This window comes from Sceloporus occidentalis, unplaced genomic scaffold, assembly GCF_023333645.1.
Source record: "Sceloporus occidentalis isolate IW3139 unplaced genomic scaffold, rSceOcc1.0.p SCAF_182, whole genome shotgun sequence".
NCBI lineage: Eukaryota > Metazoa > Chordata > Lepidosauria > Squamata > Phrynosomatidae > Sceloporus > Sceloporus occidentalis.
The window spans coordinates 934,503-1,006,591 of NW_028317162.1; the positions used below are offsets into that span (position 1 = coordinate 934,503).

Below are 72,089 nucleotides of genomic sequence, written 5' to 3' on the forward strand. Positions count from 1 at the left end.
TAGAGTCGAGGATACCCCTGTCAAAGGTAAGTGGCCGTTTCAAACATTGGCTGGAATGGAACTGAAACGCCAATGAAAAGTCTACTTTAACAAAACAATGGGTGATTGTAGCCCTTTATTTCAACCTGAACCCTGTTGGTAGGTCAGGATGTGTTGGGCGTATGAAGGGCACCTGGCTTTTCGGCAAAAATTAATTGGAATTTAAAAAAAATTGATTTAAAGGAGGAATAGAGCAAAAATGTTCACGGCTGGTAGTCCAACATGGAGGTAAGTCTCTGTTTCCATGTGAGTTTGGGATTACAATCTGTATTTCACAGGAGAAAAAGTAGAACATTCAAGTAAAAATGTTCCAACTTTCCAGATCCAGACACTTTCATCTAACCACCCCACGGGGTTCCTCTGCGTGTGCCGTCAAATATAGCTTACACTCATGCATTATTAAAGGATCCGGGGGGGGGGGAGCTGCATGTTACGGCGAGATGAAAGTTGGATGGTATTAATTTCTTGGGAAGATGTTATTAGACTTTGTTTCCCGATACGATCTCAGTGTGACGTCCCTGCATTTTAATAAAAGTCTTGGAGACAGGAGCTGCTAACTATTCAACTGATATCAGAACGCTGGAAAGGGTTTTGGACACAGGTTCTGAACTAATTGGCCGGCCGGGGAAAGGAAAGGCTTCCTGCCTTCCGCTTCATTTTCATATTTAGCTCAAGGAGACAGCGCTGATGAGACGGATACATTTCCTTGTTCTGGTTTATAAAACCCCAACCCCTTAACAGTGCTAATATTTGGAATTAGGTAGGTTTTAGGGCATTATGGCCGACTGACAGGACTTGCCAGCCCCCCATGTAATAACCAAATGCAGACAAGTTGTCACCTGCTGATCAGCTGTCTGGACAGCTTTGGTTCCTACAGTTAACATCTCCCTCACCCTTAATAACAGGAAAATTACCCACAAATAGCTGAGTGGGGGAGGGGTGGCAATATTGTTACTGTTACTATTGTTATTGTTTCGTGAGTCACCCATAGGTTATTCGGCAAGATACTAAACGGTTCCCAGCCAGATACAAAGTATCAGTCGTTTTTCCCAGCGCACAGTCTGGGGTTCTCTTCATGGATAAGAAGTCCTGCTTTGGTCACCGGCTTCTGCTCTTATACAAGCTTCCCAGGAGCTTGTATAATGTTGGTTTACTAATCTCTTTATTTTTGAGGCAGACACATGATGCAGATTTCAATAACTAATTAATCCCAGCAAAAGAGTGAGATTATGGGAATACACGCACAAGGGAAGCGCCTCCTCTGCCTGCTACTCTCACAGCCATTTGCATTTAGGGCTGTCAACAGGCACACAAGAACTAAGGGATCTCTTTTATAATCTAGCTTTTTTGCTCCAAAATGCCATATTTATGTCCTCCAGCAGCAGGGAAAGTGGTTGGGGGCATTTGTTAAGGTTGATGCTTTAATTGTGCTCAGTAGCTCACATAAGGCCATCAACGTTCATTTTTTTTTTTTGTTACATAAGAACATTTCAGACAATTACTTTCTGCAGAACCAGTAATTCAGGTCATGTGCCCATTGTGTATCCAGTCTTATATACCCTATCATGGATAGCGTTACGGCAGATTTTGTTCTATGCCTTGGTTTTTGGAGTTTAATGTACAGAATTCCCTAGATGTCCATTCCATTGTTGATGTGATCTCTCCGGATAATTCTCTTTGATAAACCTCGACAGCCTCCTACAGGGTTCCGAAAATCCCATTCTGTTTGCCCTGGCTGGGTGGGAAAAGAAAGGGGGACACGCGCAGTGTACCTGAGGAGATAGCAGGTGGCTAAATTCAAGTTTCCATGTATGAGAGCAACAGAGAGTTTTCACACCACACCGGACGCCACGCAACTGTCCAAGATTAGGATTCTAAGAATTAAGATGGTAAAGAAATGCACGGTTAAGCGAAAATAATCCTCTCTCATATAAAGTTTCCCCTCCTAACAATACAAATGGACCGCGGATCAGATTGCGAGATGTTTGGACGGCGACTAAATTAGGAAAACGGAAGCTGAATAATGAAATACAAAAGCAAACACTTTCGTTGACCGTGTGTTAACTACTGGATACATGGTCAATTTTGTGCAAATGTCTTTACAAAAATTTATATTTTTCTTATTTTCTCCTCAGTGTGACTTTTTTTTAAAAAAATCAGTAAAAAAGAATAATGTGGCAAAATTCTGCATAACAGCAGAGATTTGCAGTGGGTGTCAGAACAGAATTCTACTTTCTGGGACACGAGAGTCAAACATTCCAGAATTCTAGCCGAGTTACTGCTGAATCAGGGATATGGCGAGGCCTCTGTCAGCACCATCTGATTACTATGCAAATGTTCTCCGCCGTGTGAATTTCAATGATGGGCTGGGATGGCAGATTACCAACTTTACCAGCAACAAACGTGATATTAAAAAAATTAAATTAAATACGGTAAAAAAATAACCTTATCAAAGTTCAAAGCAAGATTTCATGATTTACCATCATCCACCTGTGTGCCCTGACTCAACACTAGTGTACAATCCACAATGCATTATTTCCACTTCGCTAAACTGGAAAAATCAGTTTAGTTTTACTAAGCGCCCGGGGATTCATGTAGCTTGTCAAGGATCAATAAAACAAGAACAGCAATTTTGGAAAATGGGCCCTTTACACCATCCAGGGGAGATCTTTTAGGTGTTTCAGTATATCGACGACATTCCACGTTAAAAGCTGCTGTTCCACCAGCTCTGTTTAATTTCGAAAGTTTTGTAACTAAACGCAGAAATAGACAGACAATTTGCAGTTCTAATGATTGTCGAAACCCTCTCCAAATACAGTGTTTTCTACCGGATTCAGCACAAATATCGTTAAACTTGAATATTAAGACCTACTTGGCCATAACCACACAAATTATACATAGAATAGATTTTAATATGTCATATATGTTTTGTAAAAAATAGTCCTGGAATCATTGCAAACATGCCAGTTGGTACATAGCTTTGGTTTATTTTGATACTAGAATTAACTTGAGCCCACATTTTATCTTAATATGCCAAACGCATGTCAAAATAAAAATAAAACTAATTCCTAAATTATACCCTTGGAATGGAACATTTAACTCCGACACAAAAAAGTTATGGTCTATAAGAGCTTTAGGCGCGACGCTGTCACAATTACCACGGATCGTCTCATCTTTATGTAAAAAGGCAAGGAATCAGACGAGGTTCTTGGGTTCCATTTTAGAATGTTAATCACACTTAACTAAACACTCTCGCTCATGGGACCAAGGTCTATGGCAGAACAACTACGTTGGATAGGGTGTTTGGAGAAAGGAATGCTATATTTTTCTTGGGAAGCTTTCCTATTCCTTGTCCTAAAAGTATGTGTGATGACAGGTGCACAAAAAGCAAATCCACAGGCTTCGCTGGTGATTACTACATAATCATTACAGGGGCTGAAAGGCATCGCGTTTTGAGTTGCCATTTTCCACTGACTGGGAGAAGAATGGACAGCCCCATGCTAATTACTGACCTTTGACCCACCATACTTACACGGATGTTGACCTTCACCTGCCCTTTGAACCCTACAGCTCGGGGAAAATTTGAATCATATATACAGAAGGGATCACAGAGGTAACAGAACGCTACGTATCGGGATTGGAGGCCATAATTACCAACCAGTAGTATTTATTTTGTTGGGTTTCCAAGACGCTTGATTAGATGTTTAAAGCCAATGTATAATTATTATTAACAAAGGTAATATGGCCTGGGTAGATTACCAGTTCCTTCTTGTTTAAAAGCAGTCGCAGGGATGAAAAATGGCCAATATCGAATGGTTTAGCTGTAAATAGTCTAGCTTGTAATCATAACGAATTTCTAATTCCTTAAGGTCGCTAACGTTCCCATAAGACAAATCCTTCCCATAAGACAAATCCTTCCTTCCAACCAAAAGAAAATTGCCAAACTTAATGATTTAAATGCCGTATTAGGAGAAAATCCTAAAAAAACTTGATTAACAAAATCACAATCCACGTTTTGAAGAACGCACAATGAATGGAAAAGAGGGTCCTCAGGAGGTTTTTTAGGACTCTGACAGCTTGGAACTTAGAACGGGATTATGTGCGGTTCTAGCCAAAGGAATTCTCAACCCAAACACATGCGGCTTGAGCTAATAATAAGGACGCGAGAGGGGTTAATGTTCCCTGGGATGGAATTCCATTCAAGACTGCCCAGTGACACTCTCACCGTGTGACGATGACCGTGCCAGCCCTGAGCCACATCTGCATCACAATGATGAGGTTCGTGTTACCATTAGCCGACCCTCTGCTATTATTACCTAATGAAAATGTAACCATATTTAACCCCCCAGGGACACAGATTAGTGAGAAAGGAGCCTAAGTGGATCCCGAGCCTTTGTGAGACGAGCAGGAGGGGACTCGACGACAATTATCCCGTGTGTCGTCCTCCTCCCCTCTCTTCCTCCTCTAGAGAGGGAGCCTCGGAACGGCAGAGCTCAATCCTCTCAGCTGTCCCCAAAGCCACACAATGGTCCGGCGTATCTTTTGTGGCTTCAACGGCTCTGAGCAGGCGAGAGGGAGGGGGGAAGCGGCTGAAGAGGAGGAGAACAATGTGTGAGAAGCAGAGGCTGTGCTTTTCCCACACAGCCCAAATGGCACCCCCTTCCAGCATCCCCTCTGAGAGAGGAGCAGCCCCCAAATACAGCTGATCCGCCGCTGTTTGGCTCGCTTTTTTTTTTTTTTTTTAGCCCATATATCCCCCTCATTCTCTCTCTCTTTTACTTATTGTGCTCTCAAGGGGTGAAAATCCTTTTTGGAGCGTGAAAAAGGAGGTGTATCTTTCCAAGTCGTGCCAGGCCTCCTCGACAAAAGCAATGGTCATCTCTCTACGATGGGCAAGTCTATCACCGCCAAGCCTTTTGGCCTATACTTTGTTATTTTTTTGTTTGTTTTGTTATTAAAGCATCTGAATGGGAGAACATCTTTTTATTGCGTGTATGTGTAAGTCAATTGAAATTACATTTTGCAATAAACATATTAGAGTTAGAATCTTAGAACTTCTCAAAAGGTTGACGTTTGACATTTTTACATGATTTAGTAAGTAAAAAGAACATAAATAAAAAATAAAAAAAATAAACTTCAGTAAAAAGTTTCACGCTGTAAACACAGAATAGGTAACATGGAATGGAAGGTAGCAGGGATCTGGACGCTGGCGAAGGTGCTGGCAAGATTAAGTGTCTTTATGTAGATCGCCTACCAAACATTCATGGGGTCTAGCTGGACCCTGTGGGAATAATCACTGGGTTTTGTCTTCTCTTTGCATACTCCAGCAGTGATTTACTAAAACCCTCAGTCGAGGGCTCTTAGCTCCTTGGCAGGAGTGCGATTCGGAGCCACTTGGGGACACTTTGTTCTTAAATGACAGTGATCGCCATCCTGATTTCCTTTTCAGACTTGGCTAAAACCAATATGGGGGAGGGGGGTGGTCGCCCACAGCAAGGATTTTTCCCAGAAAAAAAAAAAACCTTTATTGGTTTGCATACATAAGTTTGCCATAATGGATTTAAAATAAAAAATTTAAAACAAAAATCTATATAAATATAAAATTAAGTAAAAAAAAATAAATAAAAAAAAAAGAAAACAAAAATGTGAGTAATTTTTGGACAAGCGAGTAATTTTTGGACAAGCACAGAATTATACAATAACGCTCCGATTAGCAGACATATTTAAGAAATTCATTAACTCATGGTAATTTATTTTTAAATAATAAAAAATATATATTCTAGTTCATTGAGAATTTTCCTCCGACTCTTAAACAGAGACCGGACTAGGATCACTGTGTTTTTCTCCCACTAATTGGACAAAACATGGATAACGAGGTGTGGGTGCAACAAGAAGAAGATGTGGGGCTTCAAAAGCCCCCATCCCGTCTGCGAAATTCTGATCTCTTATTCTGCGCCTGACTGGTGTCACCGTGGCAACGCTGACACGAGATGTTCCGCAATCCATTTGTAACCAATTGTCACCGTTTTGTTCTGCCTTGTGTGTGTGCGCTCGGCTATGTCAGGGTAACGCAAGTTGAGCAATAGGGGTCGGTCTAATAAGCTGAGGATCCCCATTGTGGGGAAACCGGGAACTGTCTCAGGGGAAGAGTCTGTGTACTTGGCTAGTGGCTTAATCTGACCGACTCCACAGCTCTGCGGGGAGGAAGCCGCACAAATACAGCGAGCACGTTCACAATAACTATTTATACCTTTTATCTGACAAAATCAGCCAGTTTGGGCGTCCTCGTTCACGTCTATATAAGATACATTAATAAGAAACACATAGTTCTACATAATGCGTGAAAAAAACCTCTTAAACCATTTTTTTTTTAAAAAATATGTCACATAGCATTGTTGAAAATGTCTAGGTATGTCCCCTTCAGCATTCCAAGACATTTTGGACAATGCTCTGCTTCCAACTTTGTGGGAAGAGTTTGGGGAAAAGCCTTTTTCTATTCCGGCACGACTGTGGCCCCAGCGCACAAAGTGAGCTCTATAAAGACATGGCTGGATGAGTTTGGGGTGGAAGAACTTGACCGGCCACACAGAGTCCCGGCCTCAACCCCATCGAACACCTTTGGGATGAACTGGAACGAGTCGGGCATCTCGTCCAACATCAGTGTCTGACCTCACAGACGCTCTACTGGATGAATGGGTGACAAATCCCACAGAAACGTCCCATAATTTGTGGAAAGCCTTTCCAGAAGAGTGGAAGCCGTTATATCTGCAAAGGGGGATAAACTACATATGAATGTCAATGTATTTAGAATGTGATGTCATCAAAGTCCCTGCTGATGTAATGGTCAGGTGTCCCAATACTTTTGTCCATCTAGTCTGTGTATATGACATACACTGCGTATTTTTATGATCCTCAATGTCATATTAATAATTGGCACTAACGGAATGTTCCTGCGGATTGGGGCAGTCGGAAAGAAGAATGTATCATTTACAGGTTTTGTTTAATAACGTAGAACAGCAATAATATATATATTTTTTTCTTTCAATATTTGTTGTTTTTACACATTAAACTATTATAGAAATGTCGCCTCCTTGTATTTATTTCTATTTACTTTTACATGACCCTAAATCAATGCCGATTCTACGTTGTGCAAATTAATCTCCAGAGCGACTCTGCGGGGATCATACGGTCAAGTAGAAAACAATTAGGATCCTTCTGTATTTTCCTTAATCTGTCATTTAAATCACAAGGCAGCAGGTGTCACCTTCCACCCCTCCTGTGAAATCCTACAAGACTAATGTTTTCCTTGGGGCATCCGTGATAAATAGTGAGCCTCGGGATAGAAGACGTGAGATTTCATGTCCTCACACGTGCAAAACCATACCGCGGCTACCATGTGATGAAAACAACAAACCTGATCTATCGGTATTTCACTGAATTTCTCATCAATTCAAGAGTATCAGTCACCTCCGGGAGGAAATTCTGTGTGTTGTAGATTGTCCCTGTTCGGCCCCCCGTCTAGTCTACCTGTTTTACCTGCTGTAAAGACTCAGACCTTAATCAGTCGTTGATCTCGTCTTAGGGCATATGGCTCCTGAATCTATCTCATGCATAATTCCCTAGCTGTATTAACCTCTACCACTTCCACTGGAAGGCTGGGCCACTTACCTTCCTCCCAGCAGAATAAAAAAAACAAAAACTCGCCTACATCCCAGAAAATTTTAGGGAGTCAAACTTTAAACTAACAACTGTAACAATTTCACGCTGCTTGCCTGCACTAGCCTTGAAATAAATTCAAATAATAATAATAAAAAGTTTAAGCTTTTTTTTCTCTAAATTTTTGGCATATTTGGCTTTAATATTTTAGCTTGTGAATGGCCGTGATCAGTGCATGCACGTTAATGCGTATGGCTTTTGAGGGGTAAAGGAGATAACACGCGCGCACTATCACGGCCGCCTCTCACGCAGATGCCTGCACGCTCTCCCGAACATCCAACAATAAAACAACAAACACAATTATCTTTCACAGATTACGGCAGCTGTTCTCGTCTGGCACCGTATCCCCTGTCCCCGCTTCGCGGGTTGTGCTGCCACATGCCACGCTCGCAGGATGCACAGACCTAACGGGCAGATGGCACCAGGGTGTGTGGGAATCCCTCCTACCAACGGAAACTTGTCCCGGATCACCCCTAACGGGGACATCTGCTCCATCCTCTCCCCGTCCGTCGGACGCGCCGCCTGGCTTATCAGTCGCCTTATGGGCAAAAATTAAAAAGGAAGCCCAATCCTACTTCTGCTGGGGTATTGTCTACGCCGTGCCCGTGGCTTGCTAGCGGTTAGGTGCCCCCACTGGTGGAAGCCTGCCTAGTCCACTCCAATCACATCTTAAAGAGTATATTTTCATTCTAAAAAGAATGGCGCTTGGAGAAACATTCTCAAATGTATCTGGAATTTTCCAAAACGGTCCACAAAGTTAGGAGTTGGCAGTAAAACTTTTAGAAGTTCCCCCGACTCCTGGCGTTTGTCATGTACCGACGTGACTATGTATCTATATATCATTTGGTTGGTAGAAAAGTCATTTTACCTTCCACAGCACAACCCATTGTTACTACTGGTACTCCTATAGTGAATAGGACGGTCTCAGAATCCATCCTCTCAGTCTGGTTATCGAGGGTAAGAAACGCACCCCTGCCCCCCCCTTATAATATGGTAAAAAATGTTAAACTTGCCGGGCAGTCCTCGGAGAGCTATAACCCGTCCTGGGATTATATTAATCTTGCATTCTTTTGTAAATCCGTCAGGAAAAGGATTTCACGGAATGCTGCTATCCTGGTGGGGTACGAGCCTAACCCCTTCTTCACCGGATCAATACCCTGCAGACCCCACTGGCAAGGATAACATTGAAAGGTGGTCTTAGAAACAGCTAGGAAACCACCTAGACGTTTAACACTTTATAATACATGGATAATTTGTACACGAGAGTTAAGCTTTCCACACAATTTAACTGAAAGAGTTACGAGTCGAAAGCTCATAACCCGATGGTCATCCTCCTTTCTCCACGCGTGGTCTTCTCTCTGGTGGAGTCCACACCACATCTACACTCGCTAGGTTGAGTAGAGACACGTCAAGGCAGAAGATGTAAACATAAAGGTGCTCCAACCATAAGAAGTTTTGTAACTGAACTGAGAGACCCAGAAAGCAATTCAACAAAAAAAGTCAACATTTGAGGAACCAATCTGACTTTCTGTGGAGATGACCGTACATATTTGGGTTTCTACCCAAAAGCCAACTGGACGTTCAAAGAAGCTGCAAACCTCCTATGTAAAGAGATATACTCTAGGTATGCTCTAGATAGCCAACAGTAACTCCGCTTGGCAATGGTCTGGCTTATATTGCTAGGTTATGGACCAACTCAACAGCCAATGTCTTCCACAGAGATAGCGCCTCATCTGATACAGGTTGTTTCTGGCCGGTCCTTCAGAAAAAAATACCTGCGTGTTTAAAGGACCGGGGTTTCTGCCAACAGGTGACGATAAATGTATGAAGGGACGCAACGCCAACCAGATCCAGGTTAATGCCGAGAGAGGTCATTGACCAATAACCGGCCATGTCAGTACCAGAAGTCATACGGGCAAAGCGACGGGATGACAATGGTATTACGCAACGGAGAGGAACCCTGCTGGAGAAATAAAAATTCCAGAATTCCAACCTCGGAACTGTAAAGCCACAAGTGTTTTAATGAGATTTTTATTAAAATAATTGATTTTATGACTGCAGATAACCTTCCCAGATGCCAACGCTCTCATTTAAATATCCCTCAATGTGAACAAGTCTTCCACGTGTCTTCACTAGTCCATAATATTTATGGTAAAACCGCCATTTATAATTAGTATATCTTTACGTTTTGGAAACATTTCAAAGTACTTTTAACAAAAAATAAAGATATCTATGCGCTTAAGAGATACCTTTTCTGTTAAGATAGGGTTAGTGAAAATTGAAATAAAAATAAAATGGTGAGCAGAGCGGATCCAGAGTCATGCAAACATCCTTTGAATGAAGAAACGCAAGGATGTTTTACTTTACTTAGAGGGCAGAAGATAAGTGGAACAGCCTCCCAGCAGAAGTGGTAGAGGGTAATACAGTGAGGGTATAAAACATGCATGGGATAGACATACGGCTCCTGAATCTAAGACGAGACCAACGACTGATTAAGGTGTGAGTTTTTACAGCAGAAAAAAACAGGCAGACCAGATGGGGCCGAATGGGGCCGATCTGCTGGGAAATGCTATGTTTCCATATAAGTCACACGTTAACCGATTCATTATCAGGTTGGAGACATCCCGGGGATGTTTAATCAGACGGCTACCTTTCTAGACTCGCTCTTGTACGGTGCACGCTCAGCCATTAATCCGCCCTGATTGGAGATAATTTGCAGTTAGCCTGACTGGTCCCCGTCGGCAGCTGCGGTATTAGGTCTGTAGGGGGTTGAAGAGTTTAATTAGAACCCTGTGTCTGACTTCTAATGTCTTCAATCATCGGCAGCGTAAGCAGATCTGCAGAGCAAGCAGTAACGAGAAACGCCAGGACCTCGCCGCGCTCGCACAACTTAACCCTGCAGCTGCAGGGCTCAATCTCTCCGCCTAATGGGGTGCCGGTAATGAGAAGGCAACCCCCCCCCCACACACACACACACACTTAATTACATAAAAAAGGGATTAGCAGAAACCACAAAATATGCTTCTACTTTATTCTAATCACTACTGTATATTTCACCGATACAAGTTCTCCCTGTGTGGTTTGTAAGGATCCCGCTCACGATGCCTACGGACACCCAGCTGTCTGATGTCTGCTCTGGGTCCTTCTGTATATCAAACAGAGTCCTGTCTCGGGGTGAGGATCGTCCAAATAGGTCTCCTGTGGGCATTTAAACCCTACAGCATCCATTAATGGCCTGGCGTACGATGTTTTTCTTTACCTTTTATTTGTTTTGCTTAAATAGAGCAAAGTTACCCAACTTAACATCTTGATAAATCCATACTAAGGTCAACTGTTTTTCTGTAGATCAGCTTCTATGTTCTCAAAGCGGGTTTATCCCCCCCCCCCCACATTTCTAACTGCGCTTCTCAGAGGGCCGAGGAATATATTAGACAATATTCTAGACAATAAGATGCCGGTACAGGACTTGATGGCTCGGAATACAGGGACATGTTCTGGAGAACGGGCAGACCGCACGATACGTTCTCGACTAATCTGCCGGCCGTTACATGTTCTCCAGTCCACCAAATCCACAAATCTCAGTTCCAATTTCAATTACATTTTCGACAAATAAAAGGAATTACTAGGTTAAAAGCCAAGTTCCCTCTTCTTCTGCCCACAAATCGCTTGGCTCCCCAACAATGATCAACTTCTTCCCATTGGATTTTATCTTTGCCGTAGCTATTTTCTTTATCAGACTCTCTTCTACTTATTCTAACTTTAAATGCTCACTAAAACCCAACTTGTTCAGAGGAGCTTACAATTTATCCTCCTAATATCTGCAACGCACATTCTGTTCATACATATGCTCCCCACACGATCCTTTGGTACAATCCGGCCATCCTCAACCAAGCAGTCGCTCGCCTTCTGTCTCATGCCCCACTCAGCCTTCCAATAGATTGTAAGCTCACTTAACATATAGGTATAAAGTGCATCTGAATCCGTGAACAAAAGAGGAAAAAAAAAAAACCCCAACATCTTCCCAGACTGAAGAACCCTGCATGTCTACACAGACATCTCTCACCGGAGTGAGACGCTCTAATCTCCATAGCAAAATTAGCAAGACGGGATTTGAACAGATTTAATTGGAGGGTATAATTAAAACGTTTAACCCGTATAAGAAGCCTTTGGAAAAAAAAAAGGTTTATATATTTGGTGTAAAGCCGGCAGCTGCATTCGCGTTGACGTTAAAGACAAACTCCCCTCCCGTTATGAAGAAGTCCCAGAAGCCGAGATTTCCCGAGGCTACCCGTTAAAGGAAAAAGAAAAAGGCCGCGTCTCTTAAATCTTTTCGGGGAAAGGGAAACCATATGTGACCGGCGCTCAGCACAACGTCAAACCAATAAAGTCTTCCGATGGCTTTTGTATTTACATGCGTTTCTGCTCCTAAATTGTAACAGAAGGGAGAGGCTGCCAGTAACGGTTACAAGCTGAAACATTCTGGATACATATTCCTGTACGTCTACAGGGTGGCAAAACATTGTTTCCTCGACACCGCGTTCCGCCACGTATCATGACGATATAACGCTCTCCTGTCACTCCGAGCTCCTTATAAAACAAGCCACATTTGGCATGGGCTCGCTCCAGCTCAGCTGTTTGGGAAGAGGCTTAGCCTTGGTGATGAGGGTGGTATTAAACGGGTCCGTTTGAGGATATGGGGTAGAAAGGGAGGTTCTAAGGCGACAGGGAAAGCATCAGCTCAGGTTAATCGCGTCATTACTTGGACGCGTCCACAACATGGGTCGGATTTCAGTTTGGACTTAACGACATACACGTTACAGACCAAGAGGCTTGGAAGTTATTATGTTTTTTTGCTGTTTGTGTCTAGTTTAACGACGCCAGCTTTCCTTGGCAGAGTCGACCCACCAAAAGGGCTTAACTATCATAGAGACAGAGTTCTTTTATAATGTACAATATGACCCAGGGGAGAACGGTGTGTGTGAGCGTGTGTGAGCGTGTGTGTGTGTGTGTGTATATTCGACGATGACCTTTTAATCCATTCAAAAACGAGCAACTTGAGTTTCTCATTAGTTTACTAAAAACATAAAAATACCAATAAAAAAATAAAAAAAAATAAAAAAGAAATCATATGCCACATTTTCTGTCTGTGGATGACATTATAAGAAGCTCAATTCCTCGCCATAATTCACATTTTGTTAATATTTTAACCTAAAAATTAGGATCTGCAAAACTTTTGCACCTGGGAAAACAGTAATTGTGCGCCTCTAAACCCAAGGGTCAGGTTCAACTAGCAATTAATTGGTAGGAGGGAATGAACATGATTTCTTGACGTTGCATGAACATTGCTTACGAAGCTGTCACCGACACTTCCCGAGGGACAATTTTCCTTTTGCAATTCTTTGTTGCTAGCGTCCACAGACACTGCATACAAGGAAAATCCACTTAAAAGTGTTTTAAGAACAGCTGGTAATTATATGATCCTTCAACACACACAGATTATGAGCCAATTCTTGCATAACAAATGTCTCATAACCAGAAGACGAGAAACCATAATTACTTCTTGGAGATGAAAAATGGAGCTGCAGAAGGGACGGAGGGGCATTGTGTCTCCTCTCGGAGTGAGCGGATTCAGAAATTAGACCCCCAGTGGGAATGTTCCATGTCGTTTATCCACAAAAGTGTTTTGGCCAAGGCAACTGGATGTCTGGAGCTAACAAGCTTGGGGACAACATAATTCTTGATGGAAAGAAAAAAAAATAATAAAACAAGGAGGCTGGAGGAGGGAGCCCTGACTTCTAGCTTTCAGCTGTGGATCTTGCTACCATAACTCAATAGCTTTGGATGTTGTCCATCTTTTATCACGCAGCGCAGGGTCTAGGGACATACCAGTTCATCTTTACTCTGTGACCGGCAACGGGGAACCAGCTTCAGTTGTTAGAGGACAACAGGGACGAAAAGGGCCCTCGTAATACCGCAAATTTGGTAAATTGATATTATGTTGCGCTGTATGATGACAGCGAGTCGAACATCTATCATTTTACCAGATCTTCTACAGCAGCTAAGGAACTATTCATTAAATAACGTAAGGGAGAGAAAGTTTATACATTTCCCATGATCTTCAAAAGCGTGTCATCAGTTTTAAATAGATCTACCCACATACGATGCCCTTCTTTTGGGGCTAATTTGGTTGTAACCATCTGCCAAGTAGTAATAAGCAGAGCATTGCATACTCAACATATCCTTGCTTTGATCCATACATCACAGAGCTTCTCTATACTAAAATAAAACAAAAAACGGGCATCTCCCCGGTTCTGTGCCGTCTCTGTCCCTGCGAACGTGCAGCCAGTTGTTGGCCGAAACCTCTTGAGGACCATTAAGAATTCTGGAAAATTGGGCAGGACCCTGTTAAATCTGATGGAATACAACAGGACATCCCGGACGCTTAGTACGGATGGGGGTGTATAAAACAAAATGGGGGCCACAACTGGCCCTGAAGACAGGTGATGGCCAAGCACACTTTAACACTATGAATGCCAGAGGGATGAGCAAGACGCTGCGGCCAAACATCTACACTCACAAACAGCAACAATGGGGGGAAAAAAATATATAAACTTCTTAAAAACAGATTTAACGAAGCAGCACACGGCCCCCCTGCCTCTGACCCAAAGAGGTTTAACATGTGATCGGAGCCCACATCAGGAGACATAGGAAGGAGGGGTATTAGTTCACACAAACCGCCCTCCTAAGGTGACCCTCTTTCCAGCTGGTCGCGAGCGCTGGGAAGGTGGCAGGGGCTGCGTGTGTGGTAGGGGGCAGAGGAGAAGCCGTGGGGGGGGGGGATGTGTTCGACATACGGTTGGTCCCAGATGTCTGGAACAGCAGGAGACAATTAATGTCCATGAGAAGATGATTGTTGCAACATGGCGATGTCCCTTCCTTTACACCCTTCTGGGTAAAGTTCCAAACACGGAAGGAATACAAAACAAAATAATAACAAAAATATCAAATAAAAAAACTAATTCTTCGACGAAGAAACCAGAGGGAAGAGTGACCCTGACAAATATCGTGACCCTGACAAATATTGTGACGCTCTCGCCCCATCACCTTCCATATGTTTTTACTATATTGCAACGTTACAATGTAACATTGCCTATAATTATTTTTATATATTAAAATGAAACAGCATCTGTTTTAGAGATGTTTTGGTCATTTGGCCGGACTGGACAAACGCATACATTATTTAGGAAACACATTGCAAGTTTTAGAACCCACATATTAGTCCATCTATAGAATTTATTATGTTTTGCCAGCGGTAAAAGTTTAGGAGCCGTGGCTACAATTATTTAGGCAGCTAATGTATAAAAGTATAAAAAAGTTACATTCTAAGGAGGAAGAGAAACGCTCAGGTATAGATTTCATATTGCTAAGGAGTAATATGTACTTTAGATATGATTTACATTATTGTCTGAAAATTCTTTATTTTATCATTTGTTTTTAGGAAAACCAGGAAACAATTATCTCTAATTTAGCGTAAAAAAAAAATTAGAGTGCTACAGTTTTCAAAGTCAGACAAGATCAGATATAGTAAAATGCATGATGAATAATTAATTCACTTTTGCTTTTCTTTGTGAAATATGAAAAAGTCCTTTTTAACCAGGATTAAAGAGCTCCCTTAGCCCTTGGGCGCTGAAATAAAATGAATCTTACACTCAGCAGGTCTGGTGTCATCCATAAAATCCAGATTTCAAGACCAGCTTTCCCCTAAAAATAAATCACAATTATCCAATTACAGCGTCCCTGGGGGCCGCTGCTTTATATTACAACGTAAATTGAAAGATGGCTCCTAATTGCGAGTCCTGATTGTGCAGCGCAGACAGGGGGAGACGGTATTAACTCGCTTGCAGCCAGCCCTGTACTTTCATGCATACACACCATACACAGGCAGGACCCGCTACTCCCACACAGCGTTTTCCTCCTTTACCGTACACTATCATACTTTGTTTTATACTTAATATGCTGCTTCAGAGGGTTTACTATGCCACATCTGCTGGGATGCAGACTCGCAATGCACTACTTTTGAAGGATAGTATTGTGATCTACTCTGGGAACAGGAATGTGGGAGGTGGGGTGGTCACATTACAAAAAGCATATTTTAGCAGGACGCCGTGTGTCGCCACGCGTCTGCCCCCTTTTCTCCCAAACGAGGATGCGACCGTGAATTATTATTTCATCCAGATCCTGTTTCTTATAGGGCGGTTGAGGGGAGAAACTCGTCTTTACCCATCGCCATGACCATAAGTGCCTACAGGGAATTACTGAGTGCTGAATCAGGACCTGACATTGTTACCGCTAATCCGAGACGTCAGATTAAACAAGGATTATGTCATGCCCCCGGCTTCAAAACCCCCCAGCAATCAGCGTTCATGGTGGGCTCAGAATATTCTGCTCCTTTAACATCCCCGGAATAAGGCTCTATCCTTCACGAAGTGATACGGAATACGGGACCGCTGCCAGAGATCATACTCGCTTTCTTGCAAATCAAAAGCATTCTAGAATTCCTTGACCAATTCCACGGATTTTATTCCCTTTCTGTAATCGCAGATTGAGTAAAAAATCAAATTCCAATGGAGTTTTGGGCAAAAATATTGTCATTGTTGTTTTGTTTTTTTGTTTTTTTTATTTTAATACTGTGAACCTCAAATATTATCTGTTTAATAATTAAATCTCCCAAGGGATTATCCTAACATCACCTAAGAAGATAATATTTACATACCGCCCCTACTGGAGGAGGATCAGCTAGTTACTGGGGGTCTGCGCGGAATGGAATTGATACTAGAATAAAAAATGGGTAAAAAAAAATATATATTAAATAAATGTATTCTCATGGTAAACGTTACAGTATCACGACACCTGAAGTTAGAAAAGGATTCTCGCGATGAAACGGTCTCTCCCGTGGGGAACGTGGGGGGTCTCCTCTCCGTACACATACTGTTCCAATCACAAAATGTACATTTAAAACAGGACAATTACTACTAATTTTAGCAAACAGACTCCGGTCAGCGTATGCACGTCGGGATGGGAATTAGTTGGGTATTTTAAACTTTATCCGGCATCCTCTCCCAGAAAAATATCGTGTAATAATGTTAAGGGACCCGGCCATGATTTTATTAAAATCTAGGAATAAGGAGAGAATGAGCCACTTTGATAATGTTACAATGTAACACTGCCTATAGTGTATATAATATATAGTAGTATGATATATAATATAGTAGTACGATATTGTCTTATTTACTCCTGAGAAAAGAGGAACGTGGAGTTAAAATAACTTACCCCATAATGGGCTCTATAGACATATATAAAATATATGATATACCCCCCATCTAGAAATGATGGATCTTTTATTCTACATACTACGTTGGGCAGACTGGATATATATATAAAGGCGCGTGTTGAGTGGGTTGGGGCTCATGCCCAATATTTAGCTTGGTCTAGTTTATCAAAACGCCAAGACAACTCAACCAAAGCCAAGCCAGAAGATGGAAGCAGCTTAAGCCCACTTTCATTCATACGCATTCTGGAGGATTTGCAGAAGAGCGGTGGTTTCAGCTATCTCACTTTATTATTCATCGGGAAGAAGAAACTTTTGCAGTTTTCTCTGGGAAGAAGGGCCGATCTGGCCTTGCGCAACGTATAATTCAACGGGTCAGCGGACTGAAGAAATCTCACCGATTCAACTATACATTCTGCAGGGCCATCCAAGCGCTTCTAGCAGCAAAAGCTCACTGGGGTCGGCCCTTCATAATGTATAGTTAAGTCAAGGAACTGAAACCACAACTTTTCTGCCAACACTCCCTTTAGTGAATTTGTAGTTTCACTTAAGCAGAGATCGTCGAGGTCACAGAACCGACTACTTAAGGCAGATCCCGAGATCTGGATTACAGTCCTGTCCCTCGTCTTATTGGAGCAAAACGACGTCAGGTGGATTCTGCAGACCCTAAACAGCATAAAACACAATCGTTTGCTTTCCGAAAGTGTGTGTAGCCTCCAATACACAAATATCGTATCACGGGGTTCGCGGTACAATCGGTTCTGCTTCTACATCTACAAGCGGACGGAAAGTGCTGGAATGGGGCGGGTGTGATGGGGGGGGTTAATTAGCCTGCGTTTGAGTGATGGCTGTCACAAACCTCATGCTAAAAAAATGACATTTCTTTAGTGGTTAAAAAGGCAGAAAACGCCCTTCTCAGAATGCAGCCTCGCGGGGTGAAAGATAATGTGCGCGCGTTTTAACTCTTCCAAACCACCCGTAGCATAGGCGAAATCCACGATACAGAACCTGCCTCACAATGACAAAGTTTCTAAAACACAAGGAAAAAAAGTACCAACAACAACACAACAAGCAAACTAATAAAACAGAAGTAACAATAAAGGTTGCCATGGTGATGAGAGAAGAAACCTACAATCTAATGCTAGCTCCCAGGCCGAAATATAAAGTCCGGAGCATGTACAGGACTGGACGTTTCCATCGGCCCGTAGCAGGTCATTGCTTTGACAAGTATTTAAGAAGGAAGCTGTTTTAGTTTCCCGGTAGCCGGCCCTGGGTCTTGATGACAGTCCTCCTGAGCGTCTATTTTGGTGGCCGATCATCAGAGGGGAAACGCTCGTTTTCTCACTTCTTTCTTGGCAAGAGAGTCCCAAGTGTCGGAGTTGCTGAATCAGCAGCGTGGACTACCAGCTGTGCCACCTTGGAAAAAAGGATCGAGCCATGTGCTCTACAAGCGACCCGAAAACTAAAAGAAAGAAAGGACGCAAAGCTATTTCTGAAAGATTCAAGTCATTCGGGTTAAGGAAATATGAAAAATCGCTAAACCTGGGCTGTCTTAAATGAGAAAATGAGTGGACACTGCATTGGAACTGTAAGTGTGTTCCGAGCCAAAAGCCCATATGCCAACCGCAGAGCCCCTCAGAGCTGAGTGAGCCTGATTTTAGTTGAATTACTAGAACACGGAAATTCTAGAGCCTGGAGGTTCCACTCCATCAGGAAATGAGCCGCCAGTAACGTAGGCCGTGTGATGCGTTTTCCGAGTCCCTACTGTTCTTCAGGAACTTCCTGGCCTCGGATTCTTTGACGCGAGAAAAACGACCCAGAGAGCCAACAGATCCTTTAAGACAACAGGAGGGGAACCCACGCCTGCCCGGACTGTAAGGGTTTGACACAAAGGTCACTCGACCACCTGAGAGTCGCTATCCGTGGCAGAACAGATGCCCTCCCTCTGAGTTAATTTCCTACAGAGAGAGTCGAGGATCAGCTGGGGAATTCATCACAACACTCGAGTGTGACATCCCGTGAAGACCAGCAGCTGGAAAGATGTCTAAGCAGGTTTGACCCACGCCTGGTAATAAGGGCGAGTGGGCACCCAGTCTTCTCCGTTCTGAAAGGTCAACCAAGACTACAAAGCTGTTCATCAAAAGGACCCACGTACAGCCACATGCGATAGGAGTAATATGCCTATACCATGCATGTTTATATTCCCTCACTGTATTAACCTCTACCACCTCTTCTGGGAGGTTGCTCCACGTATCTACCACCCTCTAAGTAAAGTAAAACTTCCTTACATTGCATCTAAACTGTTTTAGATTATGGCCCAAGATTTCTTCTCCTTTGGAAAAAACTTGGCTCGTCCTTTAAGATAACCTAAAAGGAGTTTGATATCGTATCTGCCGTACGATGGAATCGATCTGCCTGCCACCCTCCCCCTGCCACACGGAAGTCTCGGCATTTTCTGGAAAGGAAAGTACCCCGTATCTGCCTCAGTATTCTTTCACAAAGCAGGTAAACGTTTGCCGCGGCCCGACACATCTTTTACTGCCCCATAAGATCCGCTATCGGCCCGTTTGATCTGTCGGAAGGACTTTCATCGCTGTTTGCTTTCTAGATCCTTGAACCTGAGATAAAACTTGGAGAAGAGGTAAAGACTTGAAGGCGGGAGGGCAAAGAATCCGACTAATGGGTATATTACGTCTGGGCTGTGTTTAACCCCTTCCACCCCGAGGAGTTATAGATTTGAACTCGTTCCTGTCCTATCTGCCCACTTCTCTTTCCCGGGTTTGGACCGATAAATGGCTACAGGACAGACAAGAAGCAAAACGGACAGAAACCGCTAGAGATATAATATCACTGACCTTTTATGTACAGAAAATAAGCCCATAGGCTCTATTGCTAAGCATCATTATATTATGCGTTTGGAATGTCTTTTGGCCAGACTCATTAAAGAATTATTATTTATTGATCTGTTTAACGTCCTCATATTCCGCAGCGATGTACAAGCGATAAACAGCACATCACAAGTGGACATACAGAAACAAAAAAGGTAAGGAGGTCCCTGATCAAAGGAGCTTACAATCTAGAAGAATTTGGAGAACATCGGAGAAAGGGGTAAAAATATTAAGTTACATTTAATCTGTTTATTGTAGATTTAGTGCTTTGTGAACACGTCCCGCCTTACATCCTAAACCTATTAAATATAATTAACCCTTAATGTCTCTGATGCATGCCTTGTACTGGGCCAAGATGTAGTAATGTGGAGGCATATGATAGAATATTTCAGACAGTCTTGAAGATTGTTTATATGCTACATTAAAGCTGCCGTCCCACCTTCTCTGCTGAATTTAACTCTTTCCAGAAATAACTCTTTAATCATTGGAAATGTGGCATTATTGCAGGGAACATTACATGTCATGCGACACAGAAGCAGGCATTATGGTAACAAACAAACAATAAATAAATAGCTTCCTAAAAGTTTCTACCAACGATTATTTTCTCATCACATAATACATATTAAAGTGGCCTTTAAAATGCATTTTCAAAATATATTTTTTATTTAATTGGCCTTGTTGGTCATTAAATAGTTAAATTCTATGCTTATAAAATACAGATTTAACACACTAAGTAAATGTGATATTTGACCAATGCATCTGCTTGCAAATTGTCTATTGCAATGTATAGATAAAAACGCGCCCCTTAAAAAAACTTAAAAAGAAAAACAATAAAATCAGAATGAAAAAAAAAAAAAAAGATAAAAGTCCTAGGTTTTTAATGCTTTTTTTCCATTCTTGATTTTATTAAGAAAAAAATAAGCTATTTTTTGTAGGTGCAATTTAAATGCCAATACATACTAGAAATATATATTCTACCCAACAATAAACGCTTAACCCTACAAATACTGGAGGGGGCAGGAACCCCTGTGTAATGCTAAGGGTTAATCAGAGGAAGTTATATATAAGCAATGTGTATTTGTTTAAATGGACATTCCAGGGTAGGGTAACCTTCTAAGGTCAGAGGTTAACCAGAAAGTGACCAAGAGCATCATAAAAACCAACACAATGCCTCCTCCCTATGGAGGGATGACAGGTCTGACTATAAATATCTCCCCTATGGTATAGACGACCTGACCTCCGCTATTTGCTCTGGACACAAACCATCCGCTTTGGAACAACAACAAAAAAAAAAAAAGTTTGACAACATCTGCAGGCCTCACATAGAGCATGGAGCCCCTCGGGAGGGACTTATAGCCTACAGAAGGTTGCAATCAGGAGCTGGGATGCTCATGGTCAGGGGTCACTGGAAAGGGGCAGCCCCCAGCTACCCCTGCTGTCCTGTCAGAGGGTTTGCAGGCCAAGCAAAGCAAACAACTGGAGAAAAGTCCAATCACAAACAGACCCTGACCTCCTATAGCCTGGTCATGGTGATCATGTGCCTTCCCCAAGATGGGTCCGTGGCACGGGGGGGGGGGGGGAGTAATTAGGATTGCCACGGGGTGACAGCTCCGCTGGATGGAGTGCAGGATCCTTCTTTAAATGAAAGCTACAAGTAGCAGATCCAGGGAGGAGAGCCGGGTGGCATTGCCACCGGTTACAACCAAACTCACCCAGATGCAGCAGGATAAGGGCATTAGCAGGCACCATGCATCGAGGTTACAATGTAGTAAGAAACAGGGGCAACAGAGTCCTCATCGGAAACTTCTAGTAACACACGCATGTCACGTCTGATTGTTTTCTCATGTGTGTTAACTTTTTAACCCCTGCAGCTAGTTTTGTTTTACACCTGAATCCAGTTAAAGAGTTAAATTCAACTGGTCCTTGTCAGTAAAGTCTTATTCCCTGGTTAATGTGTAACTCCGGGTTTTACATTTCCCTGGATTATTATGACGGATTATACCAACCCTACAAACTTCGCTTTAGCCCAAAGACATATATAATCTTAACTTCATCTGAGAAATCTGCCCCTCCTGGGGGAACTTGTACCGCAGAATTTACCCCGCCAAATAACAGGACAGCAAACACAGCGCTTGCTTCTCCGGTATCTGTCTGAAAAGCATGTTGGCAGCGAAAGTTAATGCTAGCGGGGCTGAATGGGTTAATTCAAGTAATAGGTGTGGAGTTCTAAATGATTGAAGAGTTAAAATAGAGCAAGGAGCAAAGTGACCCCCTCTGTCTAACGTGTTCTATAAGAAAGTCCTTCTCCAACAACTTAACAGTCACACGTAAACAATTCTGCTTCAACATTAGACTTTAAGCAACAATAAAATCCCCAAAACCGGAGGCCTAACATCTTTGAGTAGATGCTGCTGTTCCTTTAACCCTTTAAATGATGCACCCCTAGCGCCAGGTATACGTAAAAACGCAGTTTACACTCAATCTCTAACCTGACCAAGAGGTCAACTGCGTTGAGAGCAGGCTTTTGTTTGGACTCCTTATAGAAAGGTATGAATCCCACTGATACATGAGCTGGATCCCTGCTGATCACGCAACATTCTATTAAATGTTTCAAGTGTACATTTAGATACATTAAACAATGAAAGGAACGTGTGACTTCATCAGGATCAGATGCATTGAGGATACAAATCGATATGAGATCTAATGTAGTTATGATAAACACAGAGACCAGTTAGCACCTACTTGGCTTTATAGTTCCACCAGCCCTGCAGACAGGACCACAGGTTCCTCTGAACACCACGCCTGGTGAAAACAAGGTGTCACCAATTCCCGGTTAATCAGGCACTTTAGGAGCCGCTATGGAAGCTGGGCTGACTTCTCTGGAAACAAGAACATTTGTTTATAACAAATGGCTAGCGTTTGGTTTGAGTGTCCGCAAACAAACATCCAAGAGAATGTAACAAAGCACAATATCATGGCAATAAAGAATAATTAGAAGAATGGCTGAAACGCGCTAGATGTGCTCCTAAAGTACCTCACCAAGTATGACTTACTCTCCACATGTAGGAGACACAAATGAGAAACTGTCCCTGTGGTCTCACGCTTCACAACAATATTGAAAAGAAAAGATAAATGTGGCAGATTTCTAAAGCGTTACGATTTAAAACTATTTGTCTTTTTCATATTCAGTGTTTTTCTAATGTGTAACGGCCCGTTTGAAGCGCCCTGAAGAAGAGCTTCACATTCACCTGTGTTAAAGAAGTTGGTATGAGGTCCATTGTGGCTGAGTTTGGGAGTCAAACACCTGGTCCTCTGGTCTTGAGGCTGTGGAGCCTCCAGGTTAGGCCCACCAGGGCGCTCGATACGTGGCTGTGCTTTATGGGAGTTGCACAAACTTACTTTTACTGTCCTGGGTTGGTGATGAGACCGAGCAGCACTGCTGGACTCTCAATGCAATGTTCATTTCTTAACCCTTTAGTTCCCTAGTTCATGGCTGGTGGGTGTACAGTTAATAATGCCATCCATCAGCTGGGGCCCCGGACCAATTTTTTTTATGTTTTTGACATGAGCTCCGGGGATGATGTGCTGCGTAGGTGCTTATCACATCCAGAGAGATTAACGGCGAAAACTGCTATAATAACCTGAGTACAATTTGCAGGTATCTGCTCGAAATCTTCCTTTGTCAATCAAAGTCATCGTGTTCCACGGCACATAATCCCTGTCCCTGCCAGAGAGTGAAATGTGGGGGGGGGGGATTGGGGGGTCAGGCTGCCGTCTCCAGTACACTTATAGATAGATACCACCTTAATGCGGCAGAGAAGGTAGGGTCTGGGCTTACTGTATACAGCTCAATGGGGGGGGGGGCTTTGCCGTGAACCCTGAGCTGACAGCAGCGATCCGTAACAGGGTAAACGCTACAAAACCCCCACAGGGGACCTACTGACAGGTATGCGATGCCTCCCCTAATTATACAACCAACTGATGCCTTGACAGGGGTGTGCAGAACCTGCTCTTAAGCTGTACTTAAGGAGAGGGCAAAAGGCAGGATTTGCCCCAGGTCAGGAACATATAAGGGTGCCGGGATCACTTTAGCTCAAGTCTTCCATGTCATTTTAATAGACACAGTCATAACAGGCAGGGGTCCTGCAGCCAGATCGACCGCTTACCTTTTTTTTTTTTTTGCGGCACACGGTGCATGCAAGACTTTTCTGGAAAACATCCCATCTGCAAAAAAAAATAAAAAGCAAATTCCAAAACATCAGATTTGTCAACAAAATGTCATGTCTTGTTTTATATGCATCTAAAGATGATACAATATATCGCTCCGGATCAAAAGCATTCTACAAAGAACTTGCAAGCACTCACAAAAGCAACATTATTATCTATTGATTTATATAGCGCCATCATATTCCGCAGCGCTGTACAGTGGGTAAGCAGGATTTAACAAGTAGGAAGGGCCCTGCTCAAAAGAGCTTACAATCTAGGATCCAGATTTTCTGAAACAAGGCGGAAAAAAATATACATTTTTATTTATATATATATATATATAATTTTTTCCCATCAATTAGTTATTCAGGCTAATCTGGAATCTTTTGCTGTAAGCAAACTGAGATAAATCCTTCCGTTTGTCTTCTCCTGCCAATTATGCGCGAGTGACCTCACCGGCACAATATATACATACATGTAGGAATGGTTCATAACTTGGCGGGTCATGCTGATTATTAAAGGGAACACGCTTTATCGTGTATGAACACTCCGTGTTTTTTGCGTTCTCCCTAAACGAGGAAAGAACGTCTCGGATTATTTGCGCCGCCTGCCAATAATCGGTGCTTCTGATGGCCGCGAGGTTCAGAATTCGAACATATTCAGAACACGTACTATGCAGATTATGCAAAGCGCCGGTCATTTGCATATCAATCAAGGGTGACGGTCGGTGGGAACAAAACAATTTTCCTAATTAGAAGGGGAGCAGATAGTTTCTGAACCAATGTCTGAGATTCACATTGAGGCCTTTTTTTTTTTTATTTGACGGCCGCCGGATAGCTCTCGCACAGCTGTGGTGCAGCGTGGTGTGGACACTGGTGAGAAACCGCCATCGAATTAGACATTGGCCCGAACAGAGTGTAACCAATGCTTTTGGCTGGCGAAGCCCACCAATCGGAGCTTAAAACAGACCAGGCACTGTAGAGAGGAGTAAAAAGAGAAACAAATAGCAAGTCGACCCATTTTTCCTGCTGTAAAGACTTAATCAGTCGTTGGTCTCGTCTTAGATTCAGGGGTCTTATGCCTATCCCATGCACTCATCTACCACCCTATTGGTAATGTAAGATACTTGGGAAGTATTGCCGTATGTATATTGCTATGTCTCCCAGTAGCAACCTATTCCTCTATGGAGTGCCTGACGGCATGACAGCAATGTTTAAGCAGGACTTACTGATAGGGGAGAGATTATTTCACAGGCAGACTGGCACCTATTGACTGGCGAGGAAATGAGTCACGCTGGCCAAGTACCAGGGCACCTGTATTCACCGAGCTCGCAGTGTGTATGCAGACAGGGCTGGACCACTCGCCCCAGAACGAGGCAAAAAACCTGGCACGAGATGATGTGAAAACCACGCTTGCCTCCGAGCGGCTTAGGAAAAAGCTGGGAAGTATTATAAAAGACGACTGGTCCGTAAAAGATAACTTATGGCGCGGGACCTATGTTTTCCGACCGCGCCAGGCTCGATGCCAAGGAGTATTGTTTTGTATCTTGTATCATAATGTAGTCTGACGCACTGCCTTTACGAGACCACCAACGAATTAAGTAGGGGGTCTCAACAGCTATCTCACCCACAGCCACCCTTTCCGAGCAACGGGACCGTAGGGACCTATTTTTGAGCCAGAACCCCATAATTCCATAGCCTTGCGTTCTCTCTACATTCTCAATATGGGCTGATGCACGCCGAGCATACATAGAACTTTAAATGGGTTCTACGGAATGTTCATGTACCGGTCCATAATTAAAAAATAAACTGTATATATATATGATAAATCAAATTAAAATACATTTAAAAGAACTGCACAAGTCTCCACGAGACGTGTAAGCGGGTATGAGCTATTGGCTCTCCAAGATGATGTAAGCTGGTTTTTAGAATAGCCCCCACGCTGGAGACCTGTCCCAACTCTGCACCGCTCTACAATGAGGTCAAGCAAAGCTTTGCACGTCTTTCGAGGCCGGCGACTCGCATTGGCTGAGCCAGCGTGAGAACTCTCGGCACGGTACCCCAGTGTTGTCCAGGATGCGATGCTGTCATTTTGGCCGATTTGCATGATAAAGAGTCCCACTGGCGTTTATGTAGAGCTATGCTAATGGCAGGAAGAGAAGGCGAGCCTGGGTGGGGGGGTGGGAGCGACACAGAAAAACTGCGGGGTTTTTTTGTTTTTTTTTTTAATTAAAATTCTAAAGTTTACTACCCAAATGCCAGGATTTCTGTTAGCCCTTTTTTGGGGTCCTATTCAGTTATTAATAGAATTTGAGAATTCCCTTTGTTTATATCCCATACAATGGAATACGGATACTTTTAAAAAGAAAAGATTTCAGCCGTGTCTTAAAACTGATAATCCGCCTAAATACTTGCTATAAAAAAATATTTATATTTTTAAATATGTAAACTTTGGAGTAACAGTGGTCTATGTAAAGTGTACAAGCATTTAAAGAGTTAAAAGGGCTGAAGATGGCAGGGGGCAGTCATCCTTTGCTCCTTTTTCATAAAGTTGCAAGTATCTTTTTTTTGGAATGAATGTTGCTAGTGCCTTTCAGTTATATTTGAATAGTAGTAGAGGGTAATACAGCGAGGGTATTAAACATGCATGGGATAGGGCTATGGCTCCTGAATCTAAGACGAGACCAACGATTAAGGTTCGAGTCTTTATAGCAGGAAGAACAGGCGAATAAATGGGGCAGAATGGGGCCGATCTGCTGACAAATTCTGTGTTTCTATGTCTGCCCTTAACTTTACCGTTTTATGGCCCATCTTTTACCATTTATATGGAAAGATGTTAAGCCCCAGCGATATTCTTCCCCGTGATGTAAGCTTACGCCAAAGCAATGTGGACCTGGTTCTATGTTTCAAACAACAAATGTATGAGGTTCTAAAGAGAAACCAGAGTGCGTGGAGACCCCTTGCAAGAGCACGGTCAACGTAGAGGGGTGAGGCATCAAAGGAGCTGCGAAAACATGGCCGTGGACCTCTCTGGAGGTGTTCCAACGGATCTTCAAAGTGGTCCACATAGTAGTCTCTACCTGGGAGCTACACCATGGGACATCTAGACCTAAAGTAGATATCTCTTCACATCTCCCTTAAGCTGATAAACTCTACCTTTCATTTGGCTCTTATCTCGCTCTCTTTGGTCCAAGATGCCTTTCCACTTATACATGAAGTCAGGTAGAGTGCAGAACGTTGCGGTTCAGCTCACGCCGGTCAACGAGGTGACTGCGAGGTTTGTCTCTAGGTGGAGAGAGAAAGCTGTCACTCCGAGCTTGTTTCATTTGGTTTCGAGCAACACCTCTCGCATTCCAAGAGGATCACGCCAGGCAAGATACCATCTCATACAACCAAGATACAACCGAGATCTTCTGGACTGTCTCCTCTTGGCCAAACAGACAAAAATATATAGAAATAGAATGAATAGTAGCTAAAAAAAAAAAAAGACCCCTTTCCTGATCCTAAGGTGATAACTTGCATTCACCTATTAGCCACAAACACCATGAAATAAACAATAATTATAATTTGGACAGAAATTGTGCGTTACTAAGTCACAGCTGCACGTGGATGAACCTTTGCCCTGATACTGGAAGCTGGAGCTAAATGAGGGTTTAAAACCATCACAGATTGAAGGATTCCCCCCCCGGAAACATATTAAACAAATGACCATTTCTGGAATCTATCAGGATACGTCTTGTTTACAAAGCCGGTGGTCGGAGGGACTTTGAATTCTCCATCTTCCTCCTTAAGAAGAAAGATGAGGAGGACCATCACTTACGTTACTGCCAATCAACAATACCGCACCGGGTATTATGAAAACCAGCCTAAAGGGTATCAGCTGAGAGTCATGGGTGTTGAAGATCAGCAACATCTAGCTGGCTTTTATTGTTCTAGGGTACGCTGCCTCCAGTTTAACGGCTGGGTCACCCACCAAGTTCTCTCCCTTCCAAATACAACCATTCCTTACCGGCTGTATAATTTTAACATAAGAGTAATTGCCTTATTTTAAATTAAGATAACTGCACCCCCCCCCCCATCCCCCTTTCCTAACACAGCCTCGGGGGCATCAGGATCAGATTAAAAATATTGATGCCAGATTGGGCTGCGAGACGCTGTTAATGTAGCATTAGCGCGAGAATATTCCATATGAAAACATGTTTCGCCTCACACAGAGTTTTATTATCGGCTGCTCCGAACGTACCATATTAATTAACCCTTTGCATGCCGAAAGGGCTGGCCTCTTTGTCAAATTCCTCACTGTATATGATCACACCTGTTTAGCTGGTGAACCAGATTGCCTTCTCTGGCTTAGAAATTGACCTTTTTGGGGTTTAAGACCCACCACTTCCGTAACTTGCCGTTTTTGGAGGACATATTGTCTTAACGGTTACCACTTGTGATAATAGCTACTTGTCATGTTACCCCTATTCGGGACGTGCTGGGGTATGTTTACCTACTTGGTTGGGATAACACAGCTTTCTGCGGCGGGCTAGGGTAACATAACAATTAGGTGCCTCCATTTTGATTACAAATGACATCATTCATATACAGTAAGGTCATACCATCATGCCATATATCTATAGATACTATGGATAGGAAATACCATTAATGTGTTCATTTACACACTTTAGTTTATAACCCATTCCCTGCTGTATTTATATGGGAAATTATGGTTGATATACCCTCATACCCAGAAAAACATTGTCTGCCCCTCTTTTTCCAGGAGCTCAGGGGGTTTGGGGTGAAAAGAAGGACTGTCCTTCCTAAACAGGGACACTTGGGAGGTATGGTTTGTTCACTGAGGCTAAAGGGAAACATAACATTGTATATTGAACCAAATATTTCTGCAGTAATAAAGCAAATGATCGATTTCCAGATTATTACTTTCACAGTTCGTTAAAACCCAAAGAAATTGATAAAATAGAGTAAAATAACGAGCCTATATTGGGTTAAATAAGAGTTATTATGTAACACTTTGCATTCAGCAGCAATTACTAATAACACCATTACCCCACATTAAACACAAATGGATACAAATGTAACTCCTGACAAATAGTTGGTCTTTTTTGAAACAAAAAAAATTTATTGCCTACAGAAAAGGAATCCCGCCCTTCCCCCACAGTCCAGGCCTGACAGGAATACACCTGGGTTTGCCTTGAAGTCCCTTCATACCCCTGTGAGGGGCATCTTTCTTTCTAATATTTAAGGGATTCTTATTTTTTTGTTAATTATCAAAAAATAGTATATTGGAGATGGGGGGGGGTCAGGGGTGTGTCTGTGTAATAACTAGCATATTATAGTATGCACCCGTCTAATAGGACAATTACCCCCCTCAGGGGAAACATTTACTTTTATTACCCCAGGGAATATAATAATAATTAAAAAAAAACCAAAACATATTACTCTGAAATTCAGTCGGTAACACCTTCCATGCTGCCCCGTTTAAAAAGCTAGCATGGACAGCCTGCCCCATGTTATTTGTAACAGCCCCGGGTTAAAAGGCCATGTAAATACCCCCAAAATACTCCGTGGGGGCTGCTTGTGACTTGCTATGAGGTAAAAATATTTCTTGTCTTACCCTCTGTGTGAAGTGAAAGCTCCAAACGCAGCAGGTACCTCATGGGAGTTCCCCCACCATGTGACTGCCGCTGGCCAATGAGAAACTTTAGCTGCAGAGTGTCTTTTCACTAATAAAGTTATGTACAAAAAAAATGATCCTGTGCCTTATCACCATAGCAACCAATGGAATATTTGCAGTCAGTACAGTCAGACCATTACTATGGTGATAACACCACTTTTTATACATAAACCACTATTTTTGCAAATGCCTTTTGGAGTTTGGTAATATTTTTACATTCTAAAGCATGACACACTGATAGTTCAATGAGTTCATTAGGGAAAAGTCACATAAACCACCATTGCTTACCTGCCCAGCGGGAATTGTGCCAAATGCCTGCTTGTTTACAGGTGTTTTGTGGATTTAAATCTGGTAGAAACTCAGTTGGAGGGAATGTACAAGTTTTGTGGGTAAAACTTTAGAAATAAGTAAGGCCAATTCTCAGAAGTCATGTAGACATTTTTTTAAAGCCTCTTTCTGACACATGAACATGCGCAGCATGTGGTCATCATACTAATGATCATACATGGGAACTTCCTGGCCTGTCCCCCCTCTCCTGATCCATATAGGAAGTGGGATGGGGGGCTTTGGGGTATGGGGGCAGGGGGAGCAGTACATAGGGGTGAGCCTAGCCCCAAATAGAATTGAAAAGGGGGTGGTGGAGCAGTGGATGGGATCTGGTGAGAGGAGGGCTGGCTAGATATTTAGGGTGGAAGCTGATCCCTGGTCTTCTCTGAATTTAATATTTTTGGCCCAAACCCATAGCTTTCAAATCTATACACCAGGGTGTCTACAGTAAATTTAGGCAGGATTTAAACCATGACTGGATCCTTCTGTTCTCCTTCAATGGGATTTAATAAAAGTTCCTGCCCAACATTATTTGAATGCCCTCTAGTACCAGGACTTTTTGCCAGGTTTGCCCCATGGGCTGAAAGTTGCCTGTCCTCCCTTAGTCCTGGGTGTGGAGAGGGCATGAGCCTTGTCAGGGAGCAGGGTTATCCTGGCCAGAGATGACACCGGCAGACTAGGCCATTGGTCCTGATTTAGGAAGAACCCGGATGAGATCTGAGAGTTGGTGATGATGATGATGACTCCTCGTTGATGAGGTTCCCTCAGGGAATGGTGGATTGTCCCTTTTAATAATGCGGGAGATTTGGGTGCTGTACCCACATCCGCCACAGAATCCAGAGATTACGGGGCTAAGACATCAATTTACACAAATCTGAATCATGTGAACGGGTTTGGATAATCTTATTGTATAACAGAGGATTTCGGCCGCTCGCACCTTCCACGCGCTCCCCGACTTCCAGCAAAAAGCCAAAATAACCCATTCCTATTCTATACAAAAGCCCAACAGAACCAGACGGCTCATGGACGGAACTCCAAAATGTAACTAAAACGTTAGGTCCCGTCGAGATATGTAAATTCGTAATTAGCATACAGGGGCCACTTACGACTTGGCTATGGTTTCTCATTGAATTCTCTAGAGGGGTAAACTCTGAGAAATTCCGTGTTCTGTTTTACTTCTTCAAGTATGTTAGGTAAGTAGAACAACCTCCCAGCAGAGGTGGTAGAGGGTAATACAGTGAGGGTATTTAAACATGCATGGGATAGGCTTATGGCTCTCTTTTACAGCAGGAAAAACGGCTAGACGGGGGCCGGATGGGGCCGATCTGCCAACCAATTCCGTATTATGAAAACAACCAGAAACCACTGTTCGAGTTTTAGTAAATTGTATTATATTTATTTGAAACAATAATACACAAAAGTATAAGATTCACAAAGACAAATGAACAAAATATTAAGAAAAGAAAATTTCTTAAAGAAGAACAAAATCCAACAAAGTCAGCATTCGGTCCTTTTGTTTTTTTTTTTAAGTTAAAATAATATTTAAGGCCTGCTTTTTGTAACAAGTTCTGCAATTAAGGAGTGCTCATGGTATCTAAACTTTGTCAAATAAAAGAAAATCACATTTTGAAGAAAAAAAAATGTAAGGTTTTAAGCAAAAAGTTAAAAACTGTTTGCTAAAGTCAAACTATATTTTATTTAAATTTATATTTTAATTTTTTTTACAAAAATATCGATTTCTGTAACAGGTTGTCTTCCTGCATGGTTAATGCATCCTGCATATTTTAACCATTTTATCTGTTTTAATAATTAAGGAAAAAATCAAAATGAAAATTAAATTCAAGCGTTTTAAACTACTTGTCAGCATATATATCTTTTTTTTTAACAAACAGATAAAATGGTCTTAGAAATCAGGTCTAGATCTGAAAAAATTCCAATAAAAATAAATCCCTAGTTTGGGTATTTGTTCTGAAAAATATACCTTGTAGTTTATTTATTTTTTTTATTCGTGTAGCTGGTTTTGATCTCTTTAACAACTTCATTTAAAAGTACAGCAAGGAAAAAAAAAATGAAGACAAAAGTAAAGAGGGAAATTATTAAAGAAGGACAGAAATAATAAAAATAAAACTAAAAAACATAATTTAACAAGAAGCATTTATTCCAAGTGGAATGAGCATGCTAATATATTTACTTTTTACACAAGAAAAATTAAAATGTTTGGGAATCTTTCCGTACCTTTTTTTTTTTTTTTTTTTTTTTTTTTTTTAATTTCCATATTATTTTCTTATAAAATAAATAATTTACGTTTTGAATTATCTGCAAGTGACTTTTTATTACAGAGGCAGAACTTAACGTTTGTTTCTGGAGGTCATTAAGACCAAGAAGAGCACTTGATTGAGCACTTGTGGTTTGACCACAACTTCGATATTGGCACTTGGGTAAAATATGCGGAAATACATTTCCTACTTTTTTTTTATGTTATTTATAAGAGGCACAAAAAATAAATCTCATTCTATTTAATAGCGTAACGAAGAAGGCCACGTGCTTCTTAGAAGCCTCCCTTGATAACTCTGAAAAGTTCAAGGCCAAAATTCGCAGGTGCCTTTCGAGTTAATGTTTTTATGCAAGAATACAATTTTTATTATTTAAAAAAAAAAAATACTTTTGATTGAAGGAAAAGCCAAAAAAAATGTATATTCTCCCTAAGAACTATTTAAGAAATTGGAAGGAAAAAAAAAACGACAAAGGAAATTTTCAGTTTGTGTACAAAAAAAAAAAAAAAAAGTTGTCTAAAATATAAATGTATAAATCCCCACAAAAGGTAATGATACATACACAGTACATACTAAAATATTTCGGAGAGAGAGAGAGAATAGTCCTCACGGAGGATCTGCTCTTTTAATTTTTTTTTTCTTCCCCAGTTACGGCTCGAAACCTCTGAATTACAAAGTCCTCTCGACAGCAAAAGAACTTGTTTTCTTAAGTCAACCCCATAGCTCCAAGTCCTTTTAACTATGGTCACACCCATTTCTGCTGGCTGCCAGCAGAGGGTGCAGTGCCGCACACTGACTCTAGAGGGTGCCATATATCTGCCGGTGGATGGTGCTTTGACAGTCGTCATTTTGGAAAGAGTCATTGTCCTGCGTTCACGCTCTAGGGTCTGGTGAGCTGCGTGTAGACGGGCTGCTCCCAGTGTTGTGGGCTGTGTGTCTGGGGGATGGAGGGGACCCCCGTTGTGTCTGCGATGGGAGTGTACATGGGCCGTTGGCTCGAATTCATGTAGCTGAAGGTAGAGTAGAGATTGGAGCTCTGACCAGCTGCATGACTGTAGTAGGAGTTGGAACCTTGGTGTTCGGTGTAGTCGTATTGTGAGCGTGTGATGGTTGGGTAGGAAGTGCCATAATGCTGTAGGTTGAATGAGCTGTAGCTGAGCTGTTGTGGGGAATGTTGTTGCTGCTGGTCGCTGTAATGGCTGGGGCTGAGTTGCTCGGTTTTGATGTGTGTCCTCTGTTGGGATTGGTTCTGCTCATTGCCTAGGGTTGACAAAGTGTGCTGCTGTGGCTGAGGAGGCTGCTGCTGCTGCTGTTTGGACATCCATGCGTGTCCAGTTCCGGTGGTGGCACTGGATGCGCTGCTGATGCCGTAACTGCCTGTGTAGGTCACCTGGGTGGAAGCGACCCCCGGGTGGCCGTTGGGTGGGAGATACTGGTCAAACTCGTTGACGTCGAAGGTCTCAATGTTGGAGATGACCTCGCTACTCAGCTCTCCGATGTCTACGTCACGGAAGTCGATGTGTGGTGGTTGTCTGCCGCTCTCCTGCAGGGGGCGACCTTCTCTTTTCAGGTCTGGCTTCCCAGGCTGAACATCGGTTTTAGGGGTGGTAGGTGGGGTTGGAGGACCCTGCGACTGACCTGTGGCAAAAACATAAACATGAGTATAAATGCGTCACCCCACCTCGATCAAATCTACATATTCATACACACATACACCTGCATCCATTTACATGAGAACATAGGAAGGGTAAAGGAAAGAGTCCCAATGGACATGGCAGGAAGGCATGAGCTCGTATCTCTGGTGCGTGAAATCTTGAGTAAACCCTCCAATGGGCAGGTGACATACAAGCCAGCAGATACCATTAATAATGATTAACCGCAGGTATCTGACTCTGCTATAGTCAGGATAATATGTCTCGTTACTGAGCCGCGTGGAGGCTGGGTGCCAGGCTAGGACTGCATGATATTTCTTGGGGGTTTCAGCCAGTATCACACAGTATCCGCAAGCTACAGAACAACAAAGCTGGCAATGCAATAAGAAATGAATAGAATTGGCTTCCATGGAACGCAAGGTTCCACGCCTACGAACCATCTGCTTCGCTATCTGAAGTTAAGATAATGTGGAATTATGACATGGGAAAGCCCGTATCACTATTAATAAACAGGCGCCTTTTTTTTTTAGACACTATATTATCAAAAATTGTGAAAATCACATCAGTTGCGGCCGCTGCTCTTTCTTTAAAAGGCAACAGATATTAGTTTGAACAACTCAAGACTTATTTGGGAAAGCCTACTGCTTTGTTTCCTCTTTTAATGACTAAATAACCAATTTTTCTGCCATCAAAAGCAAAATGTTACTAAGGACGGGACTGGATCACATACGGCAGGTGGCTATGATACGGATAGAACCCTGGGTTGGGTATAAATGAAGGGATGGAAGCCTAGTTTGGTAGAAGAACCAGCTTGGTTTCTGTACCTGAGTGTTCTCCTGGAGAGTGGACTTCACTCATACTCGAGGCGGAGTGCGGGGAGTCAGCTTGCAACGCCTTGAATATAGCATTGGGTGAGATGTGCGTTTGTTCCGATCCGTCGTCCTGCTCGCTCTGTCCGTTCTTCACAGACTTTCTCCTGCGCGGCTGGTACTTGTAATCTGGGTGATCCTTCTTATGCTGGATCCTCAGCCTCTCAGCTTCTTCCACGAAAGGACGTTTCTCACTTTCATTCAAGAGTCTGCGAAAAGCAACAAGAGAGTTAAGTCTCTTTGGTGTTCAATTGTTTAAAGGAGACTCGCCACAATGCATAGCGGTACTGAGCATATTGCCAAACTGGTGTTAAAGGAACATGGCAAAATCTAACAAATCTTAATGCGGCAATATAACCCCCTGCCCAATGTGTATTGAAAAGGGTTAATGGGTTATTAAAATATATACACATTCTGGCAATGCTGTGTGTTTATAGAATCACCGCGCGCGCGCACACACACAGACACACACGCACACGCACACACACTACCCTTTGAGCCGAATAAATCTAATTTTACAGACAGGAAGCTTTTCAAATATCAGATAAGGGTAGAATAAAGGCTTTGAAGTGGTTTTGTGCAATTTCTTTACTGCCAATAAAGTGGAAGTCTCATCTTCCTGCAGGCTACAATATCCAACCGAGCCTTTCACAAGCAAAGCCAACACAAAATACCCAAAGGGTTAAACACAGCACCCGAGGACAGGCGGACTGTTTGGAAACTAATGAGTTAAAGTCAGTTATCCTACAATAAAGCTCACGTTCTTAGGGTATGCTAATTGTGATAGGTGATATGGCATCCTTAACCTTCAAACTATTATATATATATATATATATTTGATACTTTAGATTTAACCTATTGCGTGCCAAATATTGCACAAATGGTTCACTTATACCTTTACATATTAATTGACAAAATCAAATTAGTAAATATTAAAAGGCGTACAATCTTGCAATCCAGCTTGCTCTTGGCTAAGGTTTTATTTTTGTTATTAGTAAGGCATAACTGGTAAAATGACTCAAAAAACTTTAGGATTCCTATTTATACGTTTAATTACTATATAACTCATTTTTATATAGTATACGGCAATTTACTGTAATCTCGGAATAAATCTCACTTAGGCAACACATTGTTAAAGGGTCCCTAGCCTGTTTGAGATCAGAGAGCTGGGGACCCCCAAAATGTTTTAAGCTTCCTAGCAAATGGCCAGATAATAAGTAAAAACTCTGCCAAGAAATCACTGCTAACCAAAGCATAAGACCTTGCACCCTGCATGGGGAAAGGGGGGTAAAGAAGCCAAACCAGAGGGGAAAAGGATTTAGCATAGCAGAAGCCCCCCCAAATTAAGCCACTCATTTGCAAAGCATGTTATGCATGACCACTACAGGGTTAAATAACCTTGTGCATTGCAGCAGTATCATTTGTAACTAAATACATTGTGACAACCAAGGAGCTTGCAACAATTTGCGCAAACAGAAAACATTTTGGGATGAAATTAGAGAAAGTTGTTACAAGCATGCAAGACAAGAAGCCAAGGAGGGCAATAGCTTGAGCCACTTACCTCCATAACTTGCCCAGGGTTTTGCTGAGCTCTGCATTGTGCAGATGGGGGTATTGGTCTGCCAGCTTCCTCCTGGCAGCCTGTGCCCACACCATAAAGGCATTCATTGGTCTCTTGACATGGGGTTTGCTTTTGCTGGATCCATTTACCCTCACAGGCATGGGTACCAGAGTCCAGTCATATCCTTTTAACACCTGGCTGACTGCTTCTCTAATGCAGACAGGGAACTTTTCATCCTCTGTTTCTTTTTTCATGTCCTGATCCCCCTTGGAGAAGGTATTTTCTTGAGGTCTGGTATTTTCAGTATCAGAACCTGACCCAGATGGGCAAGGGGATCCAGCAGATTCATCAGACATGGAAGGGCTGGGAGCCCCAGACATGCACTTTTCTTGCTCCTCTGTCATCTTCATGAAGGGATCCAAGAGATTCATACGAAAAATTGGGAGAATTGATGGTTAAGATAAAAAAATATATATATATGGATTTTTTTTTTAGGTAAGGCTGAGCTGGTTGGCAGTTCTGATACTGGCTAAGGCACAGCTAGCTCAGATCAGGAAAAAAAAGTTCATAAAATCTGCAAAGTTTTTTTTCTTCTGCATAAAAATTTTTTTAAAAAATCACCAACAAAAAACCAGGATAACCTTCCAGTTTCCCCCCCTGCTCCTACAAGCATATGCAAAGAGAATTCTTTCTGCGAAAAAAAAAAAAGAAATAAGTTGTGCAAATTCCTTGCCCAGCTCAGACTCTCAGCCTCCAGCTTCACACCAGGATCTGTTTTCAAGTCTCTGAAATTCTGGAATAAATACTAGGAGGCTAGTCAAACAGAGGCAGGACTGAAGACTCATTGGCTGCCTTTTTTAATAGGAGGAGGGCAAGTCTTTGCCAGAATACAAGAAAAAAAATCACAAGAAAAGAGCCAGAGGAGAAGGCAGTCAGTTGAGCTGCTGTATCTTAAGAGCCATATCTACTAAGAAATTCTCCTTTGTTTGGCTAGACAGGTTTTATTGTTTTTTGGGGGGGGTTTTGCCTGAAAGTGAAAACAAGGCAATGCTTTCCCTGCCCTTAATGATACTTGAGCTATACATTCTGCACACATCATAAACCTGGTAAAGATGAAAGATTATTGGCTGAAGTAAAGTAGATTGCACGCTTTTGAGGTCCCTTCTTCAGGCATATGCTCAATAATATGTCCAAGGAAAAGTCTCAAGAGCTTGCAATCTATTATAAAGTATCATCTTTATCAAATTTGCTCTTTTTTGTTGTATGGCTAACACTGTCCATACTATCCATATCATAAACTATACATATACACCACCTTATATAAATACATTTCCATATCTAGCAATTACATTGGTTTTCAGCTTTATTGTAGATGTTATCTTTTTATGTAGCCATTACTAACTTGCATTGCAGGCTTTTGTGCATAATTTAAACAAAATGTGATTTTATTTTCATTTTTTTTAGTACCAACATATGCTGTAGTGGTGTATAGTGTAAGTCTGCATTTTTAGCAAAGACGTTAATTATAAAAAGTAACATCACTTTGTATTTGGTTTTTTTATATCCATTGGTTCTTCTTATATTAATGCATGGGCCATTTTGTAAATTGTCTATTGGAATTTTCTTAAATACTTTCCTTGTTTTTTAACATTATTTAAAATAAAATGCTTTTCTTGGCTATCATTGATTTGCAATGGAGAAAATTGTAATAAAAACATAATGCATGCCTGTCTCTAAAAATCTATTTTCAGGACAAAAATCAAATTTTTAGAAACCCTAAGAGTAAGAGTTAGTTAATTTAGTATGCTGCAGATGATGTGTTTATTTGAATAGTATAAATGTCCTTAACATTAAAATACTGACTTTTTAAGTGAAATCGGAGTCTTTACTAAACACATTCCTTGAGGAACATGAAATATACACCTTTCATAGAATATCATTTTCTCCCCCTCTTTTTCCAGAAAATGTAGGGTTATACATAGAAAATTTCAACTACTATTTAAAAAATATACATACTTAGAAAACATATACTTTAAAATAGCATACTGAAATTCTGTGTATTTTCTGTGTTGTTTATTTAAAAAATATTACTCTGCAGCATAAAATAATAATTTTAAGGTCTTGTTTATTGTGTAAATAAAGACAATATTTAATAAACAACCTTTTTCATGTTTTTGATTGGCTGCCAATAGTTATAATTTTAAAGGGTGCATATTGTGCATTTTATGTTTTATTTTCATAATTAGCAAAATTGTAGTAAACTGCATCTTTTGTTTAGTGTATAAGGTACCAGACTGAGGGAAACTGAACTAAGCTTTTAACTTAAGAATTTGCAGAATGGTTACTTGGGGCTGTAATGCTCAGTCTTGTCCAGAGGGGGCGCCAAATCATCAAAAACCTTACTTTGCCTTTGCCTCTGGAGACTCAATAAACTAAATTTTGAAGAAGCGGAGGAGGAGGAGGAGGAGAAGGGGTGAAAAAAAGGAATATGTCTCACTGTGAGTTTTTTTTAAACAAATATTCTGCTTTAATAAGTGTTGCATGGTAACCTTCCAGAGAATAGGTAGCAATGTTTGACCACCGATTGCTGCTAATTACCACCTATCTTCTGCAAATAACAAGCCCACTGTTGTTGTGTTCCCTTTAAAAGTAAGCAATTCTTATCTGGGATAGGGGATAGTTTATCTCGAATCCACAGGGGTTAATAGCAGAGAGTGACAGATTAGTTTTTTAAAAAAAAAAAAAGGAAAACCGGACTTTGGACAGATATTTGCCACATATCTATATATATATGTATATATCTATATATATATATATATATATTCTTTAAATCTAAATATTACAGAGATCAACAATATTTAATTTCGTTGAAATAATAAACCACAAATAGCCACCTTGATAATTATATATTTATAAAATGAATATGTCATCTTCACTGTTATTTATTTGGTTGCAATTCTAATAAAAGTAGGAGTCGATTTGCAGTATTTTTATATAAAAAATTGTAGTTAACCGCAATTTACACAAATGCAAACACTATTTATATATTTTAATTAAAACAAATAATTTTCTTATTTAAATCTACTGTATTAGGGATCAGAACTTGTAACAAGAAAAGAAGAATTTCAGCAAACTATTCTCTTTTTTTTCTTTTTGAAAAAGAAAGTTTTCTTTTTTCTTCATCCATGTTACTCATTCTGTTTGCCAAAGATTTCTGGCTTAAGATAACAAACGATACATTTGGCTTTGTTTTATTGCTTAACCAAAATTATCATTATCTAATTTAACTGTTTAGACGTTAAAATAAAATTCTTATTTTGGTGTTTTAATTAAATGTTTTGACTCGGTCGTCGGGTTAACCCTATAGCAGCATCTATTTATAGGGAACAACGGTTTGAACAAAACAACAAATTCTAGTAAATCTTTATCTTTATCCAATAAAGATAAAACAACAATTTTTTATGCATTTTTATGACTATGTGAAAATATTCCGATTCTCTTTACAAAAGCACTCACAAAAACTATTGCTGAAATTAATCAAACATATTTTTTAAAATAATCAAAATTCATGCAAAAGTGTTCACATGTAGTACAAATCAATAGAAAAAAAAAGAAAAAAATGTGTGTCGATTTATAGTTAAATATTAAACTCAAAATATTGCTCAATTGCAATTTAACAAAATGAAAGGAAAATACACATGTAGATAGAATCAAGGAATTCCTATACATTCTAAAAAAAAAAAAAAGGCTGCAGATCTTGAAGTATCCTTGAAGTGAACAGGTTAAGTTAAGGCTCCTACAAGTCAAAATATCTATTTTGTTGAATACATAGTAATGAATCTTATTAATACAAAGTCTGATTTTTCCTGCACAGCAAACTGCAGGATAATTCCTTCATCTCAATAAATTCAGTGTTTTTTAATTCCCCATAAATACCCTAAAAACAGTAAGAAAACAGCCAAACAGCTTCCTAATAAATCTCTCCCAGTGGGCATGATTCAACAATCAAAGGGTTAAGCTTTTTAACTAAATATTGTATTGTTCTTTCAAAAACAATTAAAAAAATGAATTATTTTGTCCATTATAATTATGTCTTAGATGCATAAACTTTATGTACAATATACGTTGTTTTTTTTAATTAATTTTACAGAGTAGTTAAAAATATAAAAAATGTACCTTTTGGTCTTTTTTTTTCCAGATTGTCTTCTTTATACCAGGTGAGACTGGATAAACAGTGATGAAGTATTATCTGTAGCTGTGAGCTTTCATGATCTAGACAAATGTGAGTTTTAATTGTAAATATGTATTTTTTTATTTTTTTTTTAAAAGTCATTGTTAGGTGACTGGAATTCAGCCAGGGTGACTTGTGTTTGAGCAGTGACACTACCTAGTGCTACAGTATCTGTGTGTACATAAACAGCTATACACACACAATTATCAGTCTCTATGTAGGGATATTTAAACACACATCTCTGACTAGTTATACAAACACACTACTTTTGCTGGAGTTTGGAAAATTGAGTCTTTTTTATATAACATTTTTTAAAATAGTTTGATTAAAAACTAGGTTTTCTCAACAGTTCAATCAACACATTATGGGCACATTTAATTTATTAGTTATCATTTTATTTTTATATTTTTTAAATATAATTTAATATTTACTATAACTGCATAATATTTTGTAATAATTTTATTATTTGTATGAAGCAGTTTTAGCTGCACAAACATTCTCAACTGTGAGTCCAGCTCTAATGTCAGCTCATTAAAAAAAGTGTGTTTTTGTTTTATAATTTGTTTTAGTTGCACAAAACACACACTCACAATAAACTTTTTTTTTTTCTTGCCAAGCTACACAAGCGAACTATACATTATTCAATGTATATATCCCCCACCCCTTGGCACTAATGCCAGATAATGTATAATGTGAAATATCTGGCTGCCCCCCTGCCAATCACTGCTGCCTTCCATGTATTTGGGTGTAAATATTATTTTAAAGTAAAATTTCCAATAGGTGTAGGACAGGAGTGAGTATCTCCCTCTCTCTCTGACATACAGAACAAAAAAGCCAGTCAGTGCAGTATACAAGGGGGCTTTGGATGCCAGTGAAATGCCCCTGCACTTGTGGTTTAATTTTACTATTTACACTAAAAACATGTGCATTTTCTAGGGCACCCCAAGTAATTCAAGAGATCAGGACCACCTCCCAGACAGACCCTCTAGTGACAGTACACAGTGTCTGTCAGCGATTATGAGATCTTGTAGAAGACCCTTTAACTTGGACCTGGATGAAAGTTTAACCCAATCAGTGCCAATGACACGCTCACACACACACACACTCTAGCTCCCAGCTGCCTACTACTATGCTGTCCCCAAAGGGTTAAGAGAGATATTTTTTTACCCCTTTATCGTTTTGGGGGGTTCTTTATTTTTGCATGATACATTGTGACTTTACTTTTAATTGTGTTTCATAAATAAAAGTGTTATGTTTTCTGTTTAAATGAAATAGTTAAAAAATAAAAATATGTTGCCTATTAAGAGTATGTGTGTGTGTATATATGCGCGTGTGTGTGTATATATATATATATATATATATATCAGTGATTATGTTTTGGGCTACAATTTATAGTATTCTAAATTATACAGTTGCATCCCTGAAGAAATATTGCCTATTTTTGACAAAAGTAAATCCTTATTTCTATAATAATAATAATAATAATAATAATAATAATAATGTAAGCGATTGGCACATATTGAGGAGTATATGTGAGTTTCAACTTTTCTGATCTCAGTTCAGCTACAGTTTCTTAGTCCCACCATAAACTTCAGGCTTTTCTTAGCTCTTATACCTATGATCCCCTTTTTTGGGGTTCTGTGTAGCACCAAGATGATCTGTGTAATCCTTTACAACTAGAGTGTAAGCTTCTCTGCAGCTTTTATGACTACAAAACATATCATCTCAACCCATAAATTAAAGGCTGAAGATAATGGGGATTGTAGTTCACTTAAGTCAGGAGGTCCCAACCAGGCACATGAAAACTTTTGATATTTAATGTGCTCTAGCCAACAACTCCCATTACGCCTTGCCAGCCCAGAGACTCATCAAGAAGCAGACACACACTATCAAGGAACTTCAGGAGTGGGTTCAATGCATTTGTTTAACCCCCAAAGGCTAGTGGTTATTCTGGCAATAGCTGGCACCCCCACTGTCCTTCCTCCTGCAAGATGTATACAGTGTTGCTAATGCCACCAGAAAGGAGCTACACTGTGATAACTCGCATAACTGGCAGTGATCAGGGAGGGCTGGATCCAGCGCATTCCTCCTGTGTCCTTGCAAAGTCCCCTATCTGCATGAGGACACAAGAAAATAACTCAACATCACCAATTAACATATTAACTCCAGGCTGCCCATTGATTGCAGCATGATTTATTGGACTGGGTTTAATCTGCCATTGCTGCATTTCACTCTCTACACCTCTACATCATTGGGAGTCCTCACAGATAAATCCAGACCCCAAAAAAAAAAGATTATGGATATTTTTTTTAAACATTTTTTTTTCTAATTATTTATTTGTAATTCTATTTAAAAAAATATATAAATATATATATATATTGGGGCCACTGAGTTCCCAGTCTTGCAACAAAGTGGGTCTATATATATATATATATATATATATATATATATATATATATATTTATATTATTAGAACAACTAGAATTTCCAGTTTCTCATGTTTTTTTGTGCTGCTTGGTTATTATAACATTGTAACATGTTTTGTAGTATATTCTACAATTAGATAATGTATATTCAGAAATCACAGCATTAGATTATTAGCGATTTGATTGTAAGCTTGGGAGCCGAGCCTCTCCACCTAATGTATCGGTTTGTCAATTCTCGTCTCGTCAGACCCCTTATTGTATTAAGCGCTGCGCAAACTGTTGGCGCTATATAAATAAAAGATAATAATAATAATTTGGAGAAGGTAGCTGATTTATAGCAGAGTTACTAATGCATATTTCAATTACAATTATAGTAATCATGGTAAGAAAAAAGTTAAAAACAAGTATTTTGTGTTTTAAATATTAACCAGTTGGGTTAGTTGGGGATTGTGTATGCGTGCAATGATCTAACCCCCCCCAGGCAACTAAGCAGTTAAATGTTTGATGTCATGAATCTTTTTTGTTCTGTAAATAAGTCTGGGGGGGGAGGTGGGGGGGTATTAACCCTATAGATGCCAGAAAGATTCTGCAGGTCCCCCCTCTGGCAATGATTTAAAAAAGAAAACTGCATGCATTCTACAGCATTTAAAGAAAATACAATGATCATGCAATCACATATACCTCTTTATTTATTTATTTTAACACTTTCACTGGAGTCAAGACACATTTTGGATGCTAGAATAGTTTGATCAGATGAAGCTGCCTTCCAGCAGAGGTGGCACAATGTCCAGATAGCAAATAACATAACAGTTAAAATAAAATTCTTTACAACTAAGGCAATTGAAGGAGTTTCGTGTTGTTTTTCTTTCTAATTTACATGTATATTTCGGTAAATATATACATAATGAGAAAGGTGTTACGTTGTTTCATCAAATAAACTTTTAAAAAGTTTCATAGAAATTCTGCCCGATGGCTATCGTTTACTTGCCATGAACTCTTAAGTGGATTAATTAGTATCCTATATTCCCCTGGATTCGGTTCCCTGGGAGAATGCGTTACAGTTCTAGGCTTAATTTATGGCTGAATTGATCAATTCCCCACGGATGAGCCTAGGGCTACTGGTGCCTGGGTGATGGCTTTCTTTGGCGCCCCCCATAGATGAACAAGGCTATAATACTAAGCCTACCCTCCAAACATTACCCACCCCCTCCTGCACGTATGTCAGTTATATGTTTCTGATAATATATAGGTTGGCAAATTCTGGCCTGGGGCGGTCATATAAAGCAGAGTGACCCCCTGGTCACAGACGCATGCACACATACTAACACGCACTCTAACACTGTACACTAACATGTACATGCAATATAGCACAATACACTAACACGCACACTCACTCTAACACCATGCACTAACACGCACACTCACTCTAACACCATGCACACACACGCATATAACCACGATTTATGTACACTCAGTCTAACACCACACATACCTTTTTCACACACATCTACACACTCTAACAAGATAGACTGACACAGGTTCATTGTAGTTCACACAGTGTGGGTTGTGCCTACTAATAGATTGTAAGCTCACAAGACCAGGCCACAATACCCTTTCTATTCCAGTGTGTCTTACCCTGCGTTTTGTATACTATCCATTTTAATGTTATTGTCAAATTTTGCTTTGCCTGTTACACTACAGAATGTGCTGGCGCTCCATAAATTGTCTCACCAAGAAAACAATTCAGCCTATGAGTGCTCTTCCTTTGTGTCACATGACACACAGGCTAGAATTAATCAGTCCCCAACAAAATCTGAATGCAACAAGATTAAACAAGCATTTGTCGGGAGGGCTTTGGTCGATGCCTCCCAAACTATATTTGGAAGAAAAATGCAAGAGAACGTTCGAAATGTTTAATTATAAGTCTCCGCTGTCAGAAGGGGGCTTGGGTTATACTTAACATGGAGCAGAGCTGGATGGCCCCCCGGCTTTTAAGGAGTTAAACCAAATGAATCTGTCAGTCTGAGACTCTACATAAGGCTTCCTATATCTCCTCAGACAAATAAATTAATCTGTCTGCGTAATTTAAAACCGCCCGCTGGTGTTTTCCCAAAAAACAGTTGTGATCACACTCCGGCACCAGGACAGAGAGGGGCAACAGAGTTTGGGGTTTCAAAGAAAACTCCGCATTCCCCTCTACCTGTTTTTGCAGATCCTCTGGTAATGTACAGAGAACATAATTGTTTATTTGCAGAAGTAAAGTTGTGGAAATGTAGTTGTAGGGTGTAATGTGGTCAGCACATGTTTATATGAGCTACCTGTGTTCTCGTAATAGGTTTCAGATGGCGGAGCACAAAAGAGGCTTATATAAAGGATGGCTAATGCCTGGGCAATCCACGATCCCGTTCTGGCTGCTGTGTACTGGCTGCGTTTCGCAGACTGGGTGTGACAATGCTCTGCTGAATGGCTCGGTGATGGAGAAAGGACGGGGGTTATGTATCAAACCAAGCAATGTGCTGTGGCGGAGGGGGTCAAGCCAAATTACGCGGCCATAATAAACAATCCCTACCGGCAATTCCTCTTGCTCCCTAAATTCGTGGCACGGAGTTATTTTGGTAGACCTGTTACGTAAAGAGGCCATGGGCAATGTCTAGACGAGGCTGCTTCTAATGGCATAAAGCCCGTCTCTCTAAATATACTATTTAACCCGTATATTGACGTTGGCCAAAGCCATGGATCGTGTAGGAGCCGGCTAGGTCTTAATAGCCGGTTAAAGAAGACAGCCGTGTCCCTGTTGCTTAAAGGAAGAGTTTCTTGGGAGGATGAGAGAATGAGAGGGAAATTCTAATATCGCAGAGACAGACGCACGCGGAGCTTCTTTACGGAACTGTCAAACAAAGATGTGTTCATGAAATAGTGGTCTACCCGCCATACCTAATACCCCAGTGAGAGACTGAAGACTGTGGGGACCAAGATCTCCAAGAGAGTTATGGGGACCCAGTTCCCCTTGAAATCTCTGAAGATCAAGTTCTCGCTGATGTCCTTGAAGTCCAAGACTTTACTGCAGTCCACAAGGGACTACGTTCCCGCTGATGTCCACTGTCTCTCATATCAGCAGGGCTATGACCTAGTTTGGTGCAGAGTCCATCCTAAATGCACTCAGGTTTCTCAAGAACTTTAGACCCCAAGCTGAAACACAGGGCTAATCAAATGTGCAGCTCTGAAGGCCTTGGACTGGTGGGTCCGCGCATGGACTGGTGGGTTGTTTGGTTGTGGCAAAGCATTATCTTTCTGTTACAGATAATTCCACCACCATGACCAGAACTCATTCTTTAACAAAATAATTAATTTCCTTGAAAAGTCAGATTTTGGTCACTGGCCCATGATAAGAACCAAAGGTCTAAAATAGGGTCTTGATAGTAATTTCCATCAGACGATGATAGGACCACCAAAGGAGGTTTTCTGTATGGCACTCTCTATGATGAGACTTGTTACAAACTTGGAGGAGAAACCACACGTTGCCCACAACGCCACGCGCAGTCCTCATTGTTAATGCATTATTCTGCATGCACGATACAGGGCACCAGCAAACGAGGAACGGTCTCCTCCAAGCCCGTAACAAGTGTCAGATCTGCCTGAGCAACAGTTGAAGGACATCAAGACCTTTCTACAAACTCTGTGTTTCACCTCAGCGAGCACGGGACATCGATGATGTCATCATGCCACACACACATTGTTGCAAAATACAGAAAATGGAGATAATACCTCCCCCCCCCCCCATCTCTACCTCGTCACACAAACAGTTGCATTAGGCAATGTGCTCACCTCACCCGTAATACAACTTGGTGAAATTGTAGCAACAACTCAACACCAAAAAAATAAAATAAAAAATAAAACCTTCTCGTTATCGCAGATTTGGGTTCTTGCTGGCCAAATGGTGAACTTTTTGACAGACCTTGGGTTTGAACGATAGAAAGCTGGCGTAACCCTGGTCTATCGTTATACCTGTGGAGCTCGGAATGTCAAACAATATTGTGTACCGTTTTTGTAACATTAACCCCCTCTCTCCCCCCATGCACCCCTAGTCTTTCAGCGCACCCTCCCAATTTAGCTCTCTGCCCTCCTGCCGCTCCCCCCTCCCCTTTTCCATACAGCGGAGGGGAGGCCGGTTGGCGACTTCTGGAACTTGTAAAAATGTTTGTTTTGGTACCGTTCTGCCGACTGATCCCAATCCCTCACTTTGACTCACTGTCATATGGAAATCTTATCTGCCCGGCTCAGGTTCATTTGAAACTATGATTTATTTGAAAAATATCGAGGACTGCTCCCGGATCAGTTAGAGTTTGCTGAAGGCGGGGGTGGTTTATTTATATAGGCTTTGTTTATTTAAAAACTTCACCTTTCTCCGCCACTGCATAATAAACACGATTCCAGCTTATTTAACAGAGACAGGGTAACCGGCGGAGGGTTATATAGAAGATATACAGGCGGTGGTTTAACCCCTTAGCGTCTGGGGGTTCCTAACCGCCTTTGGGTCGCCGCTCCTGGCAGTTCCTCACCCCTTCACACACAGAAGGGGTAACTTACCTACATGAATGTTTTTTATTACGTTTATTTACACTTGCGGGGCGGCCGGGAAAGAGTAAATAGCATTTAATCTTAGAGAAGTCTCCAAATCCAAGATCAGCCGAAAAATGTTCGCAGAAAAGAATGTACATTCCAAAACGGAATATCCGTAATCCTAGGGAACTTTATTACTTTATTAGAGATGGTATCTGGTGTTATGCTGAGCCGAGCATAAGTTTTTTTTTTTAAAGGTGCTGTTCCACTTACTTCGCTGAATTTAAAACTTTTAGAATGAAATATAGCACAGGAAACATTATTCTCAGAATGGCCGAATGCTTAAAAAAAATTCCCAGAAATAATTAAATAATTCCTTAATTGTGTTTCATTCATCTTTTTTTTAATGGGTATGCAAAATTATCATGTGACAGAATAAGGCAGGTACTGATTGGCTGTTGCCATATAAACTGAAACATGCTTCTAAATCATGCTTCTAAATCCTTAATCAGTCGTTGTATTAGCATCTACCACCTCTGCTGGGAGGCTGTTCCACTTATCTACCACCCTCTCAGTAAAGTAAAACTTCCTTCCGTTACATACATTAATATGTTATAAATCATATAATAGCCTGTCTGGGTGCTCACAGGTGATTAGTGGGGATCCTGGGCAGACGTTCTGAACATGATCACAGATGTGAGTTCGCTTACTGCCTAATACCTTCACTCATGGAAATATTCAACAGAAATGACCACAAGCGGATATCCATATATCTCGGCCTTTTAAAGCTGACAACCTAAATCGGGGGTGAGATGACAGCGAGGTGTCCTCATCCCATCTAAGGATACCGCATTATCTTAACTTACTGACTTAACCCTTTCACTGCGCGCCACATATGGCAGATCGGCCCCATTCTCTCCATCTAGTCGCCCGTTTCTCCTGCTGTAACGACTCGAACCTTAATCAGTCGTTGGTCTCGTCTTAGATTCAGGAGCCGAATGTCTATCCCATGCATGTTTAATACCCTCACCCTATTACCCTCTACCACTTCTGCTGGGAGGCCTCCACTTATCCAAAACCCCCTTAATGTTCACTGAAACAGTGAAAATAGGGAAAAAACAACACGTTTGTTAGCATTGAAGCCCTTGGCATTGGAGTTTTCATTTTTTTGTTGAAGACTGATGTGGCTGACTGAGCAAAATGGGAGCTGTAGTTTGACAGAAGTAACAGGGTGGAGGGCAGAATGAGACTGACTCACCGTATACCAGTAAGGAGCCGTCCTATACATTTACATGCAATTAACCTACTTTGCCGTCCATCCCTATAATAACCGGGTAGCAGGAGGTCACACAGATGAAGCGGAAAGGGGACAAAGACAATTGTGTTGCCTACTATACTCCACGGGCATTCATAAATTAAGTGCCATATTAGACCTCAGGGGTCCCTTCTTCAGATGTAATCTAAGGTTTTAAAAGATTCTATGACTCTGTATCTTACCCTATGGGCTTTGGTATCAAAAAAACTCTTACTATTTTCTCAGGGACCAATATGGCAAAATCCATTTGTAAAAATGTATAGATCAAAATATTTTCACATACAGTCGGTGGGTAGAAAACCTGCCCTTGAGATCCACTGTAGAGGTCAGGATGTTAGAGTCACCTTAATACCTCGAATGAGATCCCATGCTCAATTGTTCAGGGCATTAATACAATGCACACATGGCTTTCCTTATCACGCTCCAAATAGTAGGTTCCTAGTATCTCCGAAAGAGAAGTGTATTGAGTATTGTTTGCAAGGTCTTCAATATAAATAAAAAATCCAGGTTTAGGAAAAAAATTCCCCAAATTGGAAGTGCATAAATAATAGAAAAAGATAAATATCCTAAAAACCATCAGATCTGAATGCATTTGTTGGATGTGAAAGCCTGTGAGTATGAGTGTGAGTGAGTGCCTCCATTAGTGTATTCATTAGATGAGTGTGAGATTCCTTACTCTCCTCACCTATAAAGTATTACATAGGTTCCATATATAATAGATGTATATTTTGTATCAAGGTTGCAGGAGGAATACTCTACAAGCAACATGGCAATACAAGGAATGGTATAGCTGATTAGAGCTCTCTTGCCCATAGAGCTTACAATCCGGCACTCCTCACATTAACTAAAATCATCTGTGATAAGCAGTAAAAACAGATTCGTTTAGAAATCAGAAGCACATGTGCCGGTGGAAGTCAGTAACAGTATGTAAAGATCAAAATGGCAAATGGCGCCCCCACATTATGGAAAGGCTGTTAAGGGAACTGCACCCAAAAAAGGCAATGTTTGACATGTAATGAAATTAATGATTTCCTATTAACTTTATCGGTGATACTTTGCACTGAATGTTATTAAAGTATAGGTGGAGATTGAGCTATAGATAATCTGTAGGCACCAGCAAACTAGAAAAAAACTGTGATTTAATGAGAATTTTATGAAATTGTAGCAGGGACTTTAAATGAGCGACCAAAAAAACCATAACAGCCCCATCATCAATCAGCTCTCATTAATGAAACACAGAATAATGAGTAACGTTTTGTCTGATTGGGACAATGTAACCTCTCCGATGTTCTCAACTCTGTCTGGCCAATCCTGAGCTGGCTGGAAGTGATGAGAGTTGTAGCCTCACAACAACTGGAGACCCCCTTGGATACGTAGCACATGATGATATGTTAAAAAATGTATTGACTAAACCGAGTAAAAATTGAATGAATAAAAATATTATTATATTCCTATGAAAAAATATATAGAAACAATATTTTGTAGATTAAAATAAAATAGGACGTTTTCCAAGAACGAGAAAATTTTTAGGGAAATTGACATGTGTGTCAGAGCAGGTATGCTGGTATTGTTCATAGCAACCAAGTGACCCAGTATGGCCCCACGCAGTCCCTGTATGCAAGAAATAATGGCAAAACAGCAGTAAAAGGCTACTTACCTTGGGTTCTCTGCATTCGTACCCCCTAAAGCTCCTTTTTTTGCTGGGTTGGGAATAAGACAGGGATATGGGAGTCCCAAGGAGAGCTAATTACAGCTCAGTATCATACAGGCTGGCCCTGTATTCTGCTCGTATATACGGTGCGTGAAGCTAAATATTGTTGAAAGTCATTTTGCCTGCCTACTCTTATCTGCGTTAGAAGGGTAAGCGCTTTGTACTGCCTTGGCAAAGTCTGAATGCAGGTATTGTTACTGTGCAGTATAGGCCGGGGCAGATACAAAAGAATGAACGTGCCCCCCCCCCCATCCTTCAGACTTTCAGGCAGTCCTAGAAATGGGGTTCACTACCTTAACCTTTTTTTAACCCATTTTGTTCTTCTGCGGGGGGTTAAAAAGCTGTGTGCTGCGTATTGGTATATGTTGTTCTTTCACTGCAATCCCAGACAATTGAATGAAACAGAGAAACATAGAATTTGCCCCCAGATTAGCCCCATTTGCCCCGTCTGTGTTTCCCCTGCTTTAACCCCTTAAGGACAATGGGCGGTCCCTAAACCCATTGAAAACAATGCATTTTGAGCCCGTACATGTACGGGCTTTGTCATTAAGGGGTTAAGGACCCAGCAGAAGTGGTAGAGGGTAATACAGTGAGGGTATTAAACATGCATGGGATAGACATACGGCTCCTGAATCTAAGACCAACGACTGATTAAGGTTTGAGTCTTTAAAGCAGGAGAAACGGGAGACTAGGCAGGGGCCGAATGGGGCCAATCTTTGTAGTCATTTTTTGGGGTCAGTCTCCCAATTGAAACTTCTGTCCCTGAAATTGTCCCCTGAAACATCTAAAGTTTAATTATATTTGAAACCAAAGTTCCCCTTTTGCTTTAAATGCCATAAAATGTATTTACTGTAATCAATGACATCATAAGAAGCCGTCAGTTGACTTTATGGAATTTTACCCTTGAAAATAAAACCGGTGGCACTGAGTTTGCTAAGCATTGTTTGTTTGCATAGAATTCATATCTCGGAATACGTTTGTTTATTCTTTATTAAGGATATATTTCTTATTTCTTAATCTAAGCAGTTTATTGTTACTTGTAAAGAAACCGACAGCAAATTGGTGTCTGATGAAATCAGAACAACTTCATGTTCCTTCTAAAGCTATTATTCTGTAGTCTTAAGGCACTACCACCTCTGACCAGAGCAGCTCCATATCAGCTATGTTTTATGTTTAACACTTTCAAGAATGTATTCAAAAGGATTTTCAGATGAACACACATACATACACATATTCATACACACACACACACATACACACACATACACATACATACACATACACACACACATACACACATACATACACACACACACATACATACACACATTCATACACACACATTCATACACACATCCACATACATACACACACATTCATACACACACACACATACATACACACATACACATACACACACACATACACACATACATACACACACACATACACACATTCATACACACATCCACATACATACACATACATTCATACACACATCCACATACATACACACACACATTCATACACACATACACACACATACACACATACATACACACACACATACATACACACACCCACATACACACTCTTTCCCTGGACTGTCTTGGTAGAGATGAGTGATACACTCTAGAACCTAATGTATCAGCTCATGCTAGTCTGTCAGTTCTAGTTTGTTCTAGAATGTATGGATTGTAGGAAATGCCGCAGAAATTGTTTGCTCTGATAGGTTACTAATCAAACCCTTGTAACCGGTGCAGAGTCCTCCTATCCAAATGTCATTTTTTTCCGATCCATGTTAAATGTGGTCCTGCATGAATCAATCTGCAGGTGACATGTCCCTTGTGATCTCTGACCTCTTACAACCTTCCTCTTCAGTCCTAATGACCTCATACCCCGGTTCAAAGAAGGAATTGACACTATCTGTCATTGCATTTCCTCTAATTAACTCCCAATGACTCTGGGCTCTTTTCAGTCAATCACATCGCCTTGTCTGATCCATCACCAAATTATCAGCTGTTCTTGGCCAGGACAACCCGGCTATCTTTTCAATACATCTTAGGCTGAAGACACTTGAAGACATTTGGTCACATTCTTGCATCAGGGTTAAATATCTTGATCGGACAACCTGACACAGAGGAGGCTGATGAAGAGAAGTTATGTAAAAGCCGAGCAGATATTTTTTTTGTTGTTGTTAAAATCGAGAAAAATAAGTAAATACGCCGATAATAAGTAAAAAAATAAAAATAAAAACAAGCACACAATTTATTTGCGTTCCTTTCACTTAGGCTGTATGCACCAAGCACTTTTGGAATGACATCATTTGACCTCCAAAAACATCTTTACGGATAATCGGATTTCCCTTAAAATACTTTTCATCCAACTTGCTCCTATCCAGTTTCCGACGAAAAAACCCCAAAAACCTCCAAGCGCCTGAATGAGCCAACACTTGGCAAACGAGAAGGAGTGGAGTCAAGCCTTGCTGTCCAATATGCAAATTACGTGGAATCAAATGAGTTGTGTTACTTTAAAGATTGGCCAACGAACAAAAGTAACGTTTCTAGAGGGTATGGTTCTGTGGCAAGTTTGTATTGCTTAACTGGGTCCAAGCGACCCAACTGAAGAATACCAAATATCATGCCGTAGTTTGGGAGATGGTGGCTTCAGGAAATGAGAGGTCAGACTGAGTAATGTCTCAACCCGTAATGCCACGTTTAACGTCCAAGACAAACAAACATCGTACCAATGATATCAGGCTTCCCTACCGATTCCCACGCGTTAGCAATGCGGATACCGTGATGTGATTCTAGAAGCACCCATCGATGTGCGTTATTATCAAGCCTCAAACTCCAATCCCGTTGCTATTACTGGCATGCGATCAGCATGATGAACGCTGCCATTGTTATTCTTTTAGGAAACGCAATTTGATTTCACCTCGTAAACACCCCACAGGTTTGCAAAACAGCCTTCGGAGCTTCTTGTAATTGGTGGGGTTGTTTGTTAAGACCTGACTTGTCACATGGTTAGCACCACCCAAATTCAACGAGCAGCTTCTTTAGAGGTGCGGCGCCCTTCAAACTTAGGGTGGTTTGGCCTATACAAGGCGCTGGTCTACGTCTTTCTCTTTTATATGGTGTTTTTGGCCATAATCTCAACGACTAGCTACTTTTTGAGAGTCTTCAACAGTCTTTAATTTTAAATGAATGTCAATGTTGTCAACATGTTATTACTTATGTATAATTGTTAATTATATGTACTTTTGTAGAGTCCAGACTTTGGTAGAGTGCCTACAGACCGATAGCTCGTTTCTCTAATGGTTTTACCAGTTGGCCGATGTTGTACTTTGAACGTCGGACTCCGCATACAATTAAATCAAGTGAAACATTGCTCCCGACATGAAAGGATAACAATTCCCTTCATTGTATCGAGGACAGAGCGTCCTGGTTATAACCGAATGACACCAGAGCTGGTGAGGAATGGCAAATACCTTGGACGTCCCAAGAGTTAAAGTGCCGAGTAGACTATGAAAACGTACGATCCATAAGCCCCTTTTATGGCGCATTCTATTCGTGTGACACTCGCAGGTCTCATGAGGTTTTTCTATTTACAGCAAGAGACGTGTTTATGTAGAACACAGCTAAGAAGAAGACAATGTACCATTGTTCTAGGTCATAAATTCTGGCTTGGATACGAAGATTGGGAAATCCAGGACAACACCCTCTGACTGTGGAACAGAAAGAATGTTGGATGCTGAGGCAACAGGTGGGTTGACATGAAAGAGGATGGAATGGGTTTTACTCTTAGTTCCTGTCTGGGTTGATTTGTCTTTCATCCAGCTGGAGAAGACAAAACCAGAAAAAAAAATAACCTTCATTCCAAGAGATTTTTTTTTTTAATATATAATTGCAATAAATGTTTGGGCGTCCTGCTCATGAAGATAATTCCATCATACATCGATACCTTTCTCCTCGGGACATGTGCAAGCTGAGATAGAACTCTCGAGGGGAAGAAGGCTCTCTGTGTTTTTAGAGAGAACATTCTTTTTTAGAATTTTTTTGTAGGATCAGTAGATAAACCCAATAGTTTCAGAACATTCTCTCTCTGAAGAGTTTATACCTGCTTTGTATTTTCCACCTCTGCTTAGCTTCCTAACGTTCAGGAGTCTCTATGGAATTAGAACAGTATTAAACTTTAGGGAAATATGTGTACTATGGTGATAAAAAGGGTTTTATAACTTTTTTTATTGACATGAGTAGCCATTTGTGCTATTATTCTTCTGTATTAGAAAAATCGTATGAAACCGGTAGCTTTTTGAGCATCACGTTTCCTAATCTCATGGTAGAAATGAATAAAAGGCTATTTCTCTAGATTGTAAGCTCCTTTGAGCAGGGCGCTCCTCACCTGTTGTTTCTGTAAGACAAATTGCTCCGCTATATGCTACTCGTTACGTCCTGTCTACCCATTGTACAACGCTACAGAATATGATGGCGCTATATGAAATAATAAATAATTTTCTAAACTTCATAGATTTAAATTTGTTTCCTACTTCACCGTAGCTTACAGCAGAGCTGTGAATGGGCTTTCATATTATGCAACTTTACATTTTTAGTAATTAAAAAAAATTAACAAAATAATACAATTTCTTTTAAAGATGACATTAGCATATTTGCAAAACTACTGTAGTTTACGGGAAAAAACCCCGTGCTGTGCTCAAAGGCTATGTTTGAAACAGCGGGCATATGCAAATGAGGGAACCCATGTGGATAAGGAATAAAAAATTCATGTTTCCCGCGTTTCTTCTTATTCTATCAAATATATTAATTTTATTTTGCTTACTGATTTTATCCAGCAATTTATTTAAAGGTCACTAACTGTTTTGTAACATGGAAAATTATGGTGGTAAACATTGAAGTAACTTTTGGCCAAGAGAGCCGGCCAACATATCCCAGGGAAGGAGCAAGTAGGTGACCCACTAGTCTCTTTGGAAGATCTAGGCTGGGGACCTGGCTATGTCTTGCGCACCATGTGGCCACATTTGGAATTGCAAGCAAAAAATAAATAATAATTGCTGGTGTCACAAATACTTGACATTTTCCATAATTTACTTACCCTGCCTTCCCTTGTGTGCCCCATACCGATAGTTTGTATCTAGGTCTTGATTGCCAACCCAATTAACTATCCAGTACAGCTCAATTGTACCCAAAAGCTGAAGGCCAGACCCTTTATCTTTCCATATGTCTAATCCCAATCATTAATTTACCACCCTTCAAAGGAAAATTGATCAAGATTAGCGTTCAACTAAACTGAAAAAATTTGGAGTTTTTCCTGAATAGAGAAAGTTAACTTTATCTGGGGGAAAAAAAAGTTTGACTTTATGAATCATTTACCGCTAAAGCCTCAATATCAACATTCTAAAAATGTTAAAGTTTTAAGAAAAACAGAAAAGGAAAATTACCTTGGTACACTTAAGTGTCACATCAAATTACTAGTCTGTTCTTGTCTTTATACATAAACATACGCCTCTTCTCGAGTGTAATCAGACCTCCTAAGTCTCCTTTATTTGTAGCTTAAGGAAACAAAAAGCCCTACTGGGTTATTTTGTCCCTTTAAATCACTGTCCTTGGAATATGACGGAAAACATGGAATGACGCTTGCGTGGGGTACGGGGCAGATGTTTCATGTCATCAGAGTCGGGGTCAGGATAATTGCATTTGAGAGGTGTGATTGCAGCCGAGGGCCGACTAATCAGCCTCTGATTTCCATGTTAGATTCTGTTTTGTTTGGAAACACTTGGCACAGAACTGGGGAGAATTATACTCAAAGCTCAGGATCCCTTTTCAAATATAAACACAGGCCAATTAGCCGCGGAACCTGGGAGACGTTGAGAATATGTGAAATGAGGTTTGGAATTAGGGAGCGAAAATGTTTTGGACGGTGTATTAAAAGCGTAGAAGTGGTATCGATCCTTCAACGTCTCCTGACGACTGTCCTCTGGCCTCATCAGGTAGTAAAAGAGGTTAATCTCTCAGCTACGATACAAAGTAGCTTCCTGTAACGAGGCTGCCCTGGTAGTAACCTTAATTAAAATGAAAATAAGTGCGGAGTGAGGCTGGACCTCCTTCTCTCCATGGGTGACTGCAGATGATTCACTCTGTAGAGCTCAGAGAGTTTGGTGGGTGAATTACAATGTAACAAGCAATCATGGACTGTACAGTTATCAGCTTTCCATGTCCATTGGGGCACCTGCCTCCTGCGATGCCCTCATGTAGCTCATAAACATGACCTGAGCGTCATGCATGTGCGGCTGGTTGTGGTCTTGATGATCAGGACGCTTGGTTGCAACACTTGGGACATAATAAAATTTAAATCCCATACTCTTTGGTAAAAACAACCTATTATGGCAGCTTTGGATGGAATCACACCCAGCGTTGCCTGTTGGAACCATGGACACATTCCTCGTGTATCCTACTGATCTCCTAGAATCCCACGAGGAACAGGTTATTCGCTTGTTGTTTGCGTGTGGGACCTCTGTCCCTGGCGTGGGGCTTGGGAAACTTCTCAGCTTAAGTTCGAGAGACTTTGTAAGAATTCAGAACAAACGTTGGAGGCAAACTGCTAAATCATGTTTTAAGACCAGTCCCAGGGACTTAGACCCCTCCTGCCAGATGTTTAACTCCAACAATTTAATATCGAGGTGTCAAAGCCTTAAATTTAGTTCTTACAGCTCCGGGGGACTTTCTCTCCATTTGACTAACGTTCGGTAATGAATGTTGAATGAAGGGAGGGAGTAATCCGTTCATATATTTACTGTCTCGTAAGAGAAGGTATTGATCAATACGCCAACACGACTTCCTTATCTGAAAGCCAATGTTGCCGTAATTAAGGGTCAACCATCAAAGCTACTCAGGTTTTTGGTCACCACTCGCGTCGTGAGGTTCTGGGCTTGGTGAAGTTGTTCACGAGAGCTGCAGCTTCTCCTTGAGTATTTTTCCCCCATATAAAAACGTATCTTCATTTATGTTCATTGTTCAGGGGGGCTTCCTATGACACTGGGGTCTTCCTGTATAAGCGGAGGCTGGAATGGCCCCTGATTTGCTAACATGTTGTAGCAAAGGGTTCTGGGTAACAGTATGAAAATACTTATCTCAGATTTAATGCTGATGGGTTATTTGAAAATGGAAATTTGCTACAATGTAGCCCTGGGAGTAATCTTAGGCCACTTCCCTCTCGTATGTTTAGTCTCCCTGCCCGCTGAGCAGTCTGGAGGTACCAGAAAGTGGCTGGGACATGGGGCGAGGAGAATGGGATATTTGAAGTTTGTCTAAACAGGCAGAGGCCAAATCACAGGCAGTCGGGACGAGAATAATTTTGTTTAGTAGAAAAAGAAAAATTAACAATTTGCTTTTAGTTTCTAAAATGTCACAGAACGTCTGTTCTGTGCAAAAGATTAACTCTCTCCGTCTCCGACGGGACCTTACGGTGACAAAACATTTCAAGTGAAATTGTGGAATTCCTATTTACCGCGACTCCGCAGCTGCCAACCCTACAAGCGCAAGCAGAATTAAGTGGCACTGATTGAATTGGGAATCTTTTTTTTTTTCCTCCTTAATTTACAAAAAAAAAACTTTAAATTAAGGAATTGACTCTCAGAAAAAGCACATTGACACCATAATGATTGCCACCCCCTAGGTATAGATATATATATCGGATTAAAAATAAGTTTTCAAAAATATTGCGCTGTTTACTTTTTTAAACAATTGTAGTTTTTGCCACCATAATATAATGTTTTCAGGCGGCTGCATATTAGCCATTTGTAGGAGTTCTTGTTCTGTTATCTGAGCCCCAATCTACTAAACACCCCGACTGCTTATCATACTGCCCATGGGGGGAAAGAATGACTCAGTCTTAATAACCCAGCCACATACTCTGACTAGCATCGCCATAAAGCATCAGCTCAGTGTGGTATTTGAGCCAGGAAAGTCGCCTAAAATGTTGCATGACTGATATACTGTATACCGCCCTGGGGGGTTATTACTGTATACAGCAATGGGGGGTTATTACTGTATACAGCACTAGGGGGTAGTACTGTATACAGCTCTGGGGGTGTTACTGTATACAGCTCTGGGGGTGTTACTGTATACAGCCCTGGGGGTGTTACTGTATACAGCCCTGGGGGTTATATTACTGTATACAGCCCTGGGGGGTTATTACTGTATACAGCGCTGGGGGGTTATATTACTGTATACAGCCCTGGGGGGTTATTACTGTATACAGCGGTGGGGGGTATTACTGTATACAGCTCTGGGGGTGTTACTGTATACAGCTCTGGGGGTGTTACTGTATACAGCCCTGGGGGTTATATTACTGTATACAGCCCCGGGGGTTATAACTGTATACAGTGCTGGGGGGTTATATTACTGTATACAGCCCTGGGGGGTTATTATTGTTTACAGCGCTGGGGGGGTATTACTGTATACAGCTCTGGGGGTGTTACTGTATACAGCTCTGGGGGTGTTACTGTATACAGCTCTGGGGGTGTTACTGTATACAGTACTGGGGGGCTTATCACTATATACTGTGCTGGGGTTGGTGCTCATGGAAAAAAAAGATCCATGGGACTTCCATTTAATGTTCTGAATTAATTTTGTTTGAGGAACCTACCAAATCTCAACCCTTAATACAATGGAAGCCGTGAATGGGTTTTTTTTGGGGGAGACTTAAGAATAGAACAATAAGATGTCAGCGCCACGCCAGATGACAAGCCTTTTCTCGATTATGTAAACCTCACTGTATGAAATAATTTTTTTGTCCTTTCATCCCCAAAGAAAGGGTTAAGGGTCTTTGGAACGTCTGCTCCATTTCCCTGCAGGCCCCCAAACCAAACACGAAGCCTAAATTCGTCTTCTCCTCCCCCGCACCGGTTGCCCAATGGAAAAAAAAAAAAGAATATAATACCAGCCAAACTTTCACCCTTGTGTTTCACATCAGCCGTGTTTACCTTCCCTGGCCACAAATGCATCCACCGTACGCATTACATTTCAATACCATGTCAATGAAATTAGTCCGTGTTTGTCTGGGCCACGGTGATGGGATGAGACTGCTCCGATGGATACATTTTCACAACGGTTCTGCACAATTGACAGCGAGACCAAAGTCAGAGCTTTATAGCCAAACGCCGAAGGTGAACGCGGTCTTGTGACTCACAACGGACCACGAATGTTCCGACGAGTGTTAGTGTAAAAAATCGCAAGGCTATGGACATGAGCGCTATAGCAGAAAAAAGAAGTAAAATAGAAGAAAATTCTAAATAAAATATCTGGGGGAGGGGAAAATGAAATTACAGTTCCAGATAGGGCTGCATTGTAGATCAATTAAAAAGACGCAATGAATATTATTATTATTTATTATGATTATTATTATTATTTAATATTATTTTTTAGTATGTCGCGGAGCCGTCAAAAATGAACAATAAAATTACAATTAATAAAATACAAAATGAATAATAACATGAGCACACATGAGACATACTGATACAGAATGAGAAGAGGGCCCTGTTCTTGTGAGCTTACAATCTATTCAAGGGCCCGAATAGTCCACCGGTATAATAATAATAATAATAATAATAATGTCGCGATAAAGCAGAAGACGCTGATAGAAATAGAAATTCACAGAATATATAAATATATATATTTTTTGGTTCCACGTATTTTGTTCCCACATCAGGATTTATTAACTTTGAGGGTCAGACAGAAGGGCCCGTTTTCACACAATGCGGAGGAATTCGTACTCGAAATCTGGACGAACGTGTTAGATCCTCTCGGCGTGGGTGAGAAAGTAAACGCGTCTCGCGTTAACCCTTTCGGGGGGGTTTTGCAAACCCTCTGTGGCAATGGAAGGGTTAAACAGAAGGCGTAGGTTATTTGGCAGCAAAAGGTTTTTTTTTGTTTTGTTTTAGTTTTTTTTTTTTCCACTTAATGGTTCAGAGCTCAGGAAATATACTCACCTGGACTCATGTCCTGCAAAGGAAATATTTGGTTTCCAAAATGAGTCAAATGTTGGGAAACGCTGTTAGTTTTTCCTGATTCTGCTACTTTTTTTTTTTCTAAACTATCCCCACTCAAAAATAAATATATATATTTTTATTATTTTTTTTTCTTAAATGAAATAATCTCATAAAATACAAAAAAAATGTTTTTAAATACGCATGCCTCGTCTCGTTTTTGTTTTTATTTTTTTGTCTAAAAGAATATAAGCGTTACGCCCCCTATACGTTCTAACGCAGGGGCAGCTGGCCAGTTACTGGTGGTCCATCTTGCTCTAATGTGCCCCATTCGACCAAAGGGACTGGGTTACTCCATGCCTGGAGGAGACAGGGGTGTAGCCAACCACAAAAAAATATTACTAAATAATGAAGATGATGTAATACTTATTCTCTTAATGACATATTTCCAAATATATTTTCATAGGAGCTCTAATTTCTTTATTAGACACTCTCTGGTTACGGGAATGGTTGGAGAATGTCCGAATATGACTGTCCCTATACATACTACATCTACTACCCCAAACTACCCCCCATCCTATAATCCTAAACATAATGCCCCTGGTATCACCTCTGCTGGGAGTCTGCTCTACGTATCTACCACTTACTCGGTACAGTAAACCTTCTTCCATTCCATCAAAGCTTCTGACCTTCTAGTTTTAGATCATGGACTATTAATCTAACACGCCTCCTCTCCAGACTGTGAGACCCTGAGAATCTGCCCATTTGCCCCGAGACTGGGGTAAAATCCCGAGACCTGCAGGAAACCCCTCGTTAGGACGCCCCTTTTGAAATGATTTTGTGTTTTGGTCCTGGGTGCCGATACGCCAGGATCATGGCACAAACTGTCAATGAAAATGATATAAAAACGATTGAGTTTGTTTGTATGGAATGGGCTAATGGTAAAGTGGCATTAGGTGGCCAGAGCAGCAAGAAATACAGTTCGGTTCGCGGCAACGGGGAGGAATAATCAGGCCACTTGGATGTAGAACGCCTACGCTTCCTGGTACGGCCCTCTGCTCCGATCCAGGATCACGTTCGGACAAACGCCAAGCAAACACCTCATTCCGACGGTCCTTGGAAAGGGGGCACGAAAACATTTGATAAGGAGTGTGGGAAAAATGGTGCGGCATCGATTATCAGGAAGCCTCTGGCTGCGGGGCGGCCGCTGGAATGAGCTCACTTAGCTGACAATGTCATCAGCACTGTTTGAGCAGAGCGGTGAAAGACCTTGTGAAGTATGAGAGGAATTCCACGGGTCTCTCGCACACAGAGATAAGTGACGGGAAGGTGGCAGGGTGGATATTCCGCATCCACACCCGGGTGCCACTTAGCACTCGCATCGCTTACAATCCAAAACACTGTATGCGGTATGAAAGCGGGCGAGTGCACTCAGCTTTATGAGTGTGGGAAGAGGTAGGAGCATCCTTCCAGCAGGGGTGGTAGAAACTAAGGTTTAAACCTTTAGTGAATAACTACAGCAGATTCTTCGGGAGAGACGTAGCTGGGTCTTCCAGAAGGGGCTAATCTAGAGAGTCATCCAGAGCTGTCCAGCAGAGCCTGGAGTGACGTTCCTGCACAAGCTTTAAATGTCATAAATCTTACTTTGGAATCTCTAAAGCCCCTTCTTGTCTCCGCTGACAATTCCTTCAAATGTTGCCAATATATCATTTCCACGAGGACAACTTGGTTGCCACAGAAACATAAAATTTGCCCGCAGATCGGCCCCATTCGACCCCATCCTGCTGTACAGATCCAAACCTTAATCAGTCGTCGGTCTCGTCTTAGATTCAGGAGCCGTATGCCTATGCCATGCGTGTTTAATCCCCTCATTGTATTACCCTCTACCACCTCTGCTGGGAGGCTGCTCCACCCTCTCAGAATTGCTACATAGAATTTTGGGGGTATTATGGGGTATTAAAGGGACGGTCTCCTCCAAAAGGTTGACCGTAACTTTAATCTGCGCCCCTGGACAATCCCAAGGATCAGAGTATCACGCCGCCGACCCGTTAGCTCTGGTTCCGTAACAAGGGCTAGCTTTACGAGGACTTGGCAGCAGAAGACCTGTTGCCCCCGCTAGGTACAGTACAGCACAGTGCTGCACGGCTATTAGGGAAATGAGGCAGATTAGAGGCTTTAGCTGCTAACCTGCGGACCCCAGAACTGTAAACATTGGGTACAAATAAACAAACACTCCTATTCATTAAGAAACAAAAATAACTTTCCCTCTCGGTCTCTACTCTACGCCTATTCCCTCAACGGGCGGTCCTTGGGGAAATTCGAGGGGGGGGGGTTAAGTTTCATTTGCAAAATGCGTAAATATTATTAAAAATAATAATAATAATTTATAAAAAAGAAAATTCCTTATTTTGGATAGCGTCAAACCCCCCCCCAAAATTCTAAAAGGTCGCCTCGCTCCCCGATCTCGTTTTCTCATTAAAGGTTTATGGCTGTTTTGTTTATCTGTGAATTATTTGTCCGCGATTCCACAAACATCCTGCGCCCTTCAAATCCAAACTTTTGGTTATTATACGGAGAGTTTGTCCGTTCGCCCAGATGGCGTCTTTTCCTGAACCTTTCGGATCGACGCCAATAAAAGGCAGATAATTCCTCTGTATTTGTTAAGGCGATCGTGATACGGGGCGGCGCAGGGCAATAAGAGCCGCTTTATGACTGCCATCCTGAGTTTGCCGAGAAGATTACCGGGTGCAATTTAGTGAGCGTTTCCCTATTGCGTAGAAATCTGATTGCTCGGCTCGGTCCTGTAACTCATCGGGGAAAATGGTTACGTTTGATTTACTGGTTAAAGGGGAAAAATTTGCATATTAATTAGATTCGTATTCTGAAGCCGTCTCTTTTGTCTTCTGTTACAAAGGCTGTGAAGCACTATGAGGGTCCGCCACACCGGCGGGCAGTGACTGGGGGGAAGAGGGGTGTGTGACCCTGTGGTAGTGTGTGTGTTGGAGTAAGTGTGCATAAGCCTGTGTGTTAGAGTGAGTGTGTATAACTGTGTGTTAGTGTTAGAACGTGTGTGTGAGCTGTAGCAGGGAGCGGCACTCGGCTTTACTTGCCCCCCCAGACCTTAACATGCCGGAACCCTCCTAGCAGTGGAAATAGGGGAGCCATAACATAATGGGGAGGAATAATCATGCAGATCTGTCAACATCATTATATGTTTTTTTGTTGTTTTTTTATGTAGGATTTAGAATGGTGACTGTTCCATTTGGATGAATGCTGAACTCAGTAATACCCCATGTAACCAGCCCTGGGGTGGAAGACACAGGCTTATATGTAAGGGATTAGTAGCACAGCAGGGACCCCGTGCTCCGGACCTGCCCCTTCTGAGTGTTTATCATACGGTTGCATTACAATAAACATTTACATACGTGTAATTCAGTTACGTGGTGTGTTCCTTAAAGAAAACAATCAGTTACATGTGGTTTAGATACGGGCTCTTTAAAACATTTTGCTTAGAGCCTGTAGAAGCCCCTAATAGCCCCGGGCTGGGGGGTGCCTGAGAAGGGGCAGCTTCTAGATAGGATAGCAAAAGCTACCAGCAGCCAACAGGTAAGGGAAAGGTTAAGCTTCGCGGGGCAGGTTGATTTATGTGTCTGATGGGGTGTTTGCCTTAGCTGATCGCACAGATTTGGGTCGGGTCCCTGCTGACACTTTCTATTTATCTTTAGGTAAACTTTAAACACGAAAGTTCACCCCTGGCACCCTGGGAAGGCCGCTGCGACTGCACAATGTGCTTCTTCCCACCTATGTCAGGAGGTTTGTGAGTACCTGCCAAGTGACCCAGGGTCAGCTTGCGATACTGGCCTAGTCCTGTTAGATTCAGGGAAGCTGGGTATTGCTACTGCCTGCTTGGGATTAACTCCTAATGTGCTGCCAGCACAGAGAGGTACATCTGTGTTTTTTTCCACCCCTGAGCTTCATGGCTCATCTTTTCTTAACTAGGCTCATCTTCCAGGTTTTAGGCATGGGATGGCCCCAGCTTATTCTAATGCCCCAGGGCAAAAGGGTAAAGGATTCTACCTGAAACCCGGTTTACCTGATATAATCCAACCAAGACCCATTACATCACCGTGCTTTTGGGGTATTTTTTTCCTTTATACCATACTGTAAGCTCTTTACACCAGGCTCCTCTATAATATTCCTCGACTATAAGCTCTTGGGGACAGGCTTTCCTATTATATCACTAGAATGTAAGCTCTTTGCCCTGGGCTCTCCTATTACACCAATAGACGGTAAGCTCTTAGGTTTAGAGTCTTCCTAGACCAGAAGCTATATAGAAAGGGGTCTAGCTTTATATCAGTATATTGTAAGCTCTTTGGGGGTTTACCATCATGCCACACGACTGTCACATCTTCCCACCTACTGATCACTTATGGTCAATCATATTTTATTGTCAGCGTCGACCGATGTCCATGGCTTCCATGCCTATGGCTGCGCGTTGTTCATAGAAGGTGAGGCCATTAATATAATGTAACATCCATAGAATAAATATATAACGTTCATCAAGGGGGGCAGGGGTCACTTGTGGCCTTGTATTCCCCAAAAGTGGTGGAGCGACTAAATCTCAAAAAAGAGGACACGTTTCAAGGATGTCCCTACTTGAGCGCAGGTGCCTGACCACGCTGCGCTCACAGAATGGATAGATACCGAGTGGCCTCTTTGCCACAAGTTTGAAGATTACGGTAAAAGGTGGTGACGATGATTTGACTTTGGCGGTGAATCGGGTTAAAGCCCAACCTGCGCACCTGCAGCGAAACTCACCTCTTCCTTCAAATCGAAGAATAAAACCGATGGGATTAGTCAGAGGACTTTAATTTTACCTGTAGCTCGGACCGGGCATCTGTCATCAGACATCTAATACCGAATTAAAATGGAAGTAACCCTTTAATTATCAGCCTCAGAGCTCTTCTCTCCCTTATTATCAGAATCCCTTTGAAGAAAGGAGTGGGGGAGAGGGGTGACCGGTGAGACAGGGCATTCTGTAGTGTCTTTGTCCTCATATTAAATGTCTGGTCGGAATTCTTCATCTCTCGCCATAGCCCCCGCTTGACATTGTGTCCTGCTCACCGATTGGAACCTTCGCAAATAAAAAAATAAAACAAGCCCTCGGGAGTTCCATTCTACACGGCCAAGAATGTCCATAAAGTATACTATTGTAACACTTTGCTGGAGGTATTTGTCAAAAACCTCTTAGTATTTTTTTTTATTATGTTTAAAAAAAAAAAAAAAAAAAGAGAAGTTGGTAAGATTGGTGGCCTACAGAAAGGTGAGAGGGAAGAGAACAATTGCCATGTTGTGTGCCGATTCTAGCTCTTATGAATGGGGCTTAAGAAAAGGTGTCCTTGGCCTGATTTTAATAGTACACATCTTCACTCTGTTCCCCGACACACTCCCTCTCTATATAAAGTTTGCTTTATGAAACAGGGGCATTAAGACAACACACAATGTTCTATATAAGATAGGAGCGTGGTTTACCCCGGCTCACTCCCTGGGCCACCTGGAACGGCTACGGGCAGGACTTACAAACCAGCGTCTGATTCCTGCTGGGGTTATTGGATTTACAGTCTTTCTGGAGGGCAGCTCTTTGCTAATTTCTCCTTTGCACCCGTAGAAGTAGCTGCTTACAGTTTTCTTCGCACAGGATTCCACAAGAAAATAGCTTTTTTTTGAGGGGGCGAAAGTGGGGGGAGAATTGAAACCTCTTCCTACGAGGCATGCTGTAGAATTGGGGTCACTCATGATCTCAACAGGATGAGAGACTTCTTAAGGTCATCGCCAGGTAAGAATCTCTTCCAATCTACTTTTTTTTTAATCTTAGTCGACAATCTCTGCCTCTCTAGTTGTGATTCCTTTTAGTGGAAACCTGTGCCCCCCTCTTGCCCACAGTAACGTGTAAGCTGCATACCCCCAGGGATGTTGAGGGACATGGCTTTGGGCTTCCGTGTGTGTGTGTTACATACATTAACCCCCATAATGCCAGATGCTTCTGGAAATACTGAATTTTCCCTGCCTTGCATTCAAAGTGGGTGTTTGTTATTTTAAGGGATATATATAATTTTGTCCCCAACTAAGTCCAGTGGAATGAGGGTGAACTGGAACCCCGAGGCCATATATGAAACTGTCGTTCTCAGGAAGCTTTTGAATTGTTTCTGTATCCCATGTATCTCCTGTGAAGAAATGTAGCAAAAGATTACTGACGCAGCCAGGATAATCGATGTACAGATCGCATTCAGGGAATGATGTGGAGATGGAAGAGGGCTATAATATAATATCCATGGCTTTTCCCCTGTGAAAGGCAGATGAAGCATCACCCTAACCAGCTTTAAGGACAATATGGGCTCAAGTACCCCCCACAGATCCAGAGTGCCTAGGCCACTCCATCAATCATATTTAGGGGGGCACATGGGGGACAGGGACAAATGTAGGGGGGGGGGCAATTGGAAAACGCTCTCCCTCCGCACATTCTTGCCCTTAGACACACCTGCTCTAACATTCAAAACACTCTATCTCTTCCCTTTCTCATAATTTCTCTTTCTCATTATCTCTCCCCTTTCTTTTTGATCCTCCCCTTTCTCTTTCCCCATTCTCTTTATCTCTTCTCATTCTCTTTGATTCCTGGTTTTCATGATCTCTCTTCTTTCTCTTTTCCTTTTGATCGCTCTCCTTTGTCTTCATTGCTGCCTTTTCTTTTTATCTCTCTTTGTTTTCTTTATCTTCTCACCATTTTCTCTTTATCTCCCCTGCTCTTTCTGTCTCCCCTTTCTCTTTATCTCTCCCTTTTCTCTTTATACCTTTCCTTTTTCTTTGTTTTTCCTTTCTCATTATCTCTCCTCCTTTTCTTTATCTCAAGTCTTCCATTTCTCCCATCCGCTTCTTTCTCATTATCTCTCCCCTTTTTTTCATCTTTCTTATTTTTCATCTCCCCTTTCTCCCCATCTCTCCTCTTTCTCATTACTTCTCCCCTTCTCACTACTCCTCACTAGCTCTCCTCCTTCTCTCAATCCATCTCTCCCTTTCACTTACCTTTCTTAAATCCAGTGGTGAGAGTGAGAAGTCTGTTCTAACAGACCTCTGTCTCACTGCTCCGTAGACTTAAAGGTGGCGCTGATTAAGGTACTTCTGAGAGGTCAACAAACATAAGCTTCTAAAGAAAATGAAGAGAGGCCTACAGTTTGCTGAGCGTCACAGCTAGCGATATGTAGAAATTAGAGTTAATCAACATTTATTCATTATCCATGACGTGATATGAATCAGAGAACTTTCATGCTTCGACAGGCAGGTGCTGATTAACCTGTTATTGTCTGGGAAAAGGGCCGACGGTACAGTTGGATTTGGAGTGTGCCACTTAACATCCTGCGGTATATGATTCATGGTGAATAAGTATTGGAGTAATCCAACGGCGCTTATTTTTAGCTTGTTTTCCTGCAGCAGTGTTTCCTTGGCACGTGTTTAGACTATTTATTTAGGATGCTTAAAAAGAAAGAATTATCTTTAATTGGATCTCTTTTACTGTATAAATGAAATATCCTTAGAGTATTTTAACATGATATTTCTTGTAAGACTGATCTCAAAAACATATGCATTTTCAAAAAAACTCTTAGGAGGGGTTTTCCTCTGCTGTAAAAAGATTTGACACCTTGCTTGCTTAGAAGGCCTGAAAGACCACCAAGAACTGTGTGGGATTGTTGGTTATTTTATGCAGAGGATATTTGTTCTTGTATTTCAGGTATAGGGATCATTCTTGTTAGATGATGGAACCAGTAATTGTCACGGTCTGTCCAGGCTGCGGAGCTGCATATCTGTCCTGCTTTAGTTTCTCTGCTTTGTTTTGATCCATTCCTGGATTTCCTTTTGCTTTGTTCTATTTTCCATTCCTTGCTTCTGCTCCGACTCTTTGCTTCAGCTCTGCTTCCTTTATTAGGTGTGCCCCACCTGTGTTCTGTTTGTCTCAGTCTGCAGTCTAAGGTATGTCTCTGTGCTGTGTTTGGTTTACATGTGTGGTTTGTTTTGTATCTTGTCAGCAGGGATTAGCGTTAGGACCCACCGTCATTGGAGTACTTTGGCGTAGTGGTGGGCTAAGCATACTATGGCCATATCATGTGACGAAATCTCCAATAGTTATCTTGTAGTCCTAGGCTAGTTTCTGTAGTCTTGTTTGTGTGTCTTTATGTACCTTTGCCCTTCTTCCTTGAATCATCTGAGGATTCCGGTTCCTCTCTCCTCTCCCCATGTCCCTGTTAATATGTCCTATCCTTGCTTATAGGAGAAGCGTCCGAGGGTTCCGGCTCCTCACTCCTTCCCCTGTGTTCCTTGCCTTCTTCCCTGTCCTTTGTTGTGCCCTGTACTATGTATGTCTTGTCTAGTTATGTTTATTCCTCGTCTAGTGCCTGTTTATATTTTGCTCTATTCATATCTTGTTTCTAGCCACTTCTCATGTATATTCTATATCATGTTTCTTGCCTGGTCTCCCTTTCCTTTGCTGTGTTATGTGTCTGCTACATTAACCCTTTGCTTAGCCTTCATTCTCCCAGCCTGCAGCATCCTGCTCGTGATCAGTGTGATATGCTTCATGCCTGCTCCTGGGTGCCTGCAGGATTCGTTTTATTCTGGACTACATCTGCTGCCATATCAGGGCGCTGGTGTTTGTCTGCACTTCCTAGGTGCTCAACGCCTGGGTGAGTGTGGTCACCCTGCACCAGGCCCTGCCCCAGACTCCACTGCTGCATCGAGACTCTTGCAAACAACCATCGGGCGCGCTGGGTCCTTCTGCCATCAGCTTGGACCCAGTCCGTGACAGTAATAGCACAACTGAGATGCTCTGAGCTGGTATTTGGCATGGCCATAACTGGGTCTTATGTCACCTGGAGCAGATCTTGCCTGATTTGACATCACATCTGCTTCTAGAAGGGGCATGAGGGCATCAACACATGGCTCATGCATTCCTTTTTACTTTCTGGAGTCTTTGGCAGCTGCCCCTCTTGCCCCATGGAAGTTATGGCCCTGTGACATAGGGCCTGTAGGTGATTGAGTTATTGGTCTACATGGTCTCAGACAAACTTGCTTATTCTGTAAAGGACCTGATGTTCTCTAGCTGTGCAGATTCCTTTTAGTGTCAATGAAGGATAGGGTCTCACACCCCGGCAAAGTGTTCTGGTGCTCCTCTCTTAGTTCGGCAGGTTGGTCAAATATGTTGCATGCGCGCCCCGCTGATTGAGGTGAGCTAGGCAGCTGCCAACCAAATTCTAACAAGGAAACCCGTCCAAGTTTTCTTATCTAGGTGCCTTTTGCTCAGTGCTCTGTAACAAAGAATGGATTATCCTTTACTGTTCCCCTGTCATCACTGCATTGTCCGTCTGTAACATATTTGGCAAAGCCACGACCTTGTAACGACAGAAAGAGGAATGCGATTTTCTCTTTGCACGGCGGTTTACAAGCCAAAGCGAGAGTGCTTACTACCTGCTAGTGAACCTCAACTCTTCACTTACAGGAAGCCTCGGTACTTCAGAGGAAAGTTGCCACCATGTCAATATCTTCTACTTCTAACCCAGTGAAGCACAACAAACCACCATTGTACTTCTTTGAGATTTAACATTTAAGTCCCGTGGTATCGGGTTTTGGGTTCCTGCCGAGGCGTCAGATGATTCCTGCTCTATCACTAGTGCGAATCATACTTAAAATTGAATTAGGCTTCACAAGAAGCTTATGTCAATGAACATGTTACTATGGGAATAATCATTACAGTATATGTTATATTATTATTATGATAAGATACACTTCATTCAGTCACCTGCATTCATGCACAAACCCTAATATACTGGTAGCAAAAGCACCAGTTGAGTAGTCTTGTATCACAAAACTGTAGAACAGGAAGGGATCAGTTCAGACTCCATGACCCTGAGAATCTGCTCCTTCATTCTGAGTTTGAGGCATAACCCCTGAGACTCAGGGTCAAACCCTAGGAGCAGGCAAGGACTGGCCATCTGGCAAACCAGGTAAATGCATACCCGGTCTGCTCCAGGGGCAGAACAGGCGCTGCAGTGTGTGGCCACTAACTGGATATACCCAACCACATGCTACATGAGCATTAAAACATTTGCACGGCCTGACATTTTCAACCGTTGGCGTACTTATGTCTTCAGGTGGCCGCCAGCCTTAAAGTGGCAGCGCTGCCTTGTCTCCTGTCTGACTGTGCCTGGGAGTTTCCAGGTATGTATAAAAGATTGTGGTCTGCCTCTGACTGATAATATTTCTGAACAATACCCTCCATACTTAAAAAAGAACTAATAAACTTAATTATGATGAATAAGCAAAGCAGTAGCTTATAGAATAATTGATTACTGAAATACCTGAAATTTGTACTTGAGATTAATTCCAAATTGTATAAGGGTTACACTTATCTCCCAGTGGACTTTTTGGGGTAATGCATGCACACACACGTCATTCATTTCCAGGGCAAATACTCCAAAAATATGAATATCATTTCCCTATTTATGGATCTTCCTTGTTGATGGAAAGTCACGAGTCCTCCCACCTCTCTGTTACTATATTAGAGTGAAAAACTCTTTAAAAAAATTAAAAAAAATCCAAATTTCTGATAAGTATGTGTATATTTTTTCTCCCCAATGAAAGGCACCTTTTATCTGTCAAGCCTTCTGACACCAGTGTCACGGAAACTTGTTGAAAAGGACAATTTTCTTGGGAGCTTTGGATTTCACCAAGAACCAATCTTTATTTTGATTCCCTGTGTGGCGTCTGCCTTTTCCAAGTAATAGCCAAGACGTTCTAGGAGTTTTTAAAACTGGGCGTAAGGACGTTCTTGAGTAAACGTATTTCCTGTTATTTTTTCCAGGGGAATGTAAGAGGTAATTAAATATTTAGTGAATGCGGCTTTTTTAGCCGATAGGGCACCGAACTAAGGTATCAGTAATAGGAAGCGAATGTCGATATTCTCTCTAATAAATCACTCTCTCATAAAGAGACACAACATGCGTAACCCCTGACCGATCAACGGAGGAGAAAATATTGTGACTTTGACCTCGAAGGATGTAGGGACCACTTAACATTTTACTTTATACAAAATATAATAATTTTAAAAGAGATTTATCTCAGAAAAAATAAAAAAAACACAGACGCAAAACAGATCAGCCCTGTCCAGCCCCATCTAGTTGTTAGTCTCGTCTTAGATTCAGGAGCCATATGCTCATGCATGTTTACATTCCCTCGCTGTATTACCCTGTACCACTTTTGC

General features: G+C 41.5%; 1 protein-coding gene across 1 annotated transcript; it reads right to left on the reverse strand.

Moving 5' to 3' along the window:
* Positions 1-33,336: 33,336 nt before the first annotated feature.
* Positions 33,337-36,969, reverse strand: LOC149278735 (transcription factor Sox-9-A). The gene is made up of 3 exons (XM_089501773.1): positions 36,539-36,969; positions 34,933-35,186; positions 33,337-34,094 (listed from the first exon to the last, which is right to left on the reverse strand). The coding sequence occupies exons 1-3, from the start codon at positions 36,967-36,969 to the stop codon at positions 33,337-33,339; spliced, it is 1,443 nt and encodes a 480-aa protein (XP_089357899.1).
* Positions 36,970-72,089: the final 35,120 nt, after the last annotated feature.

What these genes read in the sequence shown, in the direction of transcription:
- LOC149278735 (XM_089501773.1), bottom strand. Translation starts at nt 36,969, where the DNA reads ATGAATCTCTTGGATCCCTTCATGAAGATGACAGAGGAGCAAGAAAAG. An exon ending in ACCCTGGGCAAGTTATGGAG is followed by an intron (nt 35,187 to 36,538) that starts GTAAGTGGCTCA and finishes TGCTTTTCGCAG; the next exon opens with ACTCTTGAATGAAAGTGAGA. An exon ending in CTCTCCAGGAGAACACTCAG is followed by an intron (nt 34,095 to 34,932) that starts GTACAGAAACCA and finishes TTTTTGCCACAG; the next exon opens with GTCAGTCGCAGGGTCCTCCA.